At 41.1% G+C, this 60,948-nt stretch overlaps 1 protein-coding gene across 5 annotated transcripts; it reads right to left on the bottom strand.

Annotated features, from left to right (window-relative positions):
- Positions 1-4,272: 4,272 nt before the first annotated feature.
- Positions 4,273-36,636, bottom strand: LOC117453375 (cytokine-dependent hematopoietic cell linker-like). Of its 5 annotated transcripts, none has more exons than XM_034092198.2 (16): positions 36,619-36,636; positions 16,345-16,398; positions 14,836-15,001; positions 13,443-13,495; positions 13,305-13,347; positions 11,634-11,713; positions 11,509-11,519; positions 11,345-11,428; positions 10,583-10,604; positions 7,605-7,629; positions 7,443-7,527; positions 7,344-7,360; positions 6,194-6,288; positions 5,515-5,592; positions 5,283-5,438; positions 4,273-5,197 (listed from the first exon to the last, which is right to left on the bottom strand). In XM_034092198.2, the coding sequence occupies exons 2-16, from the start codon at positions 16,345-16,347 to the stop codon at positions 5,045-5,047; spliced, it is 1,071 nt and encodes a 356-aa protein (XP_033948089.1). In that variant the 5' UTR covers positions 16,348-16,398; positions 36,619-36,636; the 3' UTR covers positions 4,273-5,044. The 5 variants fall into 5 exon arrangements, with proteins under 5 accessions (XP_033948089.1, XP_071060702.1, XP_071060703.1 ...); XM_071204601.1 differs by lacking the exon at positions 36,619-36,636 and adding an exon at positions 21,364-21,502; XM_071204604.1 differs by lacking the exon at positions 36,619-36,636 and adding an exon at positions 21,364-21,502 and having other exon boundaries at positions 5,058-5,148.
- Positions 36,637-60,948: the final 24,312 nt, after the last annotated feature.

The following is a 60,948-nucleotide window of genomic DNA, read 5'->3' as shown; positions in this document are numbered from 1 at the left end:
GCTCCCCGCCTAGCCAATTAGGGGCCGGAAATGTAGGAGCCATATGTTAAAATGTATATTTGAATATTATTATCATTTGTTGTTAGTGCTAGTATATAATTTATTGGAACCAGCCGTGTGAAATTAACGGCATAGACGACCGCAGCTGTTCGTGATTACGAGACGTTATAGCCGACGTCAGCTGCTGGTGATTGGTGTGTGAGAAGGAGAAAGAAGCACCGAACAACATAGTTTTTTGACCTGAGAGAATATGTGTTTGTATTTGATACCTTTTTGTGTAAGTAAAAAACAAACTATCCTGAGACATATTTTGTCCGAGTCAAGCTTATTTGCTATCTGTGAGCCTAATTTTGGATTACTGGAACTATATTATGTTTGTCACTTTATGGTGGAGTTCATTTTAATTACTTTATATACTGCTGGGAAATGTACTTATAAGATATATTGATCCATATTGTAAATCTTTATCTGTTAAATCACTTAAGAATCGATATGCAAGATGTTCTGACAAAATGTGCTATAAAACAGTACTCAAGTAAAATACCTCAACATTGTTCTTAACTACAGTAGGCTATTTGAATAAATGAAATGATCAACTTTTCACCACAGTTTATCCCTATCAAAACATTTTTGATTTATCAAGTTATAATTTGTATCCGGAAGCTTAAATCTCACTAATCTCACATCTCCTGGTCCACTTCCGAGGACACTGATTGGAGCACGTTCTCCAATCCCTGTGCAAGCCCAGCGCACACCTGCTGGAGAGGACTACAAAGCTGGGGACAATCATGACTCTGAAGGCTCTGTTGAGTGAACAGACGCCTCTCGCATTTTGCTCTTCATTCTGGGGTTAATCTGGTGTGTTTATCTCCGTGTGATATTGTGTGTTAGTAGTGTGTAGAGTAGGTTAGTTAGTGTTTAGAGTATCGTTAGGATTTGTAACTGTTGCCTTTAGTTTAGCTGTGTGTTTTGTGTAGACTCCCTTTGTTAGTTGAAGTGAGGTTTTGTTTCGTTCTTTATTTAGTATATTAGTATTTATTTTCCCTGTATGCCTTTAGACTCCTTTTGAGTCCTCCCTTAGTTTGGTTATCTGTCAACCTGTGCCCTTTTGTTTGTTTCAGGCTGCCTGCCTGCCATTTTGTTTACCGCTGCTATTACAAATAAATCACCTATAATTATACCAATACTACTCTGGTCGTGTCGTTTCCCTTTTGTTCGTGTTACGTTCCCTCTTTGCCAGGGGTAAGAAAGGGAAACGACACGACCAGTTTGTAATTGGTATTGGTTACCGGTGGGTTTATTTATGACGGCAACTGAACAAAACAATGATGAACACACGAACAGCCTGGACCAACAACGGACCAAACTGTTACGGGTTAACAACACAGGACTCCAAAAGAGAGTTGCACAGTAGGCTACACAAGAAAGAACGTACCTCACTTCTAAAGTGGAACAAAACACTAAACAAAAAGAGACTGTGTGGGAACACAGCTGTTGCTGATCAACCGGTGCTAATCACCGGGGTCTAAGCCATATACACAAATGCTGATCTACAGGTGCTAAACTAACCTGGGTCTAAACTGTTTCACAATGTCACTAATATAAATGCGGGTCTACAGGAGCTAAGCAACATGGATCTTGTGGAAATTGATGTAAAGTATTATGGCAAAAAGTTTAATACAGCGTAATTCTGGTATATTCATTTTTATGTCACCTGATATATGGGATGTTAAGTGTTAGATAATGAGAGAAATGTATGTGCGTTCATTTTAAGACTCCTAAAGAGCAGGAGACGATTGGGTCACACAGAATTAGAGAGACAATGGTCCTTCTGATTCTGGGTGAGCTGACTTCGGGTGGATGGAAGTTCAGAGAGGGCCTGGGGGTATGAGGACAGTTTAGCTCTGTTGGTTAGCTGGTCCTGAGGAGGTCATGAGATGATGACTGTTAAATTCCCAACAAGTATGGCTTTCATAAAGAAAAACATATGACTATTGTGTGATAAGCTACATGATAAGATGTGTTTTGCTTCAAACTGAAACGGTTTGGTTCTCTGCTGGCACGCGCTGATTCACTGTGACACAGCATCTTTTGCATCTCCCAATGAGATGACCTGAAAAGATGACCAGCTGACCCAACCCCTTCCTGTTTGTTTTGGTATAAAAGCCTGTTCGGCTTTGGGTTCGCTCTCTCTTCTCGGGCTGCCAACACCGAAGGGTCTAAGCGGCACGTGAACCAGGCAGGAGTACTCCTAACATTACTTTATATTATATTGTATGGTAATGTATTATATTGTATTGCATTATTACCTTTTATAATTAAAACAGATTATTGTTTAACCCTCGTCCTGGTTGTTTTGAGTGTTATTTCTTTTAAAGCAAACTCATAGGATCGGCGCGGAGAAGAGATATCTACTCCTACAATCTACGCAACACACACACACACCAACCCTACTCTAAACACAGAATACCAAGACACACTGCTAACCAGTTAGATCGCACAGAACCCTACAGACTATACTGCTCAGCAGTCTAACGAGGCACAGAAAATACACTGCTACGCAGTCTAACAGAATCACAGGATGAAGGCTTTGTCACAAGTAGAGGGTTAAAAATGACTGATGTTATGTCTGGGTTTTTATGCAATACCGTAAGAACTTAGTTTGCAGTTTGGATGTTTTCGTGACTTCATGGTGGAAAACAATCCCAGACAGGTTAACGAGCAGACAGCAGCAGCAGCAGCCGTGACACCCCCCCCCCCCCCCCTTAAGGCAAGGCAAGGCAAGGCAAGTTTATTTATATAGCACTTTTCGACGCAGGGTAATTCAAAGTGCTTTACAAAAAAGAAATGAAAGACATTAAGCATTAAAAAAGAAAAGCTAATAAAATAAACATTAAGGAAAAATACATGGATAAAAGTTACAGTGCAGTCTAAAATATGAATAGTTCAATTAAACATTACAAGAAAAAGTACATGGATAAAAGTTACAGTGCTAATAAAATAAACATTAAGGAAAAATACATGGATAAAAGTTACAGTGCAGTCTAAAATATGAATTTAGACAGACTTTCTTCACCATATTTTGCTCGCATGACATCCACAATCGGACCCTCAGGAGGCTGTACACACCCCCTCCCCTGCTTTGCTTCCATAACAAAGTCTTTAAAGTGTTACCAAAACACTCCGTGTTACCAAAACACTATTTTTCATCCGTCGATGCCAGATATTCCAAATATCTCTGCTTTCGAGCAGTCCCTCTCATAAATGTCATGGAGTTTAATTACGTTTAAACATTACAAGAAAAAGTACATGGATAAAAGTTACAGTGCAGTTTAAGATATGAAAAGTTCAATTAAAAGCACCGACAAAAAGAAAAGTCTTCAGCCTGGATTTAAAAGTAGTAAGAGTTGCAGCGGACCTGCAGGTTTCTGGGAGTTTGTTCCAGATATTTGGAGCATAATAACTGAACGCTGCTTCTCCATGTTTAGTTCTGACTCTGGGGACAGAAAGCTGACCAGTCCCTGAAGACCTGAGAGATCTGGATGGTTCATAATTTAGCAGGAGGTCAGAAATGTATTTTGGGCCTAAACCATTCAGTGCTTTATAAACCAGCAGCAATATTTTGAAATCTATTCTTTGACACACAGGAAGCCAGTGTAAAGACTTCAGAACAGGAGTGATGTGGTCCACTTTCTTAGTGTTAGTGAGGACTCGAGCAGCGGCGTTCTGAATCAGCTGCAGCTTTCTAATAGATTTTTTAGTGAGACCTGTGAAGACACCATTGCAGTAGTCGAGTCTACTGAAGATAAAGGCATGGACAAGTTTTTCCAAATCCTGCTGTGACATTAGTCTTTTAATCCTAGATATATTCTTTAGGTGATAGTAGGCTGATTTAGTAACTGTTTTAATGTGACTGTTGAAACTCAGGTCAGAGTCCATGACTACACCTAGATTTCTGGCTTTATCTGTTGGTTTGAACATTGCAGACTGAAGCTCAGCGCTAACTTTTAAACGTTCTGCCTTGGCTCCAAAAACCATTACCTCAGTTTTATCTTTGTTTAATTGGAGAAAGTTCTGACACATCCAGTCATTGATTGTCAGTCCAGTCATTGACTTAAGACACAAACTCACAGTTTTGATAACCATGCCTACTACTAAAACTACCTAATAATTCTGAAGGACTAAAAGACTCGAAGGAAATCTCTACACACAATACACATAACGACCAGGGTCGTAACATTGACATATTAAGAGATTATACATTTTGAACTGTTTTGGTAATCAAGGCAAGGCAAGTTTATTTATATAGCACCTTTCAGTACGCGACAATTCAAAGTGCTTTACAAAATAGAATAAAAGACATTTAAGAATAAATACAGTAAAAACACATTATATAATGGCATTTTACAACAGGAATTTCAAAGGATAATAAGATAAACACAACAGTTACACAATACATGAATAAAAAGCAAACTGCAGTGTGAATATGAGAAGTTCAATTAAAAGCAGCGGCAAAAAGACATGTTTTCAGTCTCGATTTGAAAATAGTAAGAGTTTCTGCGGACGTGCATGATTCAGGCAGTTTGTTCCAGATTGTGGGGCATAATAGCTAAACGCTGCTTTTCCATGTTTTGTTCTTACTCTCGGAACCGAGAGCAGACCCGTTCCAGAAGACCTGAGAGATCTTCAATCAATCAATTGTTCAGAAATGTTGAAGCAAAAACGTCAAATATAAGCTTTTCAGCTTCATATATTAGATTTGTACTTCTCTCTGTTTGGTATCATTGTAAAGTAAAGTATACATTTTACATTTGTGTTTTTTGACTGGTAAATGAACACAATAAAAAACAAACAACAATTTGATCATGAAAACTATTGATCAGTTTCAGACTTCGATAAAACATTGTTTTTAATTGACACATCTTTCACAATTCTTATACACTGTCAACGCTTTCCTAACATGCTCACGATGAACTGCAGTGGATGTTATGGGTTACAACCAGATGTGATTGAATGGTTTATTTTGGCAGGAAAGCTCCATGTGTTATTGCAGCAGCTGCTCAACATCACTCCTGGTTACTGGACACGTCAGCACACAGTTTTCTGGACACTTGCTTCCGGGCATATTTCTCCCACTGATGAGTATTACTGGGAATATGGAATGAAACTTTATGATTTCTGCCACAGAGTCAAACATCTGAGGAGAAATAAGATGTTAAGTTGATTAAATATGATGAAGATAAGGCTTGTTTAACTTTGTCGTTTAGAGTTTTTCCACTCACATCATTTGATCGATGTCCTCTTCCCAGCGCGTACTTGCTGGTGCTCTCTATAAACCGGATCTTTACATTATAAACCTTCTTGCCATGATACATAGCCAACACCAAGGGCTCACTGTTGGAGTTTATGGAGCAGTCTCGTACCAAAAATGCCCCGTCCTAGTGTGAGTAGCAAGAGAATATTCGATTTAGACTAATTCAATAAGATAATTTCATAGAAGAGGTTTTAAATTACCTTGTTCACCAGGTGTAAGGCGTGCTCAGCATCTGCTCGAGTACAAGTCCCAACGTACCAGTCTTCTTCACAGTAGGTCTGCCAAATATTATCAGTGGGGGAAGAAATATTTAGATAATTTAAATTAGCAACAATACATGGTCAAAATCAAACAAAAGTAATATTCTATTATTTAATTTCTATGGGGAAAATAACTGTAAAGGTCTTATCCAATCCCTTAAGATTAGTTAAAGTGAAAATACTCATAATGCAGAATGGACGATTTACCAATAATGAATATACACATTTGTATCATAAGTATTTTGTTAATATGTAAAAAAATTCGCAAACAAGTCCGGCATTGAAAACTATTTGATGAAAGTACAACATAAAATGCATTCAAGTATACTTAAGGTACAATAAGTAAAAGTGTAAATCTAATGTTGTAAAGATGATAGAACTTTATTTTGTAGCTTATCATAACATATGTATATGTTGTATTAATACTCTAAAAATGTAAATTTAAAGTATATACATCTGTCAAAACAGTACAGGGAGGTAAAACACTTAAGTATAAGTACATCAAAATGGTACTAAGGTAAATGTCCTTTCCTCAACTAGATATCACAGACTTTAGAGAAAGAATAATACTTATACAGTATAGTGTATTCACTTCTTTATTTAGTAGCAGAAACTGTACCTGTTGAGGCTTTTCCATGGGAACAAAGTCATGTTGGTTAAAGTCTTCTTTAGTTTGAGGCCACTCATGGTGAAGACGTTTTGATGGCACCCTTTCTTTAGTAAACAATAATATTGACTTATTTTATAATTACATTTAACATTATAGCGATGATTTATAACACTACTTACTAGGGGTGTAACGGTTCACAGAAGTCACGGTTCGGTTCGTACCTCGGTTTGGAGGTCACGGTTCGGTGCGGTTCGGTACAACAACAAAAACGCAAAAAAAGTCCCAAATGCATAATTCCAGGTTTGTTGTTATTTATGTTTGAACAGTAGTGCAAGTTTCAGTTTAAAAATAAAGAACTCTGACATTTTGAATAATTAACTGTATTAAACAGTTAAAAACAAAACATACACAGTACACTCAGATGGCCATATTATCTATAATGGCTGATGTCAAACAAAAAGGTTTCATCAAGCTGTAAAACTAAAAAGGATGTCTTGATAATCATAAATAATAAGAAAGTGTTTCAAGAGCGCGAAGTCGTTGAAAAACATATGCCAAAAGCTTCCGTTATTTATTTTTGGTCTCTCGGCTCTCATGTCTATTGGCTTCTTAAAAACAGCGGGGATCAGCTGTTGAACAGCTGTTGTCTTTTGCCGGGCTCCGGTGATTGGCAAATCTGGGTGATGCCTTCTGATATGATTTAGCATGTTTGGTGTGTGTTGCCATTAGCATACCGCACCGCTATCGAACAACGCCGACACACCGTCCTCGTCCGATCCACCACTCGCACACCTCATCGTTATTGTAGTCCACAGGGAACACGAAATGTTCCCACACAGCTGATTTAAAAGAAGCAGTTGAGTTCTAGCTCCTGTGTGTTATCTGAAATCGCCATACTAACTTTTCTTCTTCTTGTATTTTGTTCGTTTTGTTGTTGTGTTTCTTCTTGTTCTTCATTTGTTGTTTAAGGGAGGCTGGCAAACAGCTTTTAGGCGCAATACCGCCCCCTGGAGTATATATACAGTAGTGTAGTGGATACTGCCCTGAATTACTTTTTTCCCAGTCGTAAAAAAAAAAGGCGTATTCGCCGTGTGACTGCATGTGCCGAACCGTGACGGTACGGGACGAATACGGATACCGTTACACCCCTACTACTTACCTATACTTAGTTGGGACCTAAACAAAAGAAGAAGGCATAAATCAAACTTGAGACAAATGACAAATGTATCCTAACAAGCTTCAGAAATTAATGTCCCACCTTGTTTCTAAATCATGAGTGTCCACATCCAGAGAATGTCTGTGATTGGTATGAAGTGTTGAAACATGTTCAGCACTCTGTAGACCTAAATATATTCAACATCATTAATATTAAAGTTGCATTTCACTAAAATGTTTACATTCACAATCATTAAGCTCTTACCTTTGCCACGTGCACTGAATTCTGCCTGGTAGAAGAAATACAAAGAAAATTAGGTTAAAAAACAATATTGCAGGATAGTAAGTAAAAAGAATGTCTGAAAGGGCTATTGATTTTAAACCAATATGCAAGTAGATAATGTGGAGTCTATTATATAACACTACAAGGTTGATTCTTATTATTACATTATATGCTTATTGTGCTCATGAGCAGGGCCGCCTTAATGCACGGGCTGACCTGGGCTGAAGCCCAGGGGCCTACGGAGATCAGGGGCCTATCATGAGCCAATAAAAAAGTAAAAAAAAAAAATGTAATTAAAAAAAAAAAAGTTTTTTAATTCGGATGTTTTTAAAAAACATTTAAATAAACAAAGTCTTGGCTTTCAGAATATGAAACTTTTATTTCCAAAATCACACGATAAATACATTTTTGAAGCTTGTAAAGGGAAGATGACAGCTCTCACTCGCCACTCACTCCTCCTCACCCCGGCTGAAATTATGAATGTAAGGCGTATAGTAATCATAGATAACACGGCAGGGTCCGTGACAGTTTGTTTTCATCTGGTTTCAAATAAACAAAGTCTTGGCTTTCAGGATATTAAACTTGTTTCAGCAAATTCAGATGATAAATACAACGTTGAAGCTTCGGCATAATTACAAGCGGAGAACGGAGTAACTTGACGTCACAGCAGGCGTAACAACAGCCTGTCTTTCTCGTGAGTGTTTTCCCCGGGAAACAAACACAATACACACAAACGCAAAAATACACAAACACACACACACACACACACACACACACACACACACACACACACACACACACACACACACGCACGCACGCACGCACACACACACACACACACACACACACACACACACACACACACACACACACACACACACACACACACACACACACACACACACACACACACACACACACACACACACACACGCTTTGTCTGTGCTTTAATTGTTGTTTTACCCACAAACGTTGTGTAAATCATCTTTGAAAGGTAGCAGCTGTGAAACTTCTTCACCTTAAAGTATAGAGACCATCTTTGAACTTGTCTGCTGTGGCAAGATGAGGCTTTTTCTCTTCCCCTGAGTAACACACACACACACACACACACACACACACACACACACACACACACACACACACACACACACACACACACACACACACACACACACACACACACACACACACACACACACACACACACACACACACACACACACACACACACACACACACACACACACACACACACTCGTGAGCTTCCCCCAGACCAGTAATCCAAACGAAAATATCGTCCCTCCGTAGTATTTTGATCATTTGCTCCGCTAATCAATCAGATCGATGGATTCCAGAGATGACTCCGTAACAGTCAGTGGGCACCACTCAACAGCCAATCAGAATGAGAATATGCTTCACATGTGACTTATTCAAATTGCGAGTGATTGAGTGACAGATGTTTAGGAGAAAATGTCGGAGAAGAGAAAGTTTGAGAGTGGCGCTCGGGAAAGGAAATTGTTGAGGGAAAAGGAGTTTGGAGACAAGCAGCTGTTACAAAGCATGCCGAAGCCTTCAGGTTATTTTAAACCTGTAGGCCAGGATGAGGAGGGAGGACAGGTGAGTTCTGTACCGAGCGGCAGCGGTGCCGGCCGCGGGGCCTCGGAGCCAAGTAGGCCGTCTGGTTCTGATAGCGATGGAGTAGCGGGAGAGGAAGAACAGACAGGAGGGACATTATCTGTTGGAGGAGATTGAGAGGACAATGAGGACTTGCTACGTGGAGGGGAGCCAACGGCAACCGGACAGATACATGAGGGAGGCCCGATACGTGACTCATCTGGAGGAGAGGACCAGGTGCGCAGAGCAGAGTGGAGAAGTGCGATCACAGAGCCTGCCGAGGAAATGACTTTCATTTGTTGTTTAAATAGGGGGCCTACAAAATAGGGGGCCTACTTAACCTGCCTGATGGCAGGTTAAGTTGGGCCTGCTCATGAGATGTTGCTATGACTATGGAATAAATAGACACAATCACCAATCCCAGGTTCTGATGGGTTGGATACGAAACAAAGGGAATAGTCATAGAAGAAAGTTGTAGCTTGCATTAGAAATGTTGCAAAGACCAGGTACAGACACTGTAGAGACAAAGAGTTATTGAAAACAGGAGATCGCCCTGGCCTTGAACAGTGTGTGTGCTCCTCACCCACGCATAACTGGGAACTAGAATAATGGAAGATTCCCAATATCTATTGCAAAGCAGCTTCAGTAAAACAAATTACGTAGGATAGCGACTAGAGTAAGGAGGGAATCTTCACAGGCCGGCCGAATGCTGATTGGAGTTCGTGTTGCCAAGAGACTTTGTCTAAGTCTGTGCACCAACAAGGGAGGCCAAAGTATAAACCTCCCCTTCTGGTCTCAACCAGAAGTAAATGCACGGGGCGGCGCCCTGAATAATAAAATATATGTGCGCACGAGGTTCAAGGCTTTTTGTCAGAAATAGAGTTACAGATTACAGCTCTGCTGTCTGTGATTTCAATGACCTGACGGCAGTGGCGTAACAAGGTTGTGATTGGCCCCGGTCAAATATTGTTTTTTTTTATATATAATTATTATTATTTTTTGCATGGGCCCCTGGCCGGCTCTGGGCCCCGGTGCGTTGCACCGGCTGCACCGGCGATAGTTACGCCACTGCCTGACGGAGTCCTTGGCCAAGTGAATATATCTTTTGCTCTCTTTTAATAAATAGTAGAACTTAGAAGTTGTTTGTCTTTCCTGGAATAAAAGAACATGACAATAACAACATGCTCTGTTTTATTTATTAATTGGCTTCACTGTAGTAAACTGTACGACAAGACATAGGGTATAACATTAAACAGTAATAAAATAGATAAATAAAAGGCACATACTGAAGAGAACCAATCAAAAATACATACAAAAATACACAATCCTGCTTCACAAGTACTTACCTTTTTAGTTGCTCTTTGTCGACTGAAAAGAAAAAGGGACATTATTTATAAAATGTTATCACATTAAAGGTAGGGTATAGGTAAGAATGGAGAAACCAGCTACAATTTGAAAGTACACAACCGAAAAAAATCTGCCCCTTCCTTCAGACTTCCTTACAGAGCCCATCCTCCAACACACACGAACGAATGAGGACACGAGATAAGTTTGTGCACGAGATGGAATGACGACAGGCAGGTAGGCCATCCAGTTATCTGCAGATAATTGGTCGTGCTTTTTACAGCGCCACGGCTTCCACAGATGAAATATTTGTATATATTTATTGTCAAAGCATTTAATATATTCATTGCTATCGGGATGTTAAGAGCATTCCATGGTTTCTGAATTGAATTACCTACCCTACCTTTAAGCTTCTCAGAAAAAAAGAAGGTTTTCTTTAAGCAAGAAAATAAGGGAAAGGAATTTATCTGAAATTAATTTCAGTTGGTAATTTTTACAGAATTGACAGTTCTTTATGAATAAGTCCAAATTCAGATCTTAAATGTGGTAACTTTACTAGGCACTTGTGTCTTCTAACCAGCAGAGGGTGGCACTGCCACACTGTAGGAACTGTAAAACTAAGAGGACCTTCTCTCACTTCCCTCCGTCCTCACAGAGGAAAAGGTTGCGTGGGGTCAAAGTCAATAGCAGCGATATAAAACAGCGACAGCTGGGGGTTTGTCTGTGTGCTTCCTGCAATAAAAACCCCACTACTGTATACTCACTCTCTGTGGCTGGAATCGTGTACAGTCAGCCCCGGCAGGTGACTCACTAACTCTGTGATCACCGCTGGAGGCGAAGGAGAGCGCCTGGAAGAGCAAAAACATCAGCTGTAAGTCCATTCATTAACCCCAAAATTAACAGCTTCTATAGTAGTGGATTATATTACCTGTGTGAGTGCTGTGATATTAGAAAAAAGGGGAAAATTCATCAGTATTATATCCCTTGCAAACCAACATGATTTATATGACACATTTGAAAAGAAAACAGGGTTAATTGTATGCAGATCTTTACCTGGTCTTCTGGCTGCACAGGTGGTAACTTCTTAACTTTTTTTCTTCTGCCTGGCTTCAGGGCTCTATTTACAGCAGGCCCTTGGTTAAAAGCACAGAAAAGTAGTTATTTATGGCAGGGGGGCTTCCGACATACGTAAACTGGAACCTTTTTCCTCTCAAGGGCCATTTACATTTTTTCAACATCCTCCGAGGGCCGTACAAATTATTGACCTCTGCTTAAAAAAACTAAAATCACAGCCCATTTATTTCTTCTTTCTTTCATGATGTGCAAAGAAAAAGCAACCTCTGAATCCAGATATTTTACCATGACTCACGTATGCATGCACGTGCACGGTTGTGGCATGACCACCAAAACAGAAAGATGTGCAAATGTATTTAGTTTCCAATCCATGTGGACATGATTTAAGTGGGGGGGGGGACCTAACCTCCTCCCGGGAAGATTTGTTTTTAAATGTTGAAGTTAAAAGCATCAATCTGATGCACTTTGAGAGCAACATTAAGAGATCTATGGATAATCTCTCAACACCCATATGAAACAGAACTGTAAGCATATTTACTTTTTCTTTATGGATATTTTACAAATCACTCCCCTTTCAAACTGTATTCTTGTTTATTAATAACAACTTATTTTTACTGTCATATAGTATTTTATACCTGTTTACTTTATTCTCTTATTTTTGTATAACTATAATGATCATATAAAGATGTGCCTTTACCTCACTGGTTGTAGAAAAAGCTTCTTATATTCGTTAGCATAGCTAGCTAACCAGATGCTAATAACAACAAAGTTATTGCCTGTATGATCAGTATGACAGATGAACAGATCGCCACTGGGCTTTCAACTAAAGACACAGCCACGCAAAAACTGCAGCATGTGTACGGCTCCTTATCTGAAGTGCCGAGCCACGTTCTGGTGCTCTCCGTCAGAACTACACCCCTATCAGACGAGACATATACCACATGATGACACGTTAGACTCGTGTTGTGTTCACGGACCCTGACCGTGGCCAGGAAAAACAGGCACTCGCTTGTTTAATTTTTTTGCGGTCTAGATTTCTAGATTTTTTTTTCTTTTTTGCGTGTGTTTATAAATTACCTCGAGGGCCGTACCAAATTGTCTCGCGGGCCGTATACGGCCCGGGGGCCGGAATTTCCCCACCCCTGCTTTAGACCACCCTATAGGCTACATGTCAAGATTTTCAAAAAATAAAAATAACTTGAAAATCTTGAAATGTAGCCAGTAGGGTGGTCAAAAGACCATGCATAAACTTTTTTTTTTTTTTTACACTTTATGGTATTAACATACCATTTTCATCATGCGTACAATACCTTGCTATTAGATAATAATGTGTAGATGTGGCTAACAACCTTGGCGTTATGAATAAGTGCCGCACAGAGAATTATAACATGCTAGCTATGTTTGCTTAATCGGTTAGCAGTTAGACCACCATCAATGCTTTGTTCAATGTATAGTATCTACAAATGCAATGTTAAACTTGAATAACGCATGTTTAGTGACCATGTATACAGTCGCTGAGTAGCAGCAGCATCTGGCCAAGTAGTGAAATGTCATAAAGTTGCTAAAGGCAGCTAATGTTAGCCGCCATTAGCAACTACCAGAGCCAACTTCCCAACTAAAACCAGAAGCTGTAGAGTTTTGTCACGCTACCTGAAGTTAGTGAGAAGTCTCTTGGGAGGCTGTTAGAGTTAGCCTGATGGAGTGGAGAGAACATAAAATATAAGCATACATTTACAGCATTCAAACCTTAATGGAGACTTAATTTAAAAATAAAAACAGAAAGCTTACACTTGAGAGGGATGAAAGACTCTGGGCCGATGTTGACCTCGGAAGAGCCCTGTCTTGAAAGCAAAATAAGTTGTGATGCTTTTCTTTTATTCAGTGACATTAAAGATAATTGCAGCCCTTCCAGTGTTAGTTGGCATTTTAAATAACAACAACAACAACAACATGCGTTTGTGTCATTGTTGTAGCATGCCGGTCCCAGCAGCACACTGCAGCAGCAGACTGTATTGATTACAGAGGGAGAAGACCCCAAGTGTGAACAAATGTAAAAGCCACATTCAGTATAAAGTTGTAGACGTGCAGCTGTGAAGCTCCTGGCTGTGGGCCACAACCATGCAGGAGAGTAAAGGGAGTCTCTTCACACTACACGCTTCTCTCTCTCTCTCGCTTCGGCTCCTAGATAATTGTAACCTCCCGCAGTCTGCCTCAGCCAACAGATGGCTCTGGAGACCCACTGGCAGATCATGATCACTCAGCATGAGCTCCATCTCTCTCCCTCCCTCTCTCAAACACAACAGTTTGTGGTGTAGCTGTTTTATTTTGGTGCCTGAACTTCACTGAGCTTCGATTTAATTATATTCACCAGAGCTTTTCTGAGGGGAAAGTAAAACTAACTCACTTTCATTGTGCTCACTGTAACACAAGCTTTCTTTAAGTTGAAGTTTTGTACCAGGTTTATTCTGAGGTTTTTGGATGTAGGTTTATGAACATTTCCATGTATGTGTTGTGTTTTATACATTTAATGAATAATGTATGAATAGTGAATGATTAAGATGGGTAGTGACACATATAATAGGAATACTTCACCCACAAAATGTCCATTTGTGTATCAGTTACTTAACCTTGAATTCTTAATAAAAGTTTGTTTTTCTAGCAAGACTCCTCGGTGAACAAAGATGTAAAAAATGAAGGAAAGTCCAGATGAGTGTAGAAAAATTAGGGCTGCCAAAAACAAAACTATACCAAATGTGTACAGATTTTGAGCACAAATGCATGTCTTTAGGAAGTAGAGGTGCTTAATTTCATCCAGACCTTTCTATGTTTTCTGCATTTTAGTTTGTTGTGGACGTTTTTTCTTGAATTCAAGGCAACACAGGGTGTGTAATGTGAACAAATGATAATTTTGAGGTTGAAATATTCCTTTTAAAGGTCAGATTCCCTCCTACAGATGAATATAAATGTTCAGCCTACAGTGCAACCAAGACGGCAGTTCTTTGTTTTACTGTTGTTCAGTAAGCTTCACAAAGACAAGGTAACAAAACAGAAACAAAACTAACGCTAGACATTTGTGAGGAGTAAACGAAGCTTAACCCATGCTAAATCTACGTAACTTTAACCTGTTCTGTAAAAAATAGCTGTGTGAAAGTGAACGAAGAGTCATTGTTTTTTTCTCTACCTGCATACTCTCTCTCAGCATCTATGGGTCTTGCAGGAAGTATGCGCACATTCAGCACTTCCTCATGGTCATCCGCCATGTGGTACTCATGCTCCAGGACGCTGTTCGAGTAACCATCTTTGATCTTTGATCTTTGATTTCTGTTTTTGCCTTTCCTGTTGCGATCCTGTGCAGAGAGAATTGCAGTTTTAAATGTCAGATACTAAGAGTGCATACAAAAACGTTATCTTAATCCTTTAACAACAAGCATCTAACACATATATGAAAGCATTGCTAAGATTCAGGACAAGGAATTCTGCAAATACACCAATGAAATTAATACATGTGAGTCTTCCTTATTACATCAACCAGTAACATAATCTATAGTGGACAGTTAGATCCTGAACTCGCCTACAACACTGATAAGCACAGGAAGCTACAATGAGGTGTTGCAACATAACCCACTGCTTGTCTCCAAGCGATTTCCTTTTTAAGTCTTCACACTTTCCACTCACACAGACACACACACAGACATTTACAGCCAGTGGCAGAAAAAGCGCCAGTTTATGACACATTGTTGAAAGGCTACATAACAAGCATTTTCTTTTTCTTCTAATTAATGAGATATGATGCATTGTGAGGATATGTTTGTGCTAAGAAACATTTGAGATTAGGATGAATATATTATCAGTCGGCGCATCATCCTCCGGCTTCTCTCATTCAATTTTTACTAAAATCAATGTGCTTCACATCAGAAGTGGCTCTTTTGTAATGAGGTGAGTCCAGATTGGATTCTGCCGAGAAGAAATTGATGTTTTTGTCCGGCAGGTGCAGTGTCACCACTAATGTGTCGCCAAAGGCAAGAAATGTCTCTCTTTGGGAGCCCATGTTCCCTTTTTCCTCTTTAATGATGAACCCAGAGAGTTTACTTTTGTATTTATAGTTAATTTTTGAAGACAAGGAGTCATTCGATAACCACGCTCTTGTATGTGCACAAATGGTGGAGATGTATCTTTTAAATCAAGCAAAGGTTCAGGTTGTTTTTAAGTTTACAATTTAAAAGCTATTGGTATTTCCCAGTTTACAGAAAATATGCATATCCAAAACCTCAATAATAATAATAATAAACCTAACCCTAATAATCAACTTGAAATATGTCAATTTAGTTTCTTATTTTTTAGATGTATTCAAATGACTCCCTCAAATTAAATTGTAACGTTATTACACTAATGAGCTTTCTTGAGAAAAATAGATACTTATTTTATTAATCAGTGAGATTAAAAAGAGGAAACAATATTTTAACTTTACAATTAATATTAATGCAACCAAAAAGAACAGTTATGAATCATAGTAATGGTTTGCTCTGTGTTGCTCTTGCTGTGCACTAACAATGGCAGAGCAGAATTTCACTCTTTCCTCCTTTTGTGCTAAAAGGTAATTACACAGGGGGGCTGCAGGCTCCCGAAGCCCCCTGGGAACCTTCATGTATAACCATCGGGGAAACGCTGTGGGTCGGGCGCCATAACTCACCATTATCACAGCAGACTCATGGCTGGTACCTCTCTCTCTGTAGCTAACGAGGGGCTGAAACAGTAATGAAAAACATCATTAGTTTGCTGTTCTGCTAAAGGATGTGGCCTTCCAACACAATTTGTCCTCACACTTTTCTTCCTCAACAGTTTCACATGCAAAAGAACAAGGTCTTTATTCAAATTAAACAAAGCTGCTAGTGGCCCCTCACTGTTCTCCCTGTCCCCCCCTCCTTAGTTTCTTGATCTGAGTTACAGTTTAAACATTCACTGGAAAGAATATTAAACTGAATTCATTTTGAAACGCGTTGATATGTTGTTATTTCTTAACACAAGAACAGATTCTGCTTGGTAAAACAAACAACAAATAAAACAAAACCAAATCCGTATTTACCTTTATTAAGGAAGAAAACAAAGGTTTTACTTGAAAAAATGTGGATGAACCATTTAAAAAAATATAAATAATATAATAAGAAGAATAGAAAAGAAAAATTTGACCTTTGAAGAATTACATTTTGCACTAATGCAAGATTTAGGCGGATTTAACCTTTTAGGATTATTGTAAATGACCCAGTATTCATCTAAGATTATTTTAACGTTAAGGGTATCAGTGATGATTTTACCAATGTTTATCTGAATACATATGGCGCAAAGAGGGATGAAACTGATATTTGGACCTTTGTCACATATTTTCAATTTGCGAGCTTTTAAAGACATATTATCTATTTTAAATCATGTTTTTCTGCGGTAGAGAAACACAAGGTCAGGTCCAATCAATCACTCTTTGATTGACATGGTTTTATATTTGAAGGCTTTAAGGGAAACAAAACAGGAAGCAGGAAGGAAATGTACCAAGAATAGAAGTTGGGACATTTAAGCGAGGCCCAGGGATTGTGATAATGCCAGGAGACATTACAGTCTCACAGTCCTGAAAGGCAGAGTCTAACTCAGTATTGAATATGGCGGTGTGGTTCAACACTCAGCGGGCTGTCTGTCAGCTTTTCAGCTCACTGAGCCATGGGAAGTGGTGTTGGATGAGATGTATAAAAGAAGGAGATTAGATACTTGGAGCAAGCATCTGAGGTTGAGCAGTTAGTCTGGAGAGTAAACTCCTGCTCCATGGAAATTGGGTGCAGAGGATTTGTAGCAACTCAAACCAGCAGGCTACTGATGGATTTGTGACCTGACTTTGCACAAAGTATAAACTGCAGAGAGCGAGATGGAGCTCCGTCTGAGGAGAGAAACTATATCGCCAATGTGGCTATATACACCCCGGGTTCAAATAGCATTGTTGACTATAGTTACCCAGGTGCAAATAGCATTGTTGACTATAGTTACCCAAGTGCAAATAGCATTGTTGACTATAGTTACCCGGGTGTAAATAGCATTGTTGACTATAGTCAACCAAGTGCAAATAGCATTGTTCACTATAGTCAACCAAGTGCAAATAGCATTGTTGACTATAGTCACCCGGGTGTAAATAGCATTGTTGACTATAGTCAACCAAGTGCAAATAGCATTGTTCACTATAGTCAACCAAGTGCAAATGGCATTGTTGACTATAGTCACCCGGGTGTAAATAGCATTGTTGACTATAGTCAACCAAGTGCAAATAGCATTGTTCACTATAGTCAACCAAGTGCAAATAGCATTGTTGACTATAGTTACCTGTGTGTAAATAGCATTGTTCACTATAGTCAACCAAGTGCAAATAGCATTGTTGACTATAGTTACCTGTGTGTAAATAGCATTGTTAACTATAGTCAACAAAGTGCAAATAGCATTGTTGACTATAGTCACCTGGGTGTAAATAGCATTGTTAACTATAGTCAACCAAGTGCAAATAGCATTGTTGACTATAGTTACCCGGGTGTAAATAGCATTGTTAACTATAGTCAACAAAGTGCAAATAGCATTGTTGACTATAGTCACCTGGGTGTAAATAGCATTGTTGACTATAGTCAACCAAGTGCAAATAGCATTGTTGACTATAGTTACCCGGGTGTAAATAGAATTGTTGACTATAGTCAACCAAGTGCAAATAGCATTGTTGACTATAGTCACCCGGGTGTAAATAGCATTGTTAACTATAGTCAACCAAGTGCAAATAGCATTGTTGACTATAGTTACCCGGGTGTAAATAGCATTGTTAACTATAGTCAACAAAGTGCAAATAGCATTGTTGACTATAGTCACCTGGGTGTAAATAGCATTGTTGACTATAGTCAACCAAGTGCAAATAGCATTGTTGACTATAGTCACCCGGGTGTAAATAGCATTGTTGACTATAGTCACCCGGGTGTAAATAGCATTGTTGACTATAGTCAACCAAGTGCAAATAGCATTGTTGACTATAGTTACCCGGGTGTAAATAGCATTGTTGACTATAGTTACCCAAGTGCAAATAGCATTGTTGACTATAGTTACCCGGGTGTAAATAGCATTGTTGACTATAGTCAACCAAGTGCAAATAGCATTGTTCACTATAGTCAACCAAGTGCAAATAGCATTGTTGACTATAGTCACCCGGGTGTAAATAGCATTGTTGACTATAGTCAACCAAGTGCAAATAGCATTGTTCACTATAGTCAACCAAGTGCAAATGGCATTGTTGACTATAGTCACCCGGGTGTAAATAGCATTGTTGACTATAGTCAACCAAGTGCAAATAGCATTGTTCACTATAGTCAACCAAGTGCAAATAGCATTGTTGACTATAGTTACCTGTGTGTAAATAGCATTGTTCACTATAGTCAACCAAGTGCAAATAGCATTGTTGACTATAGTTACCTGTGTGTAAATAGCATTGTTAACTATAGTCAACCAAGTGCAAATAGCATTGTTGACTATAGTTACCCGGGTGTAAATAGCATTGTTAACTATAGTCAACAAAGTGCAAATAGCATTGTTGACTATAGTCACCTGGGTGTAAATAGCATTGTTGACTATAGTCAACCAAGTGCAAATAGCATTGTTGACTATAGTTACCCGGGTGTAAATAGCATTGTTAACTATAGTCAACAAAGTGCAAATAGCATTGTTGACTATAGTCACCTGGGTGTAAATAGCATTGTTGACTATAGTCAACCAAGTGCAAATAGCATTGTTGACTATAGTCACCCGGGTGTAAATAGCATTGTTGACTATAGTCACCCGGGTGTAAATAGCATTGTTGACTATAGTCACCCGGGTTTAAATTAGCATAGTTGACTATAGTTACCCAGGTGCAAATAGCATTGTTGACTATAGTTACCCGGGTGTAAATAGCATTGTTCACTATAGTCAACCAAGTGGAAATAGCATTGTTAACTATAGTCATCTGGGTGCAAATCATATTGTTCACTGTAGTCTGGGTGCAAATCGTATTGTTCACTGTAGTCACCCGGGTGTAAATAGCATTGTTCACTATAGTCATCTGGGTGCAAATCGTATTGTTCACTGTAGTCACCCTGGTGTAAATAGCATTGTTGACTATTTTCACCCGGGTAGTAAATAGCATCTGCCTGATGCTAAAAATGATTCCTGTGTTAGTGAGGTTTGTGGGAGTACAGTATTAAAACAGTTATTTTAAAGCCAATACAGGGTCTTTGTTTTATATTATATTTATATATTTATATTTGAATCTACTTCAGATCTAATCGTTTTGGCAAATGAATGACAATAGGTGTTTTTCTTGGTTGTTCTTTGGAGTAAAGTAGGTTGCATATCGTTGACTTTTTTACGATACCGATACCACTGAACGATACCGATACTCAACCGATACATATCGTGGAAAAATGTATCCTGCAATTACTCCCATGAAGCGCTTTATGATATAGTTAACATGTCAAATGAATATTAAATTCAATTGTGGAACTTGGACCTTTTAGTATTGAACAAAACATTAAAACCACGTTATCTATGAAGAAAACAGATTCTGCAATATCATTTATATCAACCATCAGGCGTGAATAGTACATCTTGTCAATGGAAAAAGAAAATAGCACCAGTATAATCAATATTCAACCTGAGATTCGACTGACCAGAGAACACATAAAGGATCATGAGATATCGGCATTGCACATAAAACAAATAGCATCATTAAAATCAACATTTGCCTGATGAAAGAAAACAAATCCCATCACAGTTCAGTTTTGTCAATTCAACTTCAAGAAGATGAGCATATCTGCTCTCTGGATCCAAACGGGCCCTTTCACAGCGTAGGATATCACCTGCTGAACTGAACACTCTCTCGCTTGGCACGCTGCTTCCCTGAACACAAAGGTACTTGGTTGCCATACGAGATAGCATTGGTTGGAGGTTGCCACTTTTCCAGAAATAAACTTCTTGCAGTGGTTACAGACCCCACCATTCAGACTGGCAGTCAACCACACTTTAGATTTTCTAAAGTGACTCGTTTGCGGAGTTTCACGGCGAAATTGACTTCGTAGTTCCAACGGTTTGGGCACGAGTTTAAGGATATTAAGCCTCACTTTTCTAAAAAAAAAAAATGAATTAAAAGAACAAAAAAACGGATCTGATTTCGGTATGGTATACCGTAGCCGCCAGTAACCGGTATTTCGGTAATACCGGGAACCGGTATGCACCCCTAGCGTAAAGTACACAATGTTTCAATTTATTTACATTTAGTTACTGCAGTAATATTTTCAAAGCTTGTATTACGAGTGAAATCAAGGTAGTTTAAATGTATAATCATTGTAACGTGCAATTACAGCAATTACTTTCAACTTCTTTTTTGCATTATAAGCCATATTATTGCACTTTGCATAATCATGCTGACAAACAGACAAATGAAACCAACAAAACTGAAAATATTACCTATTAGCCGGAGTCAATGAGATGACGGAAGCTCATGTATTACATTTAATTTAAAAATAATGTTAAACCAAAGCAGTATTCTTGCAAAATGATTTCAAACAGTGTCTCTGCTCTATTCTTCCATACTTCCTTCATCTTTTCTTTTAAACAGATCAAGATTGTTCTGCTTTTCTACACACTCACAAAAACAGCAGTAACTTACCTTTTCAGAAGACTTTTAAAGCACACCTGCCTCAGTGGGTATCCAGAGATATCTCCCTCTTTGGTGAAGAGTATTTGGTTACAGAAATAGATAGCCTGCTGTTTTATTTCCCCTTGAACAGACAAACAAGAACACCTGGGCTGCTTCAAGTCGAGTGTCAGAGTTAGGCAGCCCACTGCAGGAACCCAAAGGACTTCCTGTGTGGTGAATAACTGGCCTATAACCTGAGGTCTTCACTGCTGTTTAGACAATAAGAGCTTTGTCAGCGGGGGGCTTATTTTCATTGCGCATTTATGGTCTGATTTAAAAAAAGTTTTGTGATATTTGTAGCTTTTTTCTCTGTATGAACCTATTGATATGTGTAAAAAGACTTTGTGGTTTTGATCAAGAGTCTAAGCCTTGCCGTTTCCTTTGTAAGCTTCTTTCATGCAGTGTTGACAATTTTGAGAGTTTAAATGTGCAAGCTCTGAATACTATACCTGAAAACTAGGTTCAGACCATTTGTTCAATGAATCCGTGTCAAATGAATCTGCTATTTCTAGTGGTATTTTTCTTAATTTGAGCATGAACACGGTGACATTTCAACATCTGCCGAGTGCAGAAGGAAGCAGGGTGACATTTACTCTTCTCATAAAATCACCTGGCTTCATTTCTATATCAAACAAGAAGGGGAACCCATATTATAATTTGTGACAATATTGTATTCAACCTTAACCTATTGATATTTCATTTTGGTGTAATAATTTCAGTTAAGCCCCTGTCACACTGTCCCGAAATTGACACACGATAAAGGAAATGTTCAAATTCGGCTGTGATCGTAGCAACATCGGGCCATTCGTGAGGGCATCTAAGCCATCGTATGACCGCCGGTGGAGTTTCTCAGGCTCCGGCAGCAACTTCGTGAGCGGCAACTTCGTAAGGCACTCGTGAGGGCATCTTGTCAAATCGTGTCATCTTCGTGTTATCATCGGTGCATTCACCCTCACTCTGATCGGGGCGAATGCCCGATGGCACCGATGATAACAAGATGCCCTCACGATGCCCTCACGATGGCCTTACGAAGGGCAAAATGGACACACGAATTCAACACGAAAATGAACCTTCGCAAGGTCCTTCTGCAATTTTTTGGCATGCCAAAGATTTTGCCACCGCTCACGAAGTTGCTGCCGGAGCCTGAGAAACTCCACCAGCGATCATACGATGGCTTAAGATGCCCTCACGAATGGCCCGATGTTGCTACGATCAGAGCCGAATTTGAACATTTCCTTTATCGTGTGTCCATCGGGTTGTTTTATTGCACAACAAAAACATGTACACAACCCAATTTGTGTTCTGTGAAACTAAAAAGGATATAATATATTATTTTGAAGGCGAGTTGACAGAAAGTTGTTGTTGCTATGGAAACAACATGACGGATACAACTTAATATCTTCTACATATAAAGACGGATAAAGTAAAGAACAAAGTCTGAAAATATCAGTACAGTATCATAGCACTTTAACATAATTGTTTGTGTTACTTTCGTTTCAGTTGTATGCTGTGGCGTTTCTATTATGTACAAAAGTGGTGGGGCACAAAAAACTTAGATGTCTATAAGCTTCTGCAGTGAGGTTCATGGCTGGTGACTCACTGGCACTGACTCTTCAGGTTTACAAATATTATATTTTCACCTAAATCAAAATATAATATTATTTTCAAAAGCTTTTTTTGTCTGATGCTTCAATTAATTTTAAACAGACAGTTCAACAGAAGGATACCCAAAAAATGTAATTTTATCATTTAAATATTGAATTGTTCTCTCTTAGTAAGATCCCATTTTCAATAAAATTGCGGTCTTACCTTGACTTGAAGATTAAGTCCATTTGCCTATCCTTCTGGACAAAAATCGCTATTACTTTTTTGTAAAAGTCCTCCTTATGTTCTTGTAGTTTCAAAAGTCTATCATAAATCTAATCTAATCAATAGATTTATGATTCGAAAATTATAAAAGTAGGGTAGACATGTGGATATTATCCGGCTGAACAAAATGTTCATTTATCTAACAGGTTTGTTTCCCACAGACCTTATTTGGAGCTATTTTCTAAAATCCTATGGAGAAATATCATTGCTTTTTTGTCGAGGGAAGCCATACGCAGCTTACTTCCGGGTTTTAGGACGCCTCACTGCAGCTCTCTCGTCTCCTCTTCACACACCACACTTTTCGCGTACTCACACGTACTTACAGCCAATCAGCTCTGAATGATGTGAGATGACGTATGGTGGGGATGGCAGCACTATGCGGCCTAGGTCATTATTTTTTTGCCACACACATTAAATAGGAAAATATTCTGAGCATGCGCAGTGTAGTTTTTACAGTCACCATTGACTTAGACAGTAAGAGGGAGGGGCAGGATCGGGTTTTGTCCCACATGGCTCTAAACAGCTCAATAGGCACACACTGTAGACACTAATTAGAAGAACACAGACTAAAACAGCAATGTACAGACGGATCAGATGATTAAACATGATCTTAAAATATATTTAATATATTTTTTAATTAATTTTTTGCATTTTTTTGTAATCATTATTTTTAATACTTTCTGCTGACACTAGGTGGGGCTGTGCACCTGCCCCTAATGACCAGTCGCCACTGGTTGTATGTCTTAAATGTAATGTAAATGTTGCCTTCGTGTGTGGTTCGGGGCCATCTTCGTGCGAAATTCACAATTCCATATTTGTGTGTCCATCGGGTGCCCAGGCCCACCCAGTTTACTCATTGGCCCACCCTGAGAAAGCTTCGGTGTCATTTTAATAAAAATAAAAAAAAGATTATTTATAATATATAAATAATTTTAATTTTTTTATTATTATCAAAAAATGTATTCACCCATTGAGAATATCCAAGCATTCAAAGTGAAATTCAAGTGAACAAATATCGAGTTTAATTAATTTTGTATGTGTTTTGTCCTCTGAACCGAACTCATTATGGTAAAAAAGATTATGGCACGCGCCATAATAACGTGAGAGAGGCAGAGAGCTGCCTGCAAAATAAATGATGGCTCAAAGTTCACTAATGAACTTTGGTTTTAAAAAAAAAGCCAGACTCCAAGAAGAGCCCCCACTGCCCTCATCTAGCAGCGATCTATACGATCATTTTCTGATAACGATGAAATAGCCCCGCCTCCCTCTCCCCACCTCTCCTGCTGCTGGGCTGTCAGAAAAAAACAAATGTTAACCGAAACTCTGCCGCACTGTTCCCTCGTCCCTTGGAAGGGGCGGAGAGGTGGGTGTTTTTCATCTGCTGGTGGACAGTCCGGAGAGATATGCACAGGGTTAATGGCATTACGTAATCAGAATACAAAAATCAAGTTTATTCAGCTGACGGTATTTGAAAAACGAGTAATCTGATTATAGTTACTTTCGTAAACCTGAAGTGAATACATTTTGGAATACTTATTGGAATTATTAGTGGAAAAGTTTCCTCACAAAATGTAATATTCATTACTGGCAGAACTGTGTGCACACTGCACAGCGCTGCAGCTTGTCTGTGAGCAAGAGAGAGATGCAGCGTGTCTGTGAGGCCCCGCCCCCGCACGCAGATGAGAGAGAGAGAGAGATATCTCTTTTAAAATATATTGAAAGTTAGAAACGGAGATGGTTAGATAAAATGTGCAAGATAACGTTTATGTAGCATTTCTTTATTGTCGAAATGATGACATTTATAACGGGATAAAATCAAAGTGAATGGCCTGCTGCTGCTGAATGCATGGGGTGAATGCATGGGGTAAGTGACTGAAACAAGTTTTAAAAGTTATTACATCGTTTCAGATAATAATAATAAATAATATTGATAATTAATTCTATTTAGGGGCGCCTTTCAAAGCACCCAATGACACCTTACAATTCATAACATATTCCAAGGAAAGGTTTTAAGACAGTGCAAAGAATGCAGTCCGGGTGATGTTTTGTATGTGTGGTGCAGATGGGAGAGCAGTCAGAATGACACCAAGATGTTGTGTGTGTGTTCTTGATAAGCCATTAAAACAGTAAAATATGTGTCTCCTGTGCACCAAAACATACCCATCTGTTATGGAAAAAGAAGGTATTCTAAAAGTAATCTGCCACCGGTACCGGCGGGATTGTTGTTAGCTTCTGATGCGCAGAAGAAAAATCTGGCCCACCCTATTTTTTACAGGCCCACCCTAAGGTACATTTCTGCCTAGCTACTGGTTACAACATGGATTTATACCAGCAGTCTGCCTAACAAATGGAACAAAATGAAGACATTAAGTTGCAATTAACTCAAGCTATTAATAGTTTTATAACAACTGAAATGAGGCAGAAACATTTGCTGAATCACGCTTACCAAATGTTATCAGCCCCTATTCAGCTGGGTATTTATTGACCAGTGAACAAGGTACACTGATAGTATTTAGAGATAAAAAGGACAAATTAATTCCTGGAAAATTATACGACGGATAATCTGCTTCAAAGCCACATTCTCCCACCTTTAAAAAAACTGTGACCTTGAAGAGTTAGTTTCTTTTTTTCTAATAATATATTTTTTTCCGAAAGTTCTCGTTTTTGAAGTTTACGCTCTAACTCTAAGGGAAGAAAATATATTTTTGGTAACTTTCCTGAAAACATTGTGGTTTGAAATTAGAAAAACAGGTCCAGCAGGGCAAAAAACATTAGCAATAAGACCATTTCGTACATGTTACATGTTACTTGTTAGACGCTTTTATCCAAAGCGACTTACACACTAAATACTGTGGACAATCCCCACAGGAGCAATTTGGGGTGAAGTGTCTTGCCCAGGGACACAACGAAATGCTGACTGCAGGGGTTTGAACCTGTGACCCCCTGATCCAAACAGAAAGGCTCTATCCACTGCGCCACACGCCTCCATGTTGTACCACTTTAAGGAAACTACAGCAAGGTCAATGTTGCACCAGGAAGTTGGACGGTAAACTATATCAGGCATATTTTGTACTATTTTGCCATATCTCTCTTATATATTTTGGTCAGTATTATATAAATTACATTATTTTAATTACCAAAAATAGATATATATATATATATATATATATATATTTGGGAACCCTTTAAGAGTTAGTTAGTTTGACAATGGGTCAAAATACTTTACTGGAAGTGACAAATCAGAAACAGAATCAGAAATACTTACAGAGACAGAAGAACAGACCTAAAGAAATAGAAACCAAACTCTTTTCATTTTCCAGCTCATTATATTACAGCAGTTTTAAGTTTGTATTAACATAAACTACAGAGCACTATGGTAATGCAACAGTTACAGCGCTTAAAACCACAATGTCCGGGGGTTTGATTCCGTCCGTGAGACCTTTGTCGCTCGTCATACCGCACTCCCACTCTATCACATTGTTTCCAGTCTACCTGTATGCTGTCATCTGTCTATCGTCCTCAAATGTACAGTACATAGTCTTCAACACTGGAAATGTCGGTGATAAAAGATGTGCTACTCTTCCCCAAACTAAAGACTGAAATTGTGCAGTGATCATACAAAGAGTTTGGTAACTTTTGTTCAACTCTAGAGCTGACTTTTGTTTTAAAACAGCGCTGTACCACAGAGTATCTTCCTGTCTGCAGCGGCTCGAAGGCCTGGCTATGCAGCAGAGCACCGGCGAACAAGGTCAGCCTCTCTCCTGTGGTTTCTTCTGCAATGGTATAGCCTGACTTCCTGTGAAAGATTACCATCTAGCCTCTCATATTCTCACTGATGCTTATCTTTTGAGCCGCAAACGCCAACTCCCCGAACGTCTCTACACCTCGGCCCCCAGCGACAGCCCCATCGGCCTGTCAATCTAGCAGCTCATCCTGTGTCCTCGACCCCCCCTCGTCCTCCTCCCAGCAGCCAAAAAATGAGCCGACCTCCCCTCCTCTGTCCTGGACCTGTCACAAAGAAATAAGATCCAGATTCCCAGCCTGGGGGGTGAGGAACACAGAGGTTGAATAATATGGGTGAGGTGTGTGTGCATGTGAGGGTGTGTGTGACCAACATTTCAGATTTTTTTTATAGGTTAATACAACCCAAGTCCTTCAGGCGTTCACAGGGCATCCCACTTAAGTAAAAGTGGTGATGTTGAACTCCTCGCTCCCCAGGAACGATACGTCTATTCTTGATAAACCACATCAGATACAAGGTTAACATACGTGCACAGCTGCAGTAATCTTTTCATAAAGGCTGTCCAAAACACAGAACCACCACAAAGTGACGGTAAATGTGGGCGGTGGTGGCGAAGTCGATAGGGACTTGGCTTGGCAATTGGAAGGTCACCAGTTCAAGTCCCGGCAAGACCAAGTGCTACCGAGGTATCCCTGAGCAAGGCATCGTTCCCTACACTGCTCCCCGGGCGCTGTTCAAAATGGCTGCCCACTGCTCCTAACACTAGGATGGGTCAAATGCAGAGAAACAATTTCCCCACGGGGATTAATAAAGTATATCAAAAAAAAAATCAAAAAATAAATGCTGGCCGATCTTTTCTATAAAAATGAACAGCTTTCATGCACTTTGCAAGATTTTGTACATTGTTAACTACACTTTGGCACAACATTGCTTTTCATGCTAACAAAGACTAGTTTGCACCATGAATGAATAAATTGGATAAATATGTGTTGCATCATATTGTGAAGTCTATTGGCGAGGCAGGAACTCTTGGGCTGGAAACTGTAGTGTACATATTTAGAGGGACGCATAACCAAGAAATAAACCCTGAAGCTAGGAAACTTTGTTGGGGTATGTTATGTACCATGCCACAATTCTCATTGAACTGAATAGGCACCATCTTTCTGTCTGGTATCCATTTATACAGTAAATCCAAACACAAAGTACAGTTAGGCCTGATGGAAGTGTCTCCTTAAAAAATAAACAAAAAGACAATAGGGCCTACAGAGACGACTGTTTCTAGACAATACTCAGGGCTGAAAGAAAAAAACACAGTAATGTCTACTTCAAGCTTTTTGGAGAAGAAATCAATTGTTTGTGCTTTAGGCTACAGTTGACCATTTTTTGGTTTAAAAGCCTATTCTTGGTGAAGTGCAAATTAAACACTATTGCTATTAGGGCTGATAGGTAGTGTAAGGGAAACTTCTGTGTAGCAATGCAGTGGGAGTCACCGACTCAGGAAGGAGACACGGTAGAGCAGGAGCTTCGATGTCAAACACTGGAGGTTTATTTGGAGTTACGGCCGGAGGATTCACATCACGAGTCACAGCAGTCACGGTCTGACTGCACGGGTGATGTTGCCACGTCAATTCTGGAGCGCCTCTCTCTCGTTAGCCCATTTAACTGGTTTCACAGAGCGTAATCAACATATTTTGACAAGATAGTTTAAACAGTTGGGCACACTGAGTCACTTGCGTCCGTCACTTATGGCCTCGAAGATGTCATACCTTGGAGTCCACAAACAACAAAGAAGGAAGTGTCCCAGTGCACCCACAACAACAGACCATCTGTGACCTAGGGTTGACCGGTCACAGAATGGGAACAATAACATTATGGCTGAAGCAGCCTATGTCCTTAAAGGAGATAAACAGACATCAGGGTTGGTCCTGTACGTCATATCTAGGAGTCTAGGTCAATAATTTCCCTAACAGGTAGCAAAGGGGTTGTGGCTCAGGAGTATCTACCAACTGGAGGATCAGTCCCCAGCACCTGCAGTTAACATGTAATGTCCTTGGGCAAGATAGTTTCCCCAAAAATTGCATTGCATTGTATTTGGTATTGAACTGTATGTATGTTTAAAAATGTGATAATTGCTCAAATATGAGAATAGCAGCACATATACATAATATATATATAACCAATATAAAGACAACACCTTAACATCATTTCAGGTTGTTGAGTATTTCGCTGACTATATGTGTACTTTCAACTTCTGAGAACTGAACTTGTACTGTTTATTACAGTCTGTCTTTTGTTGGCTTAGACTGTACACTTGGTCACAGCGAGCTCAGCAGTTGTCACATCTAATCTACAGTATAAAAGAGAAAGATGAGATAGTGTCATACAGCCAGATAGATAGGATCAGAGAGAGGGAGAGGGCAGGCAGCTTGGCCAGTCTGGCTATCTCTGGTGAGTGTGATTCAGCAGCGTGAATAATTAAAGCTGGGAGCAGAGATAGAAATCTGTAGACGCCGGGGTCGGATAATACTGGACGGATATCAGGGGAGGTGGTGGCTGAGACGACATTAGTCACTCCCCCTGTGCCCCGGGCAGCGTCAGGGCGCAGAGCTGAAGGTCAGGAGATGATGGATGGACAGATCAGCGGCGGCGGCTTACCGCTGAAGTTGACTAGAAAACGATTGTCCTGTACATGAAATATTATCCTTATATAGGAAGATACCTGATCTGATACGGCAGCAATGTGTCAGGGCTTTGTGAACTTAGTAAAGAATGGACCATCAGCTTGAAATGAACATGGGAAGTTTGAAAGGAAGACAAAAAATACATGTGTACTCAGAGAGAAAGCATTTAGTTAACATGTAGGCAAATGTGAACACTTTCAGACTGAACAATTTCCAGAATGACTGATCTGCCTTTGAAGGTAATGTATTTAAAGGTCACCTATTATACTGTTTTTCATTACTTTAGCAAAGTTCTCAGGTATATACAAAACATGTCTCCGAAGTGTTTGGCCCCCGAAATACCAAACTAAATAAGGAGCCCCTCCCCACGCCCCTCTGGGAGATATCTGGTTAAAAAGAACACAACAATGCTCTAGGAGGAGATTCAGGTGATACGGTGTGGGGGGGGGGGGGGTTACCTTGGTTGGTGATTGGCTAATGGTTACACAAGCCAAAAAAATCGTTATGAAACGAAAAGTGGCCAAAATCTTTTCTTTCAGACAGGTTTTTATATAAATGGATCAGGACAAAAAGTGAGCGAATCTTTTTCCTGAAACTTTCAGAATCTCTTCACACAGAGAGGAAACTTGTTTATGTATAAAAGACAAGAAAAAGTGGATTTTACATAATAGGTGACCTTTAAAGAATACTCTACGAGTACGCTGCTCGAGTCCTCACTAACACTAAGAAAGTGGATCACATCACTCCAGTTCTGAAGTCTTTACACTGGCTTCCTGTGTGTCAAAGAATAGATTTCAAAATACTGCTGCTGGTTTATAAAGCACTGAATGGTTTAGGCCCAAAATACATTTCTGATCTTCTGCTAAATTATGAACCATCCAGATCTCTCAGGTCTTCAGGGACTGGTCAGCTTTCTGTCCCCAGAGTCAGAACTAAACATGGAGAAGCAGCGTTCAGTTATTATGTTCCAAATATCTGGAACAAGCTCCCAGAAACCTGCAGGTCCGCTGCAACTCTTACTACTTTTAAATCCAGGCTGAAGACTTTTCTTTTTGTCGCTGCTTTTAATTTAACTATTCATATCTTAGACTGCACTGTAACTTTTATCCATGTACTTTTTCTTTTAATGTTTAATTGAACTATTCATATTTTAGACTGCACTGTAACTTTTATCCATGTATTTTTCCTTTAAATGTTTATTTTATTAGCTTTTCTTTTTTAATGCTTAATGTCTTTCATTTTTTGTAAAGCACTTTGAATTGCCTTGCGTTGAAAAGTGCTATATAAATAAACTTGCCTTGCCTTGCCTTGCTACGAAAAATGAATATTTTATATATCTTATACAAGAACTCAAACCATGTGACCTTGTATTTTTGAAGAACACTTGAATACAGGTCATACTTGTATGCCCCTGCTTAAGTGTTTTAAATCAGAGCAGACCGGGCTCTGGTTTCAGACGGAGGGGGAAAAGAGGCAGTATGAGAAAAATAAAGCACTTTTTGAGCATTAAAACATGAAAACATGTCACATTAGAGGCACACAATACAATTATGAAACCTGAAATTGAGCATAATGCAAAGTATGTTCTTGCAATGCTTAGATACGTTGCTGTAATACTCTGAGTCAGATGTCTTTCATGTTTGCTGCATCGAGACTACGTCAGCAGTGAGTGTGAATTATTGGAGGTAGATGTGTTATTTTGTGAGAGTATGGTCCTCTGCAATCAACCACAATTGCCTCCTCACTGGATGATTTATTCATGAGTTTATAAAGAACTAAAATACAAATGGTTTGTCTTACAAATGATGCTTTTCCAAAAATAGACTGTGGGTAGTCACAGAAAGCAAAAGTTCCCCCGAAACAATCCTCCGTATGAACGCAAACACAGAAGAGCGCCCTCCTCCTCCACCATTAGTGTGATCGTACTGCAGGTCTCACCACACACTGCTCCGTTCATTATAATGGCAGTGTGTCGGCAGAGCCTCCATGACAGCGAGGAGCCCCATATTCAGGTCAACTCGCAGCCAGAACGATTCCTTGATTATCCCTTATTTATCCCAGTCATTCCCCCTGCTGTTGCGTGGACTCAGGAAGATGTTTGTCTGAGTGAGAAGAGCCAGGGCTAATGAGCTGAGGGCCGAATCCGATTGTTAGCAGGCTAGGAGCCGTGTGCACACTCAGAAGACACATTCAAATCATCATCAGCCCTACAGCTTATTCAAGCTAATAATGGAAGCTAGTTAAGCTAACATGGAGGCGTTTACTGGCTTCTTTACATTGATATAATAACCCTTGCATGCTGGAGTTGTGTAATAAAATTGAATAACTTTCATCTGCAGGAATATGAGGCTAGCAATATCAGTTTCAATCTTTTGAATACTTAAAAAATAAACACACACACACACGCACGCACGCACGCACGCACGCACGCACGCACGCACGCACGCACACACACACACACACACACACACACACACACACACACACACACACACACACACACACACACACACACACACACGGTGCTTATGTGACCACTCCCATTGCATTGAAGGATTTTCTGGGCTCTGTATTCATCATGCATCTCTGCAAAAAAAAAAGTCCAGCTGACTAAAACCGATGCTTTATTCTAAGATTCATACCACATGCTTTCATTTCCTATTAATGTGGTGCACCTGGCAAACAGCCCTACAGCTCTCATCTGTGCTTCATCTGCCTGTGGTGAGAAACACAGATACCATCAGCATGTGTTTTCTTTTGAAATGAAACAAGTAAACACAGTATTTTTCCCATAAAAATGTCAAGGAACCTGACGTTTTTTAAATATCTGTTGGAGCCATAAAACTAGACGTTTGCTATAAGATCTATTTGACTTAGTTTTTGCAGTTGTCATTTGTTATTTAATTTTTAGCAAAACAATATCCTGGTCCTTTTTGAATGATATTAGATATACAAACATATCTTGAATACTGTACAGATCTTAGCATTAAACTCTGAAAATGCTGACAAATGTGTATTTACAGTTGTCATTTAACCGAATAAATAAAAAATACAATTTTGACAAACGCCTCTAACTCTACGTGTTTTGGTTTTCCATTAGTAAAAATTGTTAATAGTATATGGTACGTTTTTTGTGATACCAACTCAGTACAAGGTAATATTAAAAAAATGCAGACAACAGATTGGTCAGGAAGTATCATCACCAGCATCAAATGGGACGTCCTGCAAAAAGGTTTTTTTTTTTCACTAAACCTATTATTTAGAAAATGTGCAGCGTTCTTAACTAAACTATACACTTCATAATTGTCAAAGTGCAGACGAAATGGAGAAAATCTACTGATATACTGGCATGAGTCAAGCAAAGCAGTTCCAAGCAGTGGAAACTCAGCAGAAGTGTCCTTGTTCATTTTACCCTCTGGTCAAATAACCTTAGTGAATGCAAAAACTCTATTGGCTGCATGGATTTTCTAAAAGAGCTTCTTCAATATTGTATGCAGGCACACACGTATAGACACACACATACACTAAGTGGGAGCAAGGCATTTTTCTAGCAATTCCAAATGAGCAACAGTGGGACCAGGAATAATGGATGAGCAGCAGCATGGTCAAGTCTAATTACTGCAACCTCTCGACCGTTGAATCTGGTCCTCACTTTCCGGGCCAGCTCAGGTCGGTCACATGTGTAACAGCCTTTTGGGAGAGCACGCATCAGTCTCCCCGTGCTGCTGTAGTTCACCAGGCTCACAGTTCAGGTCCTCGCTACCAGTAAATGTGGCTCTACATCACCTCGGACACAATCCATCCCCATTAACTTCAAGCAGGTGCAGCCTATTTCATCCTCATTGCCTACAGTGTCTGAGCTCGACAGCCACTCCATTCATATAATCCATGGATCTCAATGTGCTGTGCCCGGCTCACGAGGTTCAAGTGGTTGAAAGGACACCATCGGGCAGAGAATGGAAGTTAATTGACTGTGCGATGGCTGTAATGACTTGATCCCGGGCCGAGATTGAAAACCATCATGAGATTCTCTGCAGACATTGAGATCCATGGCGCAATTATGGAATAATATTTAACACTGCTGCAAACAGGAGAGGAGCCATCCATACAAATAATATATGACAATGAACTAAGATTGCTCACATGCTTGGAATACTGGTGATGTGACGATATTACAATACGATACTATACTTTATTATACCTTGCTATAAATAAAATACAGTCAAACCTTGACACACAGGTTACTACAAGTCATGTTTAAGCTTATTCGAATACCATAAACACATTTTGTAATCCTAAAGGTACCAAACGGCCAATCTGAGTCAAGGCAAGTCCTATAATTTTAAAATCGCAATTTAAGGACACAACATGTATAACATTTTTCAGTTTTCAACAAATGATGATATAAGGTAAATAAAGTGCAAACTTGGTTAAAAAAGACTGTATAAATAAAATAAAAAATAAAATTACCAAAAAACATTGACTTCAAAATAGATCAAAACATCACATAAGGCAACTTAACGCAACATAACATAATGTAAAAAAAATATTTTGTAGCACAAGTTACTTTGCTTAATGCTTTACCTAAACTGTAGTAAAGAATAGGCTGTATTTTCAGCTGTGAGTAAAGTATGGTAGGTGAGATAGTGGACAGTGCCCGGGTCTATCGGTATTAAGAACAATTTCCTACATGATTTGCTTTTTCTTGTCTTTTCTACATCAACATGTAGAATACACAGAGATTTCAGAATCTCTGTGTAAAGAGATTCTGAAAGTTTCAGGAACAAAGATTCTCTCTCTTTTTGGCCTGATCCATTTCTATAAAAACCTGTCTGAAAATGAGCTGATCAGATTTTGGCCACTTTATGATGTCATAACGATTTTTTGGCTTGTGTAACCATTAGCCAATCAGCAACCAAGGTAACCCCCCCCGCCCCCCCCCACCTTATCACCTGAATCTCCTCCTAGAGCACCATGGTGTTCTTTTTAACCAGTATCTCTCAGAGGGGCGTGGGGAGGGGCTCCTTATTTTCATCTGAAGTAACAGACAGAGAATCAGCACTTTTGAAACAGGGCTGAAACAGAGGGGATTATGGGTAATGCTGAAATGATCTGTTTGGTGTTTGGAGCCAAACACTTCAGAGACATGTTTTGTATATGCGACCTATGATTTGATGAAAAACAGTATAATACGGGACCTTTAATAGTTTTAGAGCTCTGTGGTAAAGAGGAGTTAGACACATAGAACTATTTTCTTTCTGAATTTATATGTCTGAGAAACTAAGATAAACACCCTTTTCCCGTTTGTTTGATTTAAATCGGCTTTATATCGTTCAACTTTACAACGTATTCCCAGAACTGCGGTAACAGAATGAAAGGAGCTGTGTTTATTCACCCGAGCTGCGTTATTTCCCGTGCGGTAGAGGTTGATGCAGTGAACAGTGATGTTCCAAATACCTTCTCATCCTGCTTTGTGTATTAACATTTCTTCATTTTTTTTCATTGTGTATTGTTTGTGGGTTTTTGTAGTTTACAAAGGAAGTCTCAAAAGACGTGTGAAACAGAGATTACTGTAGATATCCACATGTTGTTCAAAATATCTCCCAACATTTGCTGTGAAAACTGAATGTGAGTACCTGAGTTATGAATCATTATGTCTGGCTTCTGTATATCATAATAGAAAATACTGGTTTCCTGCAAGGTGTTCAAATTCACGGACTCTCCTCTTTCAGTAGATACAATGTTTTCTTTGTTGCAGTGACCACTTGGTGGTGCTAGTAATCACACGTTTCATTTCCCTGGTTTACACAGACCATGTGTTCAACATTGTGTTATTCGATTTTGAGGTGGAATTATTTGATTCTGTGCTATAGGATAGTCAAGACAGGAACATATTACTTAGGACTATTCCCTCATTGAGGACTGCAGACATTTTGTTTTACACACACACGCAATAAGACTGAATAAAATGACAAGCCGGTGATTAAAGTTATCTAAGGAGCGCTTTGTCTGTGCTTTAATTGTTGTTTTACCCACAAACGTTGTGTAAATCATCTTTGAAAGGTAGCAGCTGTGAAACTTCTTCACCTTAAAGTATAGAGACCATCTTTGAACTTGTCTGCTGTGGCAAGATGAGGCTTTTTCTCTTCCCCTGAGTAACACACACACACACACACACACACACACACACACACACACACACACACACACACACACACACACACACACACACACACACACACACACACACACACACACACACACACACACACACACACACACACACACACACACACACACACACACACACACACACACACACACACACACACACACACACACACACACACACACACACACACACACACACACCATGTATACATCACTTCAGGGGACATTACATTGACTTACATGCATTTCCTGGAGACTTATCCTAACCTTAACCATAACCAACACATGCCTAACCCTGACCCTAACCCTTAACCTAACCAAGTCTTCACCCTAAAATTAATGATCCCCCTTATGGGGACCTCCAATTTGTCCCCATAAGGGAGGCGAGTCCCCACACGTGACTATGTAAACAGATTTAGGTCCCCACAAGTATAGTAATGCTAGACCACACACACACACACACACACACACACACACACACACACACACACACACACACACACACGCACGCACGCACGCACGCACGCACGCATGCACGCACACACACACACACACACACACACACACACACGCACACGCACACGCACACGCACACACACACACAGATGGCCAGCGTCTAAGGCAGAGAGAATTTAAGGGAGGTTGGGTATTTCGGGTCTAATGCTTTTCAATTGGAAAGGTTGAGGTGTAACAGTTACTTTGTAATCCGAAGCCTCTTGTGGTGCAATTTACAAGCTGAGGGTAAAAAAAGCAGTGACTGACCTGTCTGATGATATTATCAAGGCACTGACCAAAATCCTGTTAGAATGTACCGATATAAAGAGTCTGCAGGTATCTTCTTTTATGCCAGAGGTGGAAACAAACCTTTCAGTGACACAAACAGATGTTCCTCTACGATTCCTTTCATTTTAACTGTAACATTTGATGCAGCTGCTTCAGTAAATGTGTAAGGTGTCTTGTGTATCAGTAGCAAAGTAAGAAGTCTAATATGTATTTTCTCTCAGGGCTGCCTATTTTGTTAACCTTGTTTTTCCCTGTAAATAAGTTATGAAGGTTCGTGATTATATTTCTGTTTTGTTTATTTTTATGTGGGATTGGTTGCTTCTTTAGTTTAGAGTTATTTTGTTTTGTTGGCATTGGCCTACTCTGGTTTCTTTCTTTTATTCAAAAGGCCAAAGATAGACAAGAAAAGGGAAGAATGAATAAGAACAGCCTATTGTCAACGTTATCGTAAAATAAATCATGTTGTAAAACCCAATGAAACATAACTTGTTGAACACAAACAAAGCAACTTCTTAAAAAAGATAACATTTACCACTGACCTTGTGAACACAAAGACAACAAATGTCCACTGATAACGACCATTTAATCAGATAATAGTACAACTGTGTACTCTGGCTACTGCGGTACATAAGCACTCACTTTTTCCTATCGCACAATGGACTACAAGTCCCACTTTATTTTATTGTTATTTTCTGGATTGCTACAAAGATTCTATGACATGTTTGCTATTTTTGTTTCGTATGTTGTTGTTATGCTGTTGGGGCATGCTTATTTCTGCCATGTTGGGTTGCTTGTAGTTTTTGGAGTGATTTTGCCACAGCATTGAGCAAAATTGAACACACCTGTGTGGAAGCAATTAACCAGTGGGGGAACACAGCAACATATAATTGCTGGCCAGAAAATGCAACAGAATGGAGCGATGCAACGAGAAACAGGGGGAGGGAAGCAGGTGGCGGACGCACCCGCAGAGCCAAATCCAAAGGAAGTCCAAGGAACCGGGGGAAGTTGTAGGACTACTCACCCAGACGAGATGGTCTGGAGGACAGGGGTTTCCTGACAAAGTGTTGGTACAGACTACTGAGGCTCCCTACTGGCAGCTGTTTATTCTTACCAGGTGGCAGCTAGTATAATGTGTTTCCACACTGTCCATTCATTGTCTATGTGAGCAGCTGTGAAATGCATTCTGGTAACACATTACTGGGGCGATGCGTTAGCTACATTTGCATAAAGTTGAGGCATCTTCAAGAAAATCAAATCAGAGTTATCCAGTGCCAATCGTGACTTTGGAAACTACCAAAAAACGTTAAATGAACCGATCTAAAAATAAAGATTCAGTAACTATATGCCTTATATCTTTCCTGAAAGGCTTTCAAAAACACATTTCAGTAAACTATTTTTCTTAATATAGGAGAGAAATGTCTCCAAACAAGCCGCCACGTTAATGAGAAGAGTGAAAGTGTTTGTGGGTGTCTTTATCTAATCAAAGTCCTATAGCGCTACATTTTCAAGGGACTAAATACTTTATTTTATCATGTTGGAATTTGTCTTATGAGACGTTTACTGTTTTAATAATAATAATAATATATTTTATTTATAAGCGCACTTTTCATTTGCGTAAACAAAACTCAAAGTGCTTTAACAATTCATTCCGAATGCTATATGTTTATAGTTTATATAAACTAGATTACAAATTATGGAAGTATTCCATTAATGTAAAAATCTTGAAATGAAATAAACTGATACTCCATACTATAATATGTGGTTCATATGAAGCTAGACATGTAAGATTAACCGACCATCCACTTTGATTAATGAATGTCTCAAAGCTATGTTGGCCACATACAGTATAGAGGGAATACAACTCGCTGTCACTGAGGATAAGTAAGGCCTTGAGGGGAGCGAACAATGAGATCAATACCTTTAAGCCACCTTTTCCCCATGGGAAATACTTCAGTTAAGAAACAAAACGAAAAAGAGAAATGTATCGACCAAAAAAGGAAAGTAGAGTGAGGAGATGAGCTCGATGAGCATCACAGGTGCACTGCAGCCACTTTGAGATCACATCTGAAAACAAGAGCGGATATTTTGTATATTTGTTTTAAGGAAATGCAAATATCCTCAAAACTCATGTTTCTTTGTCTGGGAAACATACATTTTCTGCACCTCTCATCTCTCCTGAATTCTTCCTCTTAAGACTGAATGAAAAGTGCAGCAACTGTGGAGCAATCATATAAAGAAATACATTGGCAGTGCTACAATGGCTTCATCTACACATGACAAGCTAAGGGAGTGTTTGAAGCTGACTGCATTGTGACGTTTTCCATGCAAAACTCTGTCCTACATATTTGAAAAAGCTCTGAGCAAGGCAATGCAATTATTACATCAAACTGAGACTTCAGCATGCTCTTTCTTATTTCTGCTTGTTGGCCTAAAAGTGGAAAGAAACTTTACTTAAAGAAATAGTTCCACATTTTAGAAAATATGCTTATTTATAGTCTGCCTGAGAAATAGATGTGAAGATTGAAATAGGTCTCGTTTCAGTAGGCACTCAACTATTATTAAGGCTAAAACTAGCAGTTAGCTTAGCCTTGCATAAAGTTTAAAGCAGGGCAAAAAAGCCGGCCTGGCTCTATCTCTCCCCAAAGGTAAGGCAAGGCAAGTTTATGTATAGCACCTTTCAACACAAGGCAATTCAAAGTGCTTTACAAAAAACGAAAGACATTAAGAAAATGGCAATTAAAAGCAGCGGCAAAAAGAAAAGTCTTTAGTCTGGATTTAAAAGTAGTCAGAGTTGCAGCGGACCTGCAGGTTTCTGGGAGTTTGTTCCAGATATTTGGAGCATAATAACTGAACGCTGCTTCTCCATGTTTAGTTCTGACTCTGGGGACAGAAAGCTGACCAGTCCCTGAAGACCTGAGAGATCTGGATGGTTCATAATTTAGCAGCAGGTCAGAAATGTATTTTGGGCCTAAACCATTCAGTGCTTTATAAACCAGCAGCAGTATTTTTAAATCTATTCTTTGACACACAGGAAGCCAGTGTAAAGACTTCAGAATAGGAGTGATGTGATCCACTTTCTTAGTGTTAGTGAGGACTCGAGCAGCGGCGTTCTGAATCAGCTGCAGCTTCCTAATAGATTTTTTAGTGAGACCTGTAAAGACACCATTACAGTAGTCCAGTCTACTGAAGATAAAAGCATGGACATAAAAGCAAGTTTTTCCAAATGCTGCTGTGACATTAGTCTTTTAATCCTAGATATATTCTTTAGGTGATAGTAGGCTGATTTAGTAACTGTTTTAATGTGACTGTTGAAACTCAGGTCAGAGTCCATGACTACACCTAGATTTCTGGCTTTATCTGTTGTTTTGAACATTGCAGACTGAAGCTCAGCGCTCACTTTTATACGTTCTGCCTTGGCTCCAAAAACCATTACCTCAGTTTTATCTTTGTTTAATTGGAGAAAGTTCTGACACATCCAGTCATTGATGTTTCCGAAAGTCCCACCCAGTTTTCTAGTCGGTCGAGTAATATGTTGTGGTCAACAGTGTCAAACGCAGCACTGAGATCTAATAATACTAACACTGATGTTCTGCCACTGTCTGTGTTTAAGTGGATGTCATTGAAGACCTTTACAAGAGCAGTCTCAGTGCTGTGGTTTGGACGAAAGCCTGACTGGAACACATCCAAACAGCTATTTAAATGCAAGAAATTACTCAACTGTTGAAAAACAACTTTTTCAATGATCTTACCTAGAAATGGGAGGTTTGATATGGGCCTGTAATTGTTCATTACTGAAGCGTCTAGATTATTCTTTTTTAAGAGCGGTTTAATGACTGCACTTTTCAGGGCCTGTGGAAAAATACCTGAGTGAAGAGACTTGTTTACTATATGAAGTAGATCTGAGGCCATGCAACGAAAAACATCTTTGAAAAATCCTGTTGGAATAATATCAAGGCAGCAGGAGGAGGATTTCAGAAGTTGTATAATGTCCTCTAGGTTTTTATTATTAATCTGATGGAATTGTGTCATGGTGTTTGACTTGATGTTAAGTGGACACAGAGACAACACATTTGATGTTCCTGATGCAGAGGCACTGACTGCTTGTCTGATTTTCTGAATGTTGTCAGTGAAGAAGGAGGCAAAATCATTGCACGCCCTGGTGGATAGAAATTCAGAGGCTACTGACACTGGGGGGTTAGTTAGTCTGTCGACGGTAGCAAACAAGGCACGTGCGTTGTTTTTGTTTTTGGTAATGATGTCAGAGAAGAAAGACTGTCGTGCATTTTTCAATTCCAAATTATAAAGGCCAAGTCTCTCTTTATAGATTTCAAAGTGAACCTGGAGATTTGTTTTTCGCCACCTGCGTTCAGCTTTTCGACACTCTCTTTTTTCTGCTCTCACGGTCATGGCCTTTCTCCATGGAGATATTTTCTTCCCAGTCACTTCCTTTACCTTAGTTGGAGCAATGGCATCTATAACATTTTTAATTTTTGAATTAAAATGATCTACTAGCTCATTTACTGAGATGTTAGCAGGGGCAAGTGTGGAAGAAAAATAAACATTTCCCTAGTATTGTCAGTTAAATATCGCTTTGTGGTTACCTCTTTTTGAACACTTGTGTGAACAGAAATAGAGCTCTCAAAGAAAACACAGGAATGGTCAGAGAGTGCAACATCAGTCACCACAACCTTAGAGATATTCAGACCCTTTGAGATAATTAAGTCCAGAGTGTGCCCCTTATTGTGCGTGGGCTCCGTCACATGCTGAGTCAGTCCATAGTTATCAAGAACACAAAACAGTTCTTTAGCCTCTCTGTCCTGGGGGTTGTCAACATGGATGTTAAAATCACCAACAATGACTAGACGGTCAAAGTCAATACACACTATAGACAGCAGTTCAGTAAAGTCATCAAAAAAGCTTGCACAGTATTTGGGTGGTCTATAGATATTTAGGAACAGAGCTCGAGAGGAGCATTTCAGCTGAAGGGCCACATATTCAATAGAAGCAAAGTTCCCATAAGATGTCTTCCTGCATTGAAGGGAATCATTGAACAGAATAGCAACTCCACCCCCTTTCTTATGCATTCTTTCCTGACTCATAAAACTAAAGTTGGGAGGGGTTAATTCGATAAGAACAGCTGCACTGTTATTTTGTTCAATCCAAGTTTCTGTTAAAAACATAAAATCAAGATTGTGCTCAGTGATAAAATCATTGATTAAAAATGTTTTTCCTGCCAAAGACCTGACATTTAATAAAGCTAGTTTAAGTTTGTTAAACACACTATCAGTCAGGTTTTTTGTAACAAGCTGTGGCTGACATGGAATCACTGCTAAATTTGATAAACTCACACAAACGTTTGAGCACTTCCTGTGTCTAAGCTGATTCACCGCTCTTAATCTATTACCTATCAACACAGATATCGGCAAAGCTACTGGCAGGCAGGGCCCCGGCATGTCCTGGAAAGAGTTGAGAGTGCCATACGCCCTTGAGCCTGGACCCCACACATATCAGTGAGAGTTTGTTGCGTTTTGTACACACACATTCTTATCAGGCTTCGGAGACTGCAGACGCCTTCCCGAAGGGAGGGGAGGCGGTTGACGTAGGCACGGTGATGGAGACGGAGGAGATGGTGCGGTGGTAAAGGACATGCTGCCAGGGGGGGGGAGGTGGTTGACGTAGGCACGGTGATGGAGACGGGGGAGATGGTGCGCGTCTCTGCGGTGATTTTGGTGGGCGTCGTTGAGGAGCGGGGGTAAAGGACATGCTGCCAACCCTGCGTATCGCTTTAGTTTGGTCTTTGAACTCCAGGAAGGAATCGGTGCCAACCCTCTGTATCTCCTTCATGTGTTCAGCGATGTCCAGGAGGGTGGGCGAGGGTGAAAGGGTGAACGGAGAGTAGAGAGAGCTGTGGGATGAAGGAAGAGTATCCTCAGAGGTGATAGGGGGGGTGAAGGGCGGTGGAGACTCCTCCATTTGTCTCCCATAATCAAGACATTCCTCAGGCGGGTGCAGTGATAGATTTTCAAGGTTTTCTGAGCGATGTGTTGTGTCTTTCTCTTGTTTTGATTCCTCTTGTTGCTTGTCCTTGGCAGAGGGAACAGATTGATGACGTATAGGCAGTTGAATACGTTAGAGATAAACAATTTCACTCCTGACTTGTTCAGACAAACTCCATTTGCCTTGCAAAGGTAAACAATTTTCTGTGATGTATCGTTAAGAACATCTGGATAAAACGTCTGCTTTGTTTTGTTAGCATATGCAGCTAATTAGCTTTAGCTTTACAATATTAACAGTATTTGATGAGGAAGGCACATAAGTACTACTACCGTGTTGACAAATGAGTCAGTTTAAGTTTCTACAATTAAATGTGTAAGGCAGATTAATCGTTGTGTTAGCATTAGCTTTAGCTGGGGACACAAGTATGAGCTCAAAAAGGAAATATTGTTTGGGGTTTAGTTGTCAGGAGAAGTCAGTGATTTATGTCTTTGCTTCTTCTGACGGTTTACCATTTTAATAATAATCTTGAAGATTTTAAATTGAATAAATATCTGTTTATTTATCTATCGCCTAATGAAGTAACACACTACTGATCAAGTCATGACTCATAAATGATAGCCCTTGAATTAGGAGTTTTACGCGACACTGATGCAGAAATACACCTGCAGCTACCACTCGGTGCCATACAGTAGGTGCTGCCAATGAAAACAGAAAGGGATCTGTGAGATTGAAACTTTAACAACCTCAGGGGTGGTTTTATAGCTTGTTGTAGCTTGTAACAAATTGTAGTTGTCAAAGGTGAGGCTGTTCCATTGTTTGTCTGCATACTAACAAATTAACAACAATTTCTGGTATTCCTGGGTGTTATGCAGGCTCCTTGGCCAGTAACAGTGACTTACTGATGTGATAATTAGTGAGCTTTACTTTTTGAGGGGCCTTGCTTGCTTTTTCCTTGTTTGCCAGTCCAGATGGGAAGCTAAGTAAACTGGCTGCAGGAGTTAGCTTCATATTCATTCTAAAGAGTGGCACATTAACCTGTTCATGAAGCACGCGGCAAGACAACAGCTTATAATCCAAAATGTTGAATTAGGTACCTACCTCAGTAATTTCTTAGCCATATGTACTGTCAACCCAGTCTCACTGCATTTCGTGTTATAGTCACAACATTTATTTAATCTATTGATTCTGATTTTTGCATTTTTTTCGTGTCAGACAGAACGATTTTAAAAGCAATGTATTTCTATTGGTAGTATGTTTCGTGCCTGCACCACGTCTTTTTGTCCAGTCGGGTCTTGGAAGACCAGAAGCTGTGTGGTTCAGAAAAACATTTTCTTACTCAATATCTTACCCTAAGCCTGACCCTAACTCTTTTATTTTAAATTGTATAATGTCAGAGTTCTTTTGCCTCCCGCAAGGGAAAGAAATGGGGAAAAGGGCCTCAGAATTTTATTTTTTCCCCCTTCTAATTTGTTATTATTTGGTGCAGGTACATTGCTTCTAAAATCGTTCTGTGTCAGAATACGGAAATCTGTATTTTTTTTTATCTATTTTTCCTTCAAATTCGTTATTATTTACATTGCTTTTAAAATCGTTCTGTGTGACACGAAAAAAATGCGAAAATCGTGTTGGTGAACACGAATCAATAGATAAATTTCGTGACTATAACACGAAATGCCATGAGACTGTGTTGCAACTGTACATGCAATAAACGTGGAGAAAAGCAAGGTGTCAAACCAAACACTTCCTTACCCCTTAATGGGAGGCCTCACACAATCTAAGGGTCAAAGGTCAAGCTTTCCTCCAGGCTTTACGAGCAAACAGGCTTGTGTCACTGCAGATGTAATATTTCTCACCAACAGCAGAAGGTTGTAGCAGCAAGTGTAAGAAACAGCGGAGCACCACGCACAAAGAAAGAAACTACAAAACAGGCAGAGCCTCTGCCCTCCTAATCCCTCCACCCTTCTCTTTTCATCTCTCTCCATCACTGGAATTTCAAATGGGTATGAATGTTTTTCTGCACGCTTTTCTGAAAGCTGCGTATTAACAATTGTAACGCGCGGCAAATGGCATCTCCAAGGTAGGGGCCGACCTTCATTCCTCTGCAGAGGGTACGCCAGTAAATCCATTTCTCCAGAGATGCGGTTCGCTGAATAACAAATCAAGGGAGCAGATGTGGCTCTCTCCTGTTAAAGAAGCCTATTGCTAGAAGCTTCCTTCACAGAGACTGTAACACAGGGGGTTTATTATGAAGAGGGGCGAGTGGACAAACAAAGGGAATGTGCTGCCACAGGGAGCTCCAAACACTCTGTTTCTCTTCTTGTTTCTTGATATCTCTGCTGATAATAGTCTCTGTAAATTACACATATTACCACATGAAAAAAGTAAGGAAGTCCTGCTGTTCACACAACACCCTCGGCATCATCAGGGAAAATGCACAGCCCCATTTGCACTGTTATCTCAACAGCTTCTGCACATACTCGCGTATCTCATTTCCTATGTTCTCCTTCCTCGAACCAAATTAACTTCATGGAATATCAGCTACCTGTCACAATGTGTTAAGGTGGATCACATTTCCTGAAACACCTTATCTCGCTTCATTACCAGTGTAATGTTATTTACACCCTGCAAACAAAATGGCTGCGGCACTGTCGCCGCTGATAAGAAGCCTTAGTCGTGGAACAAGGTGACAGCAGCCAGATTACGAGTTGGTGATTTACCTTATTCATTCCTGTGACCTAGAAAGGAAGACCAATTTCGGTATGCGTTGCTGCTCCACTGCTGACAGACCTGATTTAATGTCTGTGGGGTTTTATTGAATCTTCCTCCCTAGAATTGTACAAGCAAATTTCCCGTGATTTAAGAAAAGATCAGCTTGCAGATTGAAGGAGATAAGACACAAAACATTCAAAGAAACCAATTTCAGAAACATTATGGCTTTGTGGTGACCTGTATTGCATCTAATTTGAGTTTTGAAGACAACCTTGGAGTGCAATGCTTTGGGTGTATTCTGGTATTTTTAAATCCGGTTTCTATGGTCATCATTTATATTTTCAGGAACATAGTCCGACAAAACAACTTGTATCTCGGGAAGCAACTCAAGGCCCCTAAAGCCTTCCATTATAAACTTCAGTTTGACATGAATAATTTCAAATGCTTTACTTGGAGAGAGACAAAAAGTAGACACACATTAGCCGCATGGATTAGATATTGTAGCAAGTCGTTTAGAGATTTAGTTCAGGGGGAAACTACAAACTAGTTCCATTTATCTGCAGGCGCCAAATTGTTAAAATCTGTAAAGATGTAAGACGCTGACAATTCAGTGAATGGAGATGTGGAAGCAAATGAGAACAGATTTGTTTGTGTTATTGTCGCATAAGGGAATCAAATCAAGAAAAACAATCAACTAATCATTTGCTAATCCCCATGACTCTTAGTGAGTATTGCTGGGCCTGTTATACTTTCTATTTTTACATGGCTTAGTTTACAACAATAATGGTTTCAGAATTATCACAGAAAATGTAGTCTTCACTTCCATTTTTCACAATTTGAAATTAAAATATGTACGGCATTTTCTAGGGACAAATGATTGCTTCTCCTTTGCCAAGATGATCCACCTGACAGGTGTGGCAAATCTAGATGCTGATTTAACAGCATGGTTATTACACAGGTGTGCCTTGGGCCAGGCACAACTAAATGCCAAACTGAAATGGGTTTTTATTAATCATGTAATCTCAACAGAAGTTTGTTCACAATAGTTTGTTTAAAAATTCTGTGTATATGTAATGAGATGTCTGGGCGGCTGGATATGGTGGGATATAATGCCAATTTATTTGAAAGGAATTGGAAATGGCTAATGGTAGTGAAATGCACTTAGATCTAAAAAATGTACATCTGCAGCCTTGTGATGCGTGATATAACGGCACATTTAAAGTGGCCTTTTATCGTGAGCAGCCCGAGGCACACCTGTGATATAACGATGCTGTGTAATCAGCATCTTGATAAGCCACATCTGTCAGGTGGATGTATTATCTTGGCAAAGAAGAAGTGCTCACTAACATGGATTTTAACACATTTCTGAACAAATTTGGGTAAAATAAGTCTTCAGTGCGCACAAAAAAGACTTAAAATAACCTTTGAAATGAGAAAACTCACTGTTTTAATAATATTCCTTACATGTCTTCTGTATGGGTTTTGGTATTGTAAAGACACATTTAAAAGTAACCTCCTTTCCAAGTCAAACATCACTCTTAAAACCCCATTGTACATGGAGAATTGTTGTAAAGTAATCAGCAAACAGTTGAATTGTGAGTGATATGACTTTGATGGCCAGCCACATTTAAAGCAGAAATGTTGCCCCTCTTGATCCCGATGCATTTTACCTTAAGCTACAATAGCTCACTTTGAGGGCACATTTGAGTGTTTACTTTGAGTTGGACACAAGCGCTTGTCTTTGGATAAAATAAAACTTAATTTTCCTTTTAATCATATTACACAACAGCCTTTGCTGAACCCAAAATCCTGGACTGGAGACGTCGAAGCTCATTCTTTTTAGATTATGACACCTCTTCAGAATAGTTTTTTCTGTGTTCAGGTTTATCCCCCCTTGTCACTTTCTACGCAAAATCTGAAAAGTTTTAGGAACTTGAGGGGAAAAAGAGAGTGAAGAGGTATTGATTTGAAGGTCGAGCACACATGGGACACAAAGGTGCTAAGAGCCTTCAGAGTGCATGTAAGATCACCCTCTTCTCGTCTCTCTCACAAAGATGTAGTGCACGGGAGGCCCACAGCTACAACCTGATAAGTGCCCCCAAACACACACGCTCACACTCCCATGTAGGAGCCAGGTTACACACACACGGATGGATGAAAATGCACCTTATTAAATAAGTGGCGGTCCTACATGGTGAAAGAGCAGTGAGCAGGAGTTATATGCACTGCCTGTTCTGCAGTGTTGGTGGACCGCCAGCATCACCATAAGCAGTCAGTCAATAGGCTGACTCAACAGTGTGTGAAATTAAGAGGGAAATAGAAGTAGACAGACATTAAGCCTCACTCCCACTTCCCCTTCACCCTCTTAGACGCCAGACAGCGGCTAATGCACCCCCTGGAGCCCCCACACATTGCTATCACACACCAGCAGCACCGCAGCTCCACTTCTTGTTGCCTGTCAGCCTCAAAAGAGAAAAAAGCCACAGAAATGCGACAATTTGACCTCCTGTGAAAGCATTAACGCAGGTTTTCTGAACATCTGTTTGTGTGAGTTGCAGGTTTAATTCAACTTGCAGAGATTTCTGGTTTAAACATGTTCAAAATTCAGCTACATGGAAATTGCTTCAATTTGCTTTTTGCAAGATGTGTGTCTTTTTCTTTATTTATGTGAATTGTAATAACTAGAGTTTGTGCCTTACAACTAAAACTAGATTGAAAGATATTGAAAAAAAGTTTGAGGAATAAGTCATATTACAATAGAAATCTACACGGCTAAAAAAACATCTATTGTCACATGTCTATTGGGAAGATCTTTAGACTATCTTTTTTCCCCAACTCCTTGATATGTAAATGCAGGTCCTGTTTTTTGAGTTAGAAACAAATTCCTTTCTGCTGAGAGCCTCATTTTGTCAAAGCTGGGAGGAGTCACATTTCCATACCAAATGTCTTGGTTAGAATTAAACTATTAAGGAAATTCTCAACAGCAGCCTAATGATAAAAAAGGCAGTTGCCTAGGTAATATGCAAAACAGGCTCATTGACTCACAGTTGAACTATGAGAACCGCCTTCAAAATGGAGGCTGGAGAGTTAAACCAAATCCTGCTCTCTGAAATAAACGTTGCTGCATCTCTTTGATTGATAGTATAAATTATCCAATCAAATAAGCTGAACGTGTTTAATATGTTGTGCTTGGTTTGATGGACAAGTACGATACTATCAAATCATTGTGAAATAACCAGGATGAAAAGTAACTAAGTGCATTTACGTAGTGTAATTCAATTTTTTTTAGGTAAGTCTACTTTATGAGTGTTTACATTTCTTACTTTATAAATATACCCCACTTCATTAGAGTGAAACATGTTGCTTTTTTCTCTATTACATGTATTTAGGCTATCGATAGTTTTTTTGCACATTAAGATTTTACAAACAAAACACATCAGTTTACAATTACCTTGACCAGCTTTAGCATAAAAAAAAGAAAAAGTGTGGTCATATTGCCGATCCATTTTTTCAGTAAAGAATACTCCACTCATAGTGACACAACTCTGAGGGTCATCCAGCTAATGAGTACTTTTACTTTGGATACTTATTGCTGAATGGAGCAATTATTATATGAAAATGAGCATAATATGTCCTCTTATGCCAAGGGCACTCACTAAACCTCTGGGAGCAGCACTAAACAAAGTAGTCAGGATGTGGTGTCAGAATTGAAATCTTCCTTTGTGTTGTTTCAACATGGACAAAGGGCTTCATTGTGTGTTTATACTTTGAGTTATCAAAGGGTTAATGGTGATATTTTAGGAATAATCATAATAAAATACATAAGATTAGAGATTTCTACCTTTTACAGTTTATTGAACCAGCGGTACGGCAGATAAAAGACATTGTCCTTTGTTTTATCTCTCCGAGCACGTCATGCTCATCAAGTGTTTTTGTTCCTTCTTCAACCTCTCCCGTTGCAATCTGATTCTGTCTTGCACTGAAAGCAGCCGGCTGAGGATGAATACAAGTGGTGGAGGACTAATAGGGAAGACAATGTGAGCAGAGCCTCTTCAGGTGGATATTGACCAAGGGGGAGAAAAGCTGATGGAATTTCATTGACCCTAATGGCAAGCTGCACCATGTTACACAAGCAGATCAATGTCGTCTCTCCCTCTTTTCTCCAATCACCTTTCTGGGGGACTTTTAATGCTCAAACGTGTTGGTGTAGAGAAGCGAGGGAGCACCTGAAAACATTTACAGATGAGTGAGAAACGGTTCCATGCTGCTCCTCAGGATTGTTGGTAAGTGCGTTTGATCTGCGAGATTGAAGAACGGCGAGTCAAGGTTTCAGCTGCCGTTGTATTTTCCTCCTGCGACTTCAGAGGGAATGTAGGAAATGGAGAGACCCTGTGATGTGGAAGATCCTGCACAGATTCTGCATGTGCTTCCCTCACTCTGAGAGACATTTTGTATTCACGCTGTGGACGTGTTGCCTTTATGTTCTGTGACCAAGGTCAACGGTTGAAAATATCTGATTAAATCCATCTGGTTGATTTACGATTCTGAGTTTTATAAGGACAAGCGTGCAGGGTCAAGATCTCTGACTTACAACAGGCACAACAATGATGAAGTCAGTGTTTCATGTCTGCTGGGGATACATCTGTCAGGCCTGAAGCTGAGAGCAACAGGAGTGTCAGACATGTGTTTGATCATTACATAACATTCTCATGTTCACTGAATCCATATTTTATTTGAATGCAGGTATGTTTTTATTCCAGTTACAGCGTATTCCACATCTGGGGGAAATCAAACAACTGGAAAAGTGCAGTTTTTTCTTTAATTAATGGAGGTTTTGATCCAACATAGATCTTTAAACCTGTCAAGCCTTATATCTGAACGTTTATTTTTAGATCTGCAAAGTCTGCATTCCTATCATAAAACCACAGAGTCTACAGCCTCCTGTAGCGGCTCTGGATGGCTGCAATGCTCATGTGAAGAAAAGTAAAAATGTTTACTGATAGGAAAAAGAGTTTCGTCTTTAAAGGTCTTTGCAGTCTATAACAGGATGCGATAACATTAAAAAAAAACATGTACATATATACAGTAAATGTGAGGTATAAATGTGTGAGAGGGGTGAAAGCAGAAAAGTCTAAATGTTAAAACATATTGTATTTAAGCTATATAAGGTAACAGAGGACATTTCTGTGCAGTTTAATCATTGATACAAGTTTAGCGTGTTAACATGCTAACCACATCCCAGGCTTAAATGCTATTTGTTTAGCAGGTATTTGGTCATGAACAACAGCTTTGGACAAGTGTAAATGGTGTAATTTCAAGGGAGCGCAACATTCATTTGGATTCATCCTCTGGGGATCATGACAATTGTTGGCAATCTGTCTAACAGTATAAGTAGATATTTCTGTCTGGACTAAATGGAGGACCAACACCGTTTCTCTAAAGCCAGATGTTCGCAAAAGAAAGACTCTGAATGTTGAATTTTATTCCAAATATTCAAATATCCAGCATTTAAAGGAAGAATAGTTGTTGAACTGTGTAAAAATGAAGTTTCTCAGCTATTTAAGCAACAGTTAAAAACGTTTCTCTAGACTCTAAACCCCCCCCCCCCCCCCAACAAAAAAAAATACAAAAAGAAATGTATGGGCGTTACATTTGAGCTGTTCATTAAACAAAAAAGGGGAAAAACCTGCTGAATGAGAAGAGAGTATAAATGGCCATGTTCCAATTAGTGAAAAAGATTGAATTATCATTCTCCAGGTGAGAAGCAATACATCAGCCAAGCAGGTCATTGGATTTCAGACTCGGGGGTGAAGGGATTTGGTCAATCATGAAACCGCCGATTGATTTTCTTCTCTCTATTTGCAGAACTTGGCACACAACAGAAGGACATTTCTGTCCCTGGGCCCGCTGATTGAATGTAATTTGGTTTTTATGAAGGAAGCACACTTACCACCTGTTTTCTATTTTCTTTGGTTGACATTTGGGGATATGAGATATGTTTGTGAAATACTTGAAGACAAAAACAACAACAAAGAAAACAGTTTGACTTTGAAGAGTTGAGTCTCTGTGATAAATGTTGCTGGACTGTTATGAGGAGATTAAAATGGAATTATGTGAGCTGAATGTCAAATCAAATCAGGTCTTAACTTTTAAAGCAAATTTTGTTATGCATTCCACTTTATTTCCCTTGAATGTGAACTGTGGTATCGGCTTGGCAATTTATTAGCTGTACATTTGTCACAATCTTAAGGAGAACCCAAATGCAGCACTCGAGAAACCAATTGGTAATAGACTTTATTGGAGATTCCACTGGATCTGAGGAATACCAACCGAGCAGTTTAACGCACCGGAGGACAGCGGGCAGAAGGTAAGTCAGGGACAGGCAGAGAGTCAGGGAGTAAGTGAGGCGGTCAGCGTAGATACAGGCAGGGTCGGATAACAGGCCAGACAGGATAGTCGAGGGACAGGCAGGATCAGGGAACAGGCAGAGCAGGCAGATCGAGGACAGGCAGGGTCGGATAACAGGCCAGACAGGATAGTCGAGGGACAGGCAGGATCAGGGAACAGGCAGAGCAGGCAGATCGAGGACAGGCAGGGTCGGATAACAGGCCAGACAGGATAGTCGAGGGACAGGCAGGATCAGGGAACAGGCAGAGCAGGCAGATCGAGGACAGGCAGGGTCGGAACCGGGTAGGCAATCTGGTATCAAACGCGGGAAAGACAAGCATGAGGCAAAGTACAATCTGGCAAAGAGTGTGTGTAAGGTGCGGGTTTAAATACTGGCAGAAGCTAATGGGTGCAGAAGAGAAAGAGAGTGAGCTAATGAGTGGGTGTGGAAAACAGGTGAGACAGGTGAATGGAAAACTACTGGTGAATGATGGAGCAGACTATGACAGAACCCCCCCCCTTAATGGACGAATTAATACTCATCTGAAAAAGTTCTTTCGGCCTCCCTCTCCTGCCCCCTGTGGGAATCTGCGTCCTCATCAGAAGCCGGCCCCTCGCTGTCCTCCTCTGAAGAGCTGACGGTAAGAGGAGAGACTCTCCCTGTGTCTCTGCCCGTCGACGTGACGGTCTTAGATGGTTGCTCGGGATCACGCCGATGGAACTCCCTGATGAGCCGGGGGTCCAACACATGACGAGCTGGAACCCAAGCCCTCTCCTCAGGGCCGTAACCTTTCCAGTCCACCAGGTACTGGAATCCTCTTCCTCTGCGACGGGAACGAAGAATTCGTCGGAGAGTGTACGTAGGCCTGCCGTCAATCATCCGGGGGGGTGGTGGGGGAGGGACCGCAGGAACCAAGGCACTCTCTCGGACAGGTTTGATCCTGGAAACGTGGAAGGTGGGATGGATCCGCAGAGTCCGAGGCAGTCTTAGCCTTACGGCCCGTCCACACTACAGCGTCGACAACTCCAATCTGCCCATTCCCTTTGAATGGGGTGACGTCACGTTGCCTCGCTTTTTCGCCGAACTTAATTGTGGGTAGCATAGCAGTCTGTCTCCGCCGTCAGAAGTTGAACACGCCGGAGACGCCGGAGTAGCCAGCGCCAGCCAATCAAATCCCGTTTCGGAAAATCTGACAGCTCAAGCCGTAGCCAATCAAACCACGTCTAAGCTGGGAGAGATATCCCGCCGTTCATTTCTATATTTAAAAAAAAGTTGGAGGAGAAACTAACTATCGCCGTAGCAAATCACCCGGTTTTGTATGACCAGACCCTCTTCACCTACCGGGATACAAACCGGAGGAACCAGGCATGGAGGGAGGTGGCAGAGACAGTGGGTGAAACTGGTAGGTTTTCGCCTGTTTGGGGAGTTTATATATTTATTGCTCCCATAAAATCCCCGGGGTTTTTTGCTTTGTATGTCGGGGGCGGGAGATTCATGTGATTGGTTGTTGGTCGTGTTGCTTGAATAAAATCCCCAAGCTACAGACACGCCCAGCTCCAAGCTTTTTTTGAAGCTGTAGTGTGGACGCTCCGTTACTGCTGCGGGATTGATTATCCTGACAATCTCAAAAGGTCCAATGAATCTAGATGCAAGCTTCTTTGAATCCACCCGTAAAGGAATATCCCGGGAGGAAAGCCATACCTTTTGGCCCACCTGGTAGACAGGTGCTTTGGAACGTCGGCGGTTGGCAGAGGAGGCGTACCGGTTGGCCGAACAAACGAGAGTTTTCCGGGCTTGATTCCAGGTCCGCCGACAACGACGGATGAAAGCCTGGACTAACGGACAGGTAACCTCCCTCTCCAGGGCTGGAAACAGAGGGGGTTGAAACCCGTAAGCACACTGAAATGGGGACAGCTTGGTGGCAGAACTGACCAGAGTGTTGTGGGCGTACTCGACCCAGAGCAGTTGTTTAGCCCAGGCCGCCGGGTGCTTGGAGACTATACAGCGTAAGGTCGTCTCCATCTCCTGGTTCTTTCTTTCTGTCTGACCGTTGGATTGCGGATGGAAACCGGATGACAGACTGACCGTGGCCCCAAGGAGCGTGCAGAATTCCCTCCAGAACACCGAGGTAAATTGAGGACCACGATCGGAAACCACATCAGTAGGCAGCCCATGGAGCCGGAACACATGGAGCAGGACCAGCTCTGCCGTCTCTTTAGCTGAGGGGAGCTTGGGTATCGGCACAAAATGAGCCATCTTACTGAATCGGTCTACCACCGTCAAGATGGCAGTGTGTCCGTTGGACTGTGGCAGACCAGTAACAAAGTCCAGAGAAATGTGAGACTAGGGGCGATGAGGGATAGGCAGAGGTCGTAGGAGACCAGCAGGAGCTTGGTGAGAAGACTTGTTTTGATTGCAAACAGGGCAGGCATTAACAAATTCCCTGGTGTCCTCCTTAAGTGTTGCCCACCAAAACCTTTGCTGGACTACCTCCCATGTACGTTGGATCCCAGGATGGCAGGTGAGTCTGGAGTTATGAGCCAACTGGATAACATCAGACCTCAACGAACAGGCAGTTCGGAGGACAGGCACTGGGTCCCGGCTGGTCCTGCTGGGCGGCCTTGACCCTCTCCTCCACCTCCCAGATGAGGGCGGCGACGAGCTGAGGAGTCGGAAGGATGGTGTCCAAGCCCCTGGGAATGTTACCTCCCTCTCCAAATTGACGAGAAAGAGCGTCAGCCTTAATGTTCCGAGAACCAGGGCGGTAGGAGAGGGAGAAATTGAACCGAGTGAAGAAAAGGGCCCATCTAGCCTGTCGGGAATTCAGTCTGCGGGCCGACCGGATGTACTCCAAATTCTTGTGGTCGGTCCACACCAGGAAAGGTTGACTGGTCCCCTCGAGCCAGTGACGCCACTCCTCCAGAGCCAACTTCACTGCTAGCAGCTCCCGGTTTCCCACATCATAATTCCTTTCCGCTGGAGTCAAACGCCTTGAAAAGAAAGCACAGGGATGGAGTTTTTGGCTGTCCATTGCTCGCTGAGACAGGATGGCTCCCACCCCCATATCAGAAGCATCCACCTCCAAAACAAACTGTCTTACAGGATCGGGTACTTGGAGGATGGGGGCGGAGGTGAACCTGGCCTTAAGGTTCTGAAACGCCTCCTCAGCCGAGGAGGACCACTGGAACATGACCTTAGAGGAGGTCAGGGCTGTGAGAGGAGCGGCCAAGGTACTGTATCCACGAATGAACCTCCGGTAGAAGTTGGCGAACCCGAGGAACTGTTGTAGCCGCTTCCGGGATTCTGGAACCGGCCAGGAAGTGACTGCATCAACCTTGGAAGGATCCATCTCGATGCTCCCCTGTCCCACGATGTATCTGAAAAGAGACAGAGGATGTGTGAAACTCGCACTTCTCCGTTTTAACAAACAGCGAGTTCTCGAGCAATCTCCTGAGAACCGCCTGGACGTGGTGCACGTGTTCCTTCAGCGTCTTGGAAAAGATCAGGATGTCATCCAAGTAAACAAACACGTGTCGGTCCAACATGTCTCGGAGCACGTCATTTACCAACGCCTGGAATACTGCAGGGGCGTTGGTAAGCCCAAAAGGCATGACTAGGTACTCGTAGTGCCCCGAGGTGGTGTTGAAGGCGGTCTTCCACTCATCCCCCTCGCGAATACGTACCAAGTGGTACGCGTTACGCAAGTCCAGCTTCGTGAATACGGTTGCTCCCTGCAGCAACTCGAATGCAGAAGAGATAAGAGGCAGTGGGTATCGATTCTTGATCGTAATGTCATTAAGACCCCGAAAGTCGATACAGGGCCTTAGGGTCTTGGAGCTATGTGGAGACCGGAGAACATGAAACTGGATTGTTTCGTGATGGTTCCCAGACAGGAGCATGTGAACGGGTACAGTCTGATGAGTCACCTTCCCCAGCAGGTGACCGTCTAAGGCATTGGCTGGAACTGGGCGAGACAAAAGAACCCGGTCTATTCCCAACGGCAGCATAAGCTTCTCGTCCATTATATTCGCGTCCGAACCAGAGTCAATAAAAACAGCAAGAGCCTGAGAGCTATCCGGTAATAGCAACCTGGCGTGGCTCAATGGTCTCTGAGCAGGAAGAAATCCAGGGGTTTCGCTCACCAGTATGTTCCCCATTACTGCTGAGCCTTGCCTTTTACCGGGCAGTGAGAAACAAAATGGCCGGCCCGGCCGCAGTTGAGACACAGGTTACGACGTCTGCGATGCTCACGTTCCTCCAAAGTGAGGTTGGTGCGACCTACCTGCATGGGCTCATCCCCCCCTGGTTGCGGCTCTGGAGTGAGGTGAGGAGTCGCAGCCAAACTCGGACGTCGGGCGCCCAGGCATGTTGAACTCCCTCCGATCGTCGCTCCCGTCTCCGTGTCTGGATGTGCCGATCCATGCGGGAAGTCAGTTCAATCAACCCATCCAGTGAATTGGGCAGATCAAACGACACCAGCTCGTCTTTAACGCAGATAGGCACACTGGGCTGCCGAATTCCAGTTGCTGAGGCGGCTCTGGGTGCGAAACTCAATGGCATAATCCACCACAGATCCATTACCCTGGCTCAGGTTCAGTAGTCCTCCTGCAGCGTCTGGACCCACAGACACACAGAAAAAGCGGGGAACGAAGAGCAGGCGGGTGTTTGTTGCTCCCATTCCGCTGTGCCCCACAGTCGGGCTTTCCCAGTCAAATGATTGACCGTGAACGCCACACGAGCAGCTTCAGAAGCGAAAGTGTGTGGCTGCAGCGCAAACAGGATAGAACAGTTCGTAAGAAACGGGCTGCAGCCCTCCGGTTCCCCGGTGTAGCGCTCCGGAGTTCCCACCCGTGGCTCCGGAGTAAATCCCATCAGAGGTGATGCAGAAGCGGGTGTCGACGGCATAGGAAGAGTCGCTGGAGCGGCCACTCCTGCCACTAGCTGCTGCACAGTAGCCGTTAGCTGCTGTAGCTGTGCAGATAAATAGGTTAGCGTCTGGTCATGTGAAGAGTTAGCATGATGAGCCTCGGTGGCCAGGGCGGCTATCGAGGCTTGCTGCCTCTGGAGAGCGTCCTCAACTCTCTCGAAACGGTCTCTTGGTGAAGAGGAGTGCCCTGGGTCCATGTTCTGGCCAGATTGTTCTGTCACAATCTTAAGGAGAACCCAAATGCAGCACTCGAGAAACCAAGGAGAATTGGTAATAGACTTGATTGGAGATTCCACTGGATCTGAGGAATACCAACCGAGCAGTTTAACGCACCGGAGGACAGCGGGCAGAAGGTGAGTCAGGGACAGGCAGAGAGTCAGGGAGTAAGCGAGGCGGTCAGCGTGGATACAGGCAGGGTCGGATAACAGGCCAGACAGGATAGTCGAGGGACAGGCAGGATCAGGGAACAGGCAGAGCAGGCAGATCGAGGACAGGCAGGGTCGGAACCGGGTAGGCAATCTGGTATCAAACGCGGGAAAGACAAGCATGAGGCAAAGTACAATCTGGCAAAGAGTGTGTGTAAGGTGCGGGTTTAAATACTGGCAGAAGCTAATGGGTGCAGAAGAGAAAGAGAGTGAGCTAACGAGTGGGTGTGGAAAACAGGTGAGGCAGGTGAATGGAAAACTACTGGTGAATGATGGAGCAGACTATGACAACATTCTTACTTGCTACAATATGCATTCCTTTAATAAATGATTGCCAAACTCATAGTAAGGGTTAGGGTTAGAAGCTTTTCATTTGTTCAATAAATAGCTCCTTTTTGTAAAACCAAAAAGACAAACAGCAAAGGACAGATTGAAATGCTTGGTGCCCCCAAACCCACTAAGAGAAATAATTGTATCATTTTCTTTTACCTTTTTTGTTTCTTTGCAGCTGTTTTGTGTCTTCTCATCGTAGTGTTGTGTCCTTGTTATCATTCTTTGGTGAGTCTTTGTAGTCATTCTGTAGTGTTTTTTTGTCCCTTTTTGGTGTTGTGGGTCTTTTCATTTCATTTCAAACCTTTATTTATCCAGGTTTATCCCTTGAGATCATTGATCTCTTTTTCAAGGGAGACCTGCTCAAGTAGGTTCCACATGAAACATAAAAACAACAGAACAACAAAAAGGACATCATACAGCATCATTACAGGGATTACAATTTACAATAAGATTCCACATAAACAGGTACCAACAGCATCCGAATGAGTAGCATCCAACCGAGCTTTAAAAACATTTAGTGGCACCAGATTGCTCAGTTCCCATTTAATTTGCAGACTGTTCCAAGACAGAGGAGCTGCGCATCTAAAGGCTATCTTCCCTAAGACAGTCCTAGCAGTTGGCACATTTAATAAAACCACAGCATGCGATCTCAGGCAGTAGCCACTTACAATTCGCCGTGAGATCAGGGAGCAGATGTAGGATGGAAATTTCCCTAACATGGCTTTATATATAAAAATGTGTCAGTTGTTGGGGAAAATTTTCCAAGGCCCATAACTTAGACCCAGTTTATCAGTTCAAACTGTCCTGACTGAGCACACGCACCTCGTAACCTTGGCTGCTGTGCTCTCAGTGTTCTGTCTCCCTGTTCCTGCCTGTTGGCGTCAGCTGATAGAGGTGTTATGATTCTATGTTCCTGCCTGTTGGCGTCAGCTGATAGAGGTGTTATGATTTTATCTTGTTATGCAGCATGTTGATGATGCTCTCTGAACTAGCTAAATACATGGGTCTGGGGTAGAGTTCTTCAGAATTGACGTGGCAACTCTACCGTGCAGTCAGATCGTGACTGCTGTGACTTGTGATGTGAATCCTCCGGCCGAAACTCCAAATAAACCATCAGTGTTTGACATCAAAGCTCCTGCTCCTCCCGTGTCTCTTTCCTGAGTCGGTGACTCCCACTGCATTGCTGCTACACAGAAGTTTCCCTTACACCAGTGACTGAGCCTCCGTACAGTTAGTGAAGGCAAACCTGCCCTTGCATACAGGGTACAGTGATGGGTTAATATTACTGTGGGCGTCATTGTGGATTATTATGTGTTCTTTCTTTCTCTCTATGTAGGTGTTTTGCATTAATGTAATGTTGTAATAATTATTGTGTTGTTGACTTGGATCTCTGTCTTAATTTAATTGACTTACCAAAAATAAATCTTAACAATTATTTCATAAGGAGGCTCTAATACAAACACCCGACTGTCTAATATTGTTTATTATTATTATTATTATTCTGGTAGTGGAGACCTCCCTGGCCATCCCTCTGATCCCTTCTCTGTCAACATCCCTTATGAAACACCCACATTTGAATTAATATATCATTAAAATGTATTTAGTTTACTGATGAACTGGAACCACAGCGCGTTCAGCAGCTTCGTTCCTCTACCAGGGGACGGGCCAACACATGGTTTCAATATGCAGCAGCACTGCTCGCTTAATGCAGACAACACACACACACACACACACACACACACACACACACACACACACACACACACACACACACACACACACACACACACACACACACACACACACACACACACACACACACACACACACACACACACACACACACACACACACACACACACACACACACACACACACACACGCCCACACACGTACACACACATACCATGTATACATCACTTCAGGGGACATTACATTGACTTACATGCATTTCCTGGAGACTTATCCTAACCTTAACCATAACCAACACATGCCCTAACCCTTACCATTACCCTAACCCTAAACCTAACCAAGTCTTCACCCTAAAGTTAATGATCCCCCTTATGGGGACCTCCAATTTGTCCCCATAAGGGCGGCGAGTCCCCACACGTTACTGTGTAAACAGATTTAGGCCCCCACAAGTATAGTAATGCACACACACACACACACACACACACACACACACACACACACACACACACACACACACACACACACACACACACACACACACACACACACACACACACACACACACACACACACACACACACACACACACACACACACACACACACACACACACACACACACACACACACACACACACACACACACACACACACGCACGCACGCACACACACACACACACAATGTTGTAATGCGATATGTGAGTGATCTCACATGACGTTTAGCTTTGATTTGAATCATATGCAGCGGCACAAAGAAAACATTTGTAGGAGAATTTACCAGTATTGTGGTTTTTTCAAGAGAGATGCTGTTCTCCTACAAGTAGCGTAACAATACAATATAACTTGAGCGTTAGAAGGGTCAAATTAAGCTCAGCAGTGACGTCAAATGGGACTGTTTAAAAAAATGCATTTCCAGTAAAAGAACACATTCAGAGCTATTCTTGGGTTTCGCTCTTTGGGGAGAGTCTGGGTCTGGCGTCCGATGTATGAGAATCCTGCTCTCTATCACAAGAAACACATGCATAATCCCACATACGTGTGCTTGCATGGGCACTTGCAGATTTTCCTGTCTGCAAAAATGCAAATTCAATGGAGCGCATAAAAAACCCAAAGCAAGTCATGACCCCAGTGTGCATGTCACTCACACACACTCTCAGAGGGGGTGAGGCTATCTGTGGACCCAGTCATGCTTCACCCATGCAGAGGTGTCTGTTAGCAGTGGGAGTTATCATTGGCCATGGCGGCTTATTCCTCTGCTCGGGGATGCCATGCCAGGAAATGACTGATAACAGTGCACAGCGATGTCTGGCTCTCAGCAGCCGCTCATGTCGACCCGGGTCGAGATGCAGTAGTGATGGGGAATATGTGCACATATATCATAAAGTACAGGCCCCTTCGTCCTTTATCCTTTCTACTAATGACATGTATTACGTTCCATTAGCTCTCAAAGGGTAAACAGGATGGAAAACGCAGTTCACTCCGAGGTAAAACCAAATTTTTCTGATCTAATAATTGAAACATTATTTTTGCAACATCAAGCTGCAAAATATAAACGCTGATAGATATAATAAGCATGGAGGGAAATTGATTATTTCTGTAATAGCCCAAGAGAGGATCATAACTTTCAGTCATATGCTGTGGTATTTAATTTAAGTGATTCAATTTATTCACTGAAATGTTGTCATCTAGTCTTCTGCCAAAACCACTTTCTGCTTGTGCAGGGGAAATGGGATGGTCTAGACATCTTTCACCTTAATTGACAGAACGAAGGACCAAGATATCTAAGGGTTTGGAGTTTTCTCTTTTTAATGGAAATGCTCAGGAATTTCTAAAGAACAG

Source organism: Pseudochaenichthys georgianus, chromosome 10 (genome assembly GCF_902827115.2).
Source record: "Pseudochaenichthys georgianus chromosome 10, fPseGeo1.2, whole genome shotgun sequence".
NCBI classification, from domain to species: domain Eukaryota; kingdom Metazoa; phylum Chordata; class Actinopteri; order Perciformes; family Channichthyidae; genus Pseudochaenichthys; species Pseudochaenichthys georgianus.
The sequence above is the reverse complement of the archived record's forward strand: the minus strand, read 5'-3'. Positions and strand labels throughout refer to the sequence as shown.

Bases quoted from the DNA above. Each gene is read 5' to 3' on its own strand.
- LOC117453375 (XM_034092198.2), bottom strand. The intron at 13,496-14,835 runs GTAGAGAAAAAA...TTTGCTTTCAAG, and splicing joins TGCTGAGAGAGAGTATGCAG to ACAGGGCTCTTCCGAGGTCA. The intron at 7,630-10,582 runs GTAAGTACTTGT...TTCTTCTACCAG, and splicing joins GACAAAGAGCAACTAAAAAG to GCAGAATTCAGTGCACGTGG.